The sequence below is a fragment of the Capra hircus genome, chromosome 4 (genome assembly GCF_001704415.2).
Source record: "Capra hircus breed San Clemente chromosome 4, ASM170441v1, whole genome shotgun sequence".
NCBI classification, from domain to species: domain Eukaryota; kingdom Metazoa; phylum Chordata; class Mammalia; order Artiodactyla; family Bovidae; genus Capra; species Capra hircus.
In genome coordinates this window covers 64,229,459-64,301,547 of record NC_030811.1, presented here as the reverse complement: position 1 = coordinate 64,301,547, position 72,089 = coordinate 64,229,459, and positions in this window count along the sequence as shown.

Sequence of the window (72,089 nt, the reverse complement as noted above, 5' to 3'; positions counted from 1 at the left end):
TTGAATAAAAATAATCCCCCAGCTCTTCCCCTACAACCCTTAAAATTCCCATATGGTTTAAGAGAGAAAATGTCTTTGAAATCCTCACTCCTGTCATCTGCTGTTTTGTTCAGAGAATGTACCAACACAGTGCCACTGCCCACTTCATGCCGCCTCCACAGAATTCTGTCCAAGAACACCCTGTTAAAACTCTCTGGAGAATTTCCTTTCCTCCAATCCCACCATTATCATGTACAAGTGTTTTATGGACTTTTCCCCCCAGTATCCTTTTCTTTCTCCATCTTTGGCATTCCTCATTAAGAGTTTGTATTTCCCTTAATGTTCTTAATAGGGTCATTTGTTGCTATTGCTAATCGGTATCAGAATTTTTATAACTGAAACATCTTTCAATGGGAAGAATCAATTTTTCTGTTACTGGTATCCCAGGTAGCTAACTTTCATTATGCTTAGGTTGACTCATGAATGGTAATCTTCCTTCTAAACAAGGACTGCCATGATGGGTGGGCAATGGTGCCCTCTCTATATTCTAAAGACCAAAAGAATAAAATGTACTCTACCCACATGATAATAGGGTTAATTCTAAACATATAGGTTATAACTGTAATTTCTTTCAAGATGTTTTTTTTGTTGGCCTGATTTCAATAGCCCAGACTTTTTATATAGGAGGTACCTTCCAGTCTCAAATTATTTTCATTCATGCATCCATGCAAATTTGCCTTTTGTCTCCTAGTTCTGGTGTTCAGCATACATTTTAAGAAGCCTCAGGCTGATCAATGAACTCTCAAAATAGGAAGCAAACCAACAGCTTTTATACTTTTGTGCTCTCCATATGCTTAAGGCAACATTCAGTAATGTTCTTTCCCTACTCTTGTTCTCTGAAGTTCTACCTCTTATATCTTAATCCACCTTCTCCCCATCCCTGGTGTCACTCACCCAAAGGTATGCACTGTGCTACAATACCATTTTTCACAACGTCAGAAGCTAGAAGACCTGCCTCCATGTTTTCTTTAAAATGGGGTGGCACATTTTGCCAGCTTGACTGTTTACTTTTTAGTGATATTATCCCTTTGTTATATTTTCCCCAATTTTTTAGATGGAATCAATAGCTCTGATTTGACACTTAGATACCATCAATTAACTAATATGTTAGTTTTTAAATCTTCAAAGAGGACACCCAATGTAATATCTAGCTTTGATATTTCTTCTAAATTCTAATACTGTGTATCCAGTCACTGACATTTACTGCCCCCACAAACTCCACACATTCAACAAATTAAAACCGTACACATCTACTCTGCCCCTACCTGACACCTGTTTCTCCTTTGGCATTGTGAATCATGGTTAAGGGCTCCACTATCCACCTTGATATCCAAGTGAAAAGCCTACCCTCATTCTCACTGATAACTGCCAACTGTTACCCCACCTCCTAAATCACCTTCTTGCTTCTGGTCTTGCTCAGCTCCAAGTGGACAGAGTGATCTTTCATAAGACAAATCCCATCACTATCTTCATGAAGATTTTCCAGATCCTACTTCTGTTTCTGCAGAATGGCTCTTGTGGCCCCTAGTACTCTTAGAAATCAGAGAGGTTTCTGTCATGGGGAGGCAGCGTAGCCCTTAGTGGTAAAAATAGCATTTTCTGGAGTCAGACCATTAGGATTTGAACCCTGGCTCCCCCACTTACCTGAGGCAAGTTACCAAATTTCTGTGCTTCAGTTTCATCTTCTATAAAATAGCACCAAGCCTCAGTGTTTTGGGGGTTATTGGGAAAATCAAATCAGACAATACATTTTAGCACTCAGTACAATCCTGGAACATAGTAAGTGAAAGTGAAAGTCACTCAGTCATGTCTGACTCTTTGCGACCCATGGACTATACAGTCCATGGAATTCTCCAGGCCAGAATACTGGAGTGGATAGCCTTTCCCTTCACCAGGGTATCTTCACAACCCAGGGATCGAACCCAGGTCTCCCGCATTGCAGGCGGATTCTTTACCAGCTGAGCCACAAGGGAAACCCCAATAAATATAATAATAATGATATCATTTCAGAAAATCCGTGACTTCCATTGCACTAACTTGCTTATACTCTTCTTTAATAGATTTTGAGTTTCTTGCATCTAATTCATCCTTGTAGCTCAGCACCTGGCACTGGGCTGAAAAGTAGTGGACATGCCATAAATACTTTGAATAACCATGTCACTGCCTAGCTTGTCACCCTTCACTGGCTCCTGACTGCCTGTAGTATAAAACCCATACCCTTTAGAATGGTTTCCAAAACCTCTGAAATCTGCCTCCCACCCATGTATTCTGTGTCATCTTCTACACTGCAGCAAAACAAGATCACTCACAGTGCCCCCAAATATACTTTTCCTTCAACCATGAATGTCTTCCCAATACCTTTCCCCAAACCCAGTGAACTTTTGATATTCAAGACCTTAGTCAACTATCTTTTCTTTAAAGTCTTTCCTGACCTTCTTACAGATAGCCAGCACGTCTGAAAACACAGGCAAATACATAATAAATGGTCTGTTTATATTATAGAACCTTGTGCACCAGGACCCAGGAGAAAGGAGAAGTGACTCCACAAGAGACTGTCCCGAACTTGCCTGTGGGTGTCCGGGAGTCTCTGGCAGAGGCGTGGGTCAGTGGTGGCCTGCTGCAGGGTTGGGGGCACTGAGTGTAGCAGTTCAGTTCAGTTCAGTTCAGTCGCTCAGTCATGTCCGACTCTGCGACCCCATGAATCGCAGCACGCCAGGCCTCCCTGTCCATCACCATCTCCCGGAGTTCACTCAGACTCACGTCCATCGAGTCAATGATGCCATCCAGCCATCTCATCCTGGGTCATCCCCTTCTCCTCCTGCCCCCAATCCCTCCCAGCATCAGAGTCTTTTCCAATGAGTCAACTCTTCGCATGAGGTGTCCAAAGTACTGGAGATTCAGCTTTAGCATCATTCCTTCCAAATAAATCCCAGGGTTGATTTCCTTCACAATGGACTGGTTGGATCTCCTTGCAGTCCAAGGGACTCCCAAGAGTCTTCTCCAACACCACAGTTCAAACGCATCAATTCTTCGGCGCTCAGCCTTCTTCACAGTCCAACTCTCACATCCATACATGACCACTGGAAAAACCATAGCCTTGACTAGACGGACCTTAGTGTAGCAGTACATGGGATCTTTTCAGGCAGGTCACTATTATCTTCATTATCTTCATCCACCATAGTTTGGCCCCAGGTAGATAGCAGGGAGGGAAAACAGCTCCACCTATCAACAGAAAATTGGATTAAAGATTTAATGAGCATGGCCCTGCCCATCAGAACAAGACCCAGTTTCCCCCTCAGTCAGTCTCTCCCATCAGGAAGCTTCCATAAGCCTCTTATCTTTCTCCATCAGAGGGCAGGCAGACTGAAAACCACAATCACAGGAAACTAACCAATCTAATCACATGGACCACAGCCTTGTCTAACTCAATGAAACTATGAGCCATGCTGTGTAGGGATACCCAAGACAGATGGTTCATGGTGGAGAATTTTGACAAAATGTGGTCCACTGAAGAAGGGAATGGCAAACCACTTCAGTATTCTTGCCTTGAGTACACCATGAATAGTATGAAAAGGCAAAAAGATAGGACACTGAAAGATGAACTCCCCAGGTTGGTAGGTGCCCAATATGCTACTGGAGATCACTGGAGAAACAAATCCAGAAAGAATGAAGAGACAGAGCCAAAGCAAAAACAACACCCAGTTGTGGATGTGACTTGTGATGGAAACAAGATCCGAAGATATAAAGAGCAATGTTGCATAGGAACCTGGATTGTTAGGTCCATGAATCAAGGCAAATTGGAAGTGGTCAAACAGGAGATGTCAAGAGTCAACGTCAACATTTTAGGAATCAGAGAACTAAAATGGACCGGAATGGGTGAATTTAACTAGATGACTTATATCTACTACTGTGGGCAAAAATCCCTTAGAAGAAATGGAGTAGCCATCATAGTCAACAAAAGAGTCTGAAATGCAGTACTTGGATGCAATCTCAAAAATGACGGAATGGTCTCTGTTCATTCCCAAGGCAAACCATTCAATATCACAGTAATCCAAGTCTGTGCCCCAACCAGCAATGCTGCAGAAGCTGAAGCTGAAAGGTTCTGTGAAGTCCTACAAGACCTTCTAGAACTAACACCCAAAAAAAGATGTCCTTTTCATTAAAGGGGACTGGAATGCAAAAATATGAAGTCAGGAAACACCTGGAGTAATGGGCAAATTTGGCCTTGGAGTACAAAATTTGGCAGGGCAAAGGCTAATAGAGTTTTGCCAAGAGAATGCACTGGTCATAGCAAACACCTTCTTCCAACAACACAAGAGAAGACTCTACACATGGACATCACCAGATGGTCAACACCGAATTCAGATTGATTATATTCTTTGCAGCCAAAGATGGAGAAGCTCTATACAGTCAGCAAAAACAAGACGGGGAGCTGAAGTTCAGATCATGAACTTCTTATTGCCAAATTCAGACTTAAATTGAAAAAGCAGGGAAAACCACAGGAGAAGGCAATGGCAACCCACTCCAGGACTCTTGCCTGGAAAATCCCATGGATGGAGGAACCTAGTAGGCTACAGTCCATGGGGTCGCAAAGAGTGAGACACGACTGAGCGACTTCACTTTCACTTTTCACTTTCATGAATTGGAGAAGGAAATGGCAACCCACTTCTTGCCTGGAGAATCCCAGGGATGGGGGAGCCTGGTGGGCTGCCGTCTATGGGGTCACACAGAGTTGGACATGACTCAAGTGACTTAGCAGCAGCGCAGCAGCAGTAGCAGCAGCAGCAGGAAAAACCACTAGACCATTCAGGTATGACCTAAATCAAATCCCCTATGATTATAGAATGGAAGTGAGAAAGAGATTTAAGGGACTCAATCTGATAGACAGAGTGCCTGATGAACTATGGACGGAGGTTTGTGACATTGTACAGGAGTCAGGGAGCAAGACCATCTCCAAGAAAAAGAAATGCAAAAAAAGCAAAATGGTTGTCTGAAGAGGCCTTACAGATAGCTTTGAAAAGAAGAGTAGCAAAAAGCAAAGGAGAAAAGAAAAGATATACCCATTTGAATGCAAATTTCCAAAGAATAGCAAGGAGAGATAAGAGAGACTTCCTCAGGGATCAGTGCAAAGAAATAGAGGAAAACAATAGAATGGGAAAGACTAGAGATCTCTTCAAGAAAATTAGAGATACCAAGGAAAGAGTTCATGCAAAGATGGGCTCAATAAAGGATGGAAGTGGTATGGACCTAACAGATGCAGAAGTTATTAAGAAGAGGTGGCCAGAATACACAGAAGAACCATACAAAAAAGATCTTCATGACCCAGATAATCATGATGATGTGATCACTCACCTAGAGCTAGACATCCTGGAATGTGAAGTCAAGTGGGCCTTAGGAAGCATCACTATGAACAAAGCTAGTGGAGGTGATGGAATTCCAGTTGAGCTATTTCAAATCCTAAAAGATGATGCTGTGAAAATGCTGCACTCAATATGCCAGCAAATTTGGAAAACTCACCAGTGGCCACAGGACTGGAAAAGATCAGTTTTCATTCCAATCCCAAAGAAGGGCAATGCCAAAGAATGCTCAAACTACTGCACAACTGCACTCATCTGACAGGCTAGTAAAGTAATGCTCAAAATTCTCCAAGCCAGGCTTCAACAGTACGTGAACAGTGAACTTTCAGATGTTCAAGCTGGTTTTAGAAAAGGCAGAGGAACCAGAGATCAAATTACCAACATCCTCTGAATCATCAAAAAAGCAAGAGAATTCCAGAAAAACATATATTTCTGTTTTATTGACTATGCCAAAGCCTTTGACTGTGTGGATCACAATAAACTGTGGACAATTCTGAAAGAGATGGGAATACCAGACCACCTGACCTGCCTCTTGAGAAATCTGTATGTAGGTCAGGAAGCAACAGTTAAAACTGGACATGGAACAACAGCCGGGTTCCAAATAGGAAAAGGAGTACGTCAAGGCTGTATATTGTCACCCTGCTTATTTAACTTATATGCATAGTACTTCATGAGAAATGCTGAGCTGAAAGAAGCACAATCTGGAATCAAGACTCCAGGAGAAATATCAATAATCTCAGAAATGTAGATGACACCACCCTTATGACAGAAAGTGAAGAAGAACTAAAGAGCCTCTTGACGAAAGTGAAAGAAGAATGAAAAAATTGGATGAGATGGTTGGATGGCATCACCGACTCAATGGTCATGAGTTAAGTAAACTCCAGGAGTTGGTGATGGACAGGGAGGCCTGGCATGCTGCAGTCCATGGGGCCGCAAAGAGTCAGACCTGACTGAGCAACTGAACTGAAATGAACTTATATTATATTACCATTCAGGATGAAATAATATATCTTCATTTTCAGACTTCACGCCCACCCTGTAGCTAAAACTGATTCTTCCCTTCTTCATGCTCTCACATCAACCTTTGCCTCTTCTGGAGGCATGGATGACCTAGGACTCAGCACACAGGGGCTCTTATTTATCTTCGTATCCCAAGCACCCAATTCTATGACTGACACAGATGACACACTCACTGAATACTTTTTGAATGAGTAAAAATTCAACAAACATTTTTGGATCCTCAATGTATAAGGTAAGGAAAATAGCCACCCATTGAATCATCGGTAGTGAATATCTTCAACATAAAAATCCCCTGGTGCAGTCACGTTATCCCTGCTGTTCCAGGCAGGGAAGCAAAATGCTTGCCATGCGCCCTGCTCATCTCATACTGCATTTCCTGCACTTAGCAGTCATGTCTTCTTTGAATAAATATTCCCATTTTTCACAAAGGAAAAATTTAAGAAAATGGGTCTACTTTAATCAGTCATTGTTATTTGATACCTTCAAAAAGAAAAATATTGATAGAGAGTAAAATAAATAAAGGGATTTTCAGAAGGCTCGGTGTTAAAGAAATCACCTGCCAATGCAGGAGATTGATCCCCAGCTTGGGAAGATCCCCTGGAGAAGGGGAGGGCAACCCACTCCAGTATTCTTGCCTGGAAATCACATGGACCGAGGAACCATGGGGTCACAAAGAGTTGGACACAACAGACCACGCATGCACAAAGTATATAAAACATTTCAAAATCAGTGACACATTAAATATGAATGTTCATATTAATAAAAGCCAATTGAAACTTTATAAAGAGCTAGTTTCTAAACTGGGCTTCTTTGCTAGCTCAGTGGTAAAGAATCTGCCTGCCAATGCAAGAGACACAGGTTTGGTCCCTGGGTTGGGAAGATCCCCTAAAGGAAGGCATGCAACCCACTTCAGGATTCTTGCCTGAAGAATCCCATGGACAGAAAAGCCTGGCAGGCTATAGTCCATTAGGTCTTAAAGAGTTGGACACGACTGAAGTGACTTAGCACACATGCGCCACTTCCACCCACAGCAGATTTCATCTGGCTTATGATAAAATTCCCAAGTCAGTCTCCTTTCAGCAAACTCTTTAATGAAATAGTTCTTTAAAATGACGTTTGGCCAGGGAAATAAACACTTAACATGACAGTTTCATGACATAGTCTGTGATGTGGAAGACAGCCTCTGGCTAGTGATGATAACCGCACTGCCAGATGGATGTTCTACAGTCTCACACTGACTGGTCTAATAAGGAAGCCATTTATAGGCATTCTCTGCTTCAATAATGACTCATTGTCCTGGGAAACTTCCCTTTCTATGAGAATGAGCCCTGGAGTAGCTCGTAATTTCATGGTCACTATGACAACTCTGAACCTTTCAGAGATACTCTGGATCTGTGGATCTGATTTTTAGGGAGTGCTGGAGTGGGGAGGTAATACCACCATCACTTATTGAAATCTAAAGTAAAATTATTGTCATCCAATAAATTCAAATTACTCTGTTCACCATTAATCCAGCCTATAAAAGGCACCTTGCAAAGTGAGCCACAATAAGTATGTATTCATGGCACAATAGCACCCAAATCTAGGCACTTTCTCAGAGGAAGTTGTTAAATGAGAAGAGTGATTCAAAAAGAATTAAACACTTCCAAAATGGATGACTCAGTAACCAGTAAATATACATACTGTGGTGACTTCTTGAGTGTTTAGCCATAGGGAAAATATTAGGTTTCAACTACATGTTTATATTTGCTATAAACAAATGCCATAAACACATTATATTGTCAATTATTTTTGAATCATTCAGTACCATAATATAGGTATGCTAATCTGTGGTCCAAAATGGGCTTTAGATGATCTGTGAAATCTCTGAAATTACATGCAAAAATATTATGTAGTTGAGAATTAAAGTTGTTTCATTTTATCCCACATTACAATTTGGTTTTATGTAATAACATGGAGTCAATAAAATTTTTCATTAACAGATTTTACAGTGTTTTTGGTTATTACTTACTTACTAAGTTAATCTCAAATTTAATTTAGAATGTAATAAACTCCTAAGGTATTTTAAAGTCTACAGTAGAAAGATAAAAAACATCATATTAAGCACCTTCAACCCTGGGTGCTACATTACCATTATTATTGCTCTTGCTGTGGGAACCAGGGTCACTGCAAACCCATAAACAATCTTTTCTTACTCGTACGAAATTTTAAAAGGCACCAATATGTCCTTCCTTTTGGGAGGGAGGCAGTCTTGTGTTGGGAAGCATTGTTGGGCATGGGAGATGCAGACTAGATTTCAGTATCCTCTTTACCCAGCTGGGTACCTTTGTGTAGTACACAAATCATACAACTGTACACAGCCCTGCTGGGACCCCAGTGAAAGTGAAAATATGTTATGACCCTTATCTACTTTCTCTGCTTAAAATATCTGAACACAGACCAAGACATACTCTTACTAAAAAAAAAAAAAGAATCGATTTTAAGATCCATATTATTTTAGCAATTTAATATCTCTGAAAATGAATTGTTTCTTACAGTACTATACCCAGTCAGCCACTCAATAAATTTTATATAATGAATACACTTACTAGGCAAAAAAGAGAAGTAAAATAATTCTAACTCCTATTTATGATGTTTTTACTTAGAATAATATAATATTTCCTGCTTGAAATATGATACCCTGTAAATTATAAACAGAGTGCTTTTTCTTGTCCTCTGTTTTCAAGTACTCCTTAGGCTAAAATAACCCCTGCTCAATCCCACAGCCCTTTGTTTATACTCTTCTTGTGGCCTTATTCCATTCTGCTTTGTGCTGTAATGGTCTGCTGTCCTGCAAACTCCTGCTGGGCAGGGTCTGTGAACCTTCCCCTTCTCTGCTGCACGGGCAGCAGAGGACAAATAGAAGCAGCATGGCCCTGGGAACCGTCTGTCTGCAAGATCATGAGTAAGTTATTCAGCCTCTCCAAGTCCTATTTCCTCACCTGTGAAGTGGAGATAACAACACTGAACATATGAGATTGGTCTGAAGACTTGAAAACAAATGAAGCTGTGAATGACTGGCTCTTAGGTTCTTTGTAACTGACTAACACTATTTTTTGGAGGCAGCATGAGTTTTGGGAATGGAAAGATTCAAATCCCAGCTTGTCATTCAGTGTGTCCCCTAACTACAAGCCACTTCTCTAAGTTTAGTTTCTAAGCATTGTGAATGTCAGATTTTTTTTTTTCTGTCTCATTGACTGATGTCTTTACCTTCTAACACAGAACCTACCAGTTGCTGAATAGACCAACAAATGAATGAAAAAATGAAGGTAATTCCTTACAACACTATTGTAAACTTACAAAGAATGTATATATAAAGTGCTAGTCATGGTTATAGTGCCTGGTAAATAGTAGGCCGCAATAACTGACTTTTGATTCTCAAAACAAATGGATATGAAAAAATTGGATTAAAAATGCTATGAGCAGGCTTTCCAGGTAGCTCAGTAGTAAAGAATCTGTCTGCCAATGCATGAGACACCAGTTTGATCCCTGATCCAGGAAGATCCCACGTGCCTCACAGCAGCTAAGCCTGTGTGCCACAGCTGTTGAGCCTGTCCTCCAGAGCCCAGGAACCGCAAGTACTGAAGCCCTCATGCTCTAAAGCGCATGCTCCACAATGAGAGAAGCCACAGCAACGAGTAGCCCCAACTTATCACAACTAGAGAAAAGCTCGCACACCAACGAAGACCCAGAACAGCCAAAGATAAACAATAAAATCATTTTTTAAAATGCTGTGAACAAAAAACAATGCTATGAACATCCACACCCATGTATTTATCATGTAAATACAGGAAGAGGCAATAAGAGGACATTGTAAGAGGAGGCTGTACGACTGGCCAATGACTAATACCTTCTACTATTAAACTAATAACTCCAAAGCAACACTGATACTGGCAGCAAGAATCATGTGTTTAATAACTATTATGGAGCACTAAGGATGTGGAAAACACCAAAATGGATAAAATATTTAGGAACAAATGCATCTATGTCAGCGACAGAACAGGGCCATGCTTGCTTTCCAAGAATCTGAGATCATAAACGATGGGAATTTCCACGTCAAAAAGAGTTTCCAGGGAATTTCCTGGCAGTCCAGTGGTTGAGACTCCGCACTTCCACTGCAGAGGAAACAGGTTCAATCACTGGTTGATGAAATAAGATCCCACATGCTGTGCAGCGCAGGTTCCCCCACCACCACCACCACCACCCCTGCCCCACCCGCCACCTCTGCTAAAAAAGAGAGATTCCAAAGAGCATAATGAACAGAATCAGTCTTTTTTTCCAAATATTACTTTCATAACTGTGACCTTTCTGCTCCTACCTATTAATATTTAGGCAAAAGGAAGTAGCCTCAATGACTTTTGTCACAAATACAGATAGTATAGAAACACAAAGTATGGATGTGAGGACAAAGGTGTTTTCTACTGCTCTGGACACTACAATCCCATTAGTGCAAGATGAGGAATGGGTGGAGGACGGATAAATCAAAGCTGGGAGTCTAAAGATAAATGATTACACGTCATCTGTAACTTGGCTCCCAGGTGATCTCACCTAAACATTCCAAATCAACACACATCATCCTTGTTCTCCAAGGTAGGAAAGCAGACTCCATAAACCATATCAGAGTGCTACTGATCAAAGAGGAGGGAAAAGTCCAAGGCTGTTATGCTGAGTTATCAACATGAATTTCACATATCTATATATTGAGATTTTTAATTCAAAATAGTACGACATAGAGTTAAAACGTTTTCTGTCTTCATATAATTGTTTCTAGGCAAAAAGGTCTAACAGTAACCTTGAAGCCTAGACTTGAGCTTCCTCAACTCCTTGTATGCTTCTTAAGTCTTTAATGGTGGGAGCAGGTTTCTGGCCACTGCAGGGTACACGGGGCACTGGGAGGAGCAGCAACCGTGCTTGAAAGATACTGAGCAGAAAACTTCTAGGACCAAGGAGGAGGAAGGAGAGAAGGTAGGGCAGAGAGAAGGTGGGAGGAAGAGAAGAAAGAACGACAAAAGAAAGAAAGAAATGAACCTAACAAGTTCCGTCCATCTCAGGGAGTAATGATGTAAAACACTGAGTTGAAGGAGCTCTGAGAAATAGCCCTTCCACTCATACTGGCCTCCAGGTGATGGCAGGGGCTGGGGTTAGGGGTGGAAGGGGCAGTGGTGTCTGTATCAGTTAGCTGAAACATGGTGCTGACCTGTATGAAACAGGATGCTGGGAGAACCCTCGATTTCAGACATCAGGCTTCCAGTGCCCAGGGCCACTTCTGAGGGTACCAAGCTGCAAACAGATGAGTCTTCGACCTGAGTCTGTGACACTCTCCTTGCTCCCTTTATATAAAATACCTTCTAGTTTTCTCCTCTCACTTGGGCAGTCCCCATCGGAAGAGACAGAAGTGGCATAAAAGGCAGCTAGGAGTGAGTGGGTGTGTGGAAAGGAGGTGGGAAACGGCCTCCTTCCTGGACATGGGTTCAGCAGGGTTTATTCTGGGCAAGCCAGAAGTCAGTGACCTTGCTAGTCTTCCAAGGCCAATAAGGTCAGAGCTCATGCCACGTTTAACAAAAAGGAAGTTTATCTTTTACCAGGTTCTTCTTCCAAGTACCTCTGAGAATCCTTGAGGACTACTTGCCTGCTCCCACCTCTGCACTGGCCACTGTCTGCTCTCAGGAAACAGCAGGAAGCCAGGCTCAGCTCTCAGCAAGTCACTTCTCCCATCTCATAACTACTTTCCTAGGCTGCTACCAGACTTCACTTCCTGCTTAATTTACTCCAACCATCCACACACAAAGCCTCAAAGATAAGAAGGCTAGGGCTACAGAAGAGAATCACAATATAACAAACAGTATTTTCCCCAAAAAGAATTGGGCTCCCACATCCTGCAGCCCTATGTGACACCCATTCTATGTCACTTAGAATCAGAAATTTTTGTTTTCTTTGGTTCAAAATTCCTATCGTGGAATTACGATGGGCAGACCCAAATCTCTTTACCTAAGAGAAGGCCCTCAACCTCTGCAGGTGCTGTCAGCTGCATCACACCAACATGTAACAGAGAGACAGGGAGAAGTAGTATGAAGATGCTGAGAAGGAGGAGATGAGAAAAATTCAGGATGTAACATCAGCACTGTGCTTCCAAGTTCAGATCTGTCTCCTAATATTAACATTCTAGCTTTATTTATGTAACAGCATTTCTCCATAATAAGTTATCTCCTTACAAGAAAAACTAAAGGACTATCAGTGGGAATTTGAACCAAGCTGCAATTTTTGTAATATAAGGCCATACAGTATGTTCTTTTAAGGAAGATGATAGGCCTGCCTTTTCTCTGAAGGAAAAAAACCACAATGCCCTGTTTACTGAGATTGCTAAGATAATAAATCGATATTATGAGTCCCATTTTAATGTGTCTGGTGAGAATCTGTTGAAGCAGAAGGGACATTATAGGAGAAAGGCTTAGGGAGTGAAATTAGATTTTTCATACCCGGAGTAGGAGCTGCTCAGATAGCAGAACAATCCTGCAAAGCCATTCATCAGGCGGCAATGCAGCAAAAAACGACAACTCTTCTTTCAGATGAGAGGATGGTCCGGGACAGCTCTGTGACTGCAGCTGACAGGCTGTCATAGTCCAGATATTAGGACTACTGAATAATTAACGTTCAAGGCTTTATAGCCCAGAATGAACATTCTAAAGTACAAACTGTATTTGACTTAATAATATAAAAAATCAGAATTTTAAAGTGTCATCACATGTAGGCTGTACACAGCCATAACATACAGTGATGTCTGCTTACACCAGAGGCTTTCTGTGGGTATGAGACAGTCCCAACACCAGTCACCACTGAAGAGCCAAGTCAGAGATCACACACATATTTAAGATAGAAAAGCCACAACTGGTATAAAAATAAAGCAAGGAGATTGCTAGTAAAGTTCAACATAATACAGTTGGCCCTTGAACAATGGGACTGAACTGTGAGGGTCCACTTATACAGGATATTTTTCAGTAGTAAACACCGCAGTACCACACTGTCAGTGGTTGGTTGAATATGCAGATGCTGAGAAGTTGAGGATATGGAGAACTGACCATAAGTTATATATGGATTAACCCCCATGTGGTTCAAGGGCCAACTGTAATTGCAACTAAAGCAGCTCTACAGTAGGTAGGTCATAAAGGGCCAAAGCCCTCTTTGGCAGACAGGGATGTTTGAAACTATAAACATTTGGAGAGCATTTCAGAGAGAGGAGGTAAAAGGTAGCCTCAAGGTAAAAATGTTAAGTTGGTAAAAGGCTGTTGACAAGATGACAAAAGCTTTTGAGAAGAAGAATGATATGATGTCAATGGTTTTCTTAGGGTGATGACTTAGAAAGAATCACAGAGTGAAACCAGGTTTCATCTTTGTTTTGTTTTTCTTGAAGGAGGAATACCTGTGCTCATAAAAATGCTGGAGAAGAATTAAAACTAGTGATTTATGCTTTGGTAAATCAAGACTGTTCCTGAAAATGAAGGAAGGGGGAGAGGACAGTACAGAGGCCTTGATATTGGAGAGGAGGTGGGTTGGGGACGTGACACTTCCCACCAGCTCTCCAATGTCTCCTGCCCTAAAGCCCCAAGATCCAAAGTTTCCCATCCCTAATCCTACCCCCACCACACCTCCCCTTAACATGTTCCCTGAAGCCCATTCCTCCCCATTTTCTACTTTGCAAAGTGAATGGATCAGCAAAGGCTTTCAGGGCACTCTGCCTCCTGTTCATGTCTTTCATTCATTTATTTATACATTCTTAATTCCATTTATAAAGATCATTTTCTACGTTCCTAGGGATGTAAGGCAAGCAAGACAAAATCCTTGCCTTCACAGAGCTTGACTTTGAAGGAAAAATGTACATTTCAACAGTAACCTTCTGAAGACAATGCCCAGCCTCTTCAGCTGACCCAGTTACTTGAAGAGTGAAATCTCCAGGGAGGGTAGGAGATGGAGTGACAGTATGAGAGATGCCTCTCCAGTCACACTGAATACACATCGGTCCCTTGGTGGCTGGAAGAATACCGATCATCTAGGTAATAAGTCCATGGAACGCATACATGAAAAGCAAAGATAACAAAACCTGCCCATCTTGAAGACATGGTAGCAAGGTAAATAAACCTCTAAGGAGGACCTTATGTGCCTTTAAAGGGGCAGTGGTTTTCCCACCCTGATTTTCCTCCAGTAGCATATGCTTCCCTCCCTCTATCCTTCTCTTCTTGTCACATTCCTGGTCTGCTGTGTGCTTTCTATTTTCTCCATGCTCTCCTGCCCAGGATCATCCTCTGATTTGTGTTTAAGCTCAATAAACCATTTTTAATCTCTGCCAGGCAGTAGAGGGTACAGGTGAAGAGCACAGACTTAAGTGAAAAGGCTCAAGTTGGACTCTCAGTCCTTGAGCAACAAACATCTCTAAGCCTCAGCTTTCTCATCTGCAAATGCAGATAATAACACCTACCTTATGGCCTGCTCCTGAGAATTAAAAGGGATGTTTCTGTCAAGGCTTTATGAAATGTCAGCACCTGGCTATCACCAATAAAGGTTACTTATTAGGTGACAATGTAACTAGATAAAGCAGCTGATGTCAGCCCACCTAAAGCCTGACCAGTTCAGGCTATTGAGTGAAGTTTGAAAAAAAAAAAAAAGAATAAAAGAACATTAAATATCAGGATGAATTACACAGCCCTTCTGTATCAGCCTTCTACTACGTTTACCTAGAATGAACCAGAGGCCAGAAGGAGAATAGTCCAGTTTTAACAGCAGTCAGCCCTGCTAGGGCCTCTGAGGTTGGCCTTAATAATAGTAATAATAGGAAATGCTGAGTCATCCAGCCCCCAGGGTGAGGTGGGAACTGAAATTCTCTATGGCAGTACTCCCTTCCAGAGCCTACTCGTCCACTCTGATCTCCTGACCCACTTACAGCTGACCTCTTCTTTGTCTCAGGCCTATTTATGTTCTCATCTCTTGCCCACTGATCCAACTGGTTGTTTTCCTTCCATGGGCATGAACTTCCCAACCTCAGTTCTTGAGCCACAGCCAAATGGGCAGGTGTTCTTACCTGGGAATTTCCACCTGCTAATCAGGCAGGCTCTGGGCAGAGAAAGGTGCTTTCTTCCTGGGAACACTGCTTAGGTTCTTCTTTTAAAAGAGCTGAATGGGGGAAGGGGGAAACAAATTTTAAAACTTGCTCATAGTGGAAATGGATGAAAGTGAAGGAAAGGGAAAAAATTAGATGTGTTTTGCAGAAGATAGATGAGTGCAACTACTCATCTATTTCTATGATGAATTTCCTAATCCGATCTGTGCAGTCTGAGGGTGCTGCCAGAGTTATGGAGGTGGCTTGTCATCTCTTCTCTTTTATAAATTATCCTATAATAAATATCAGTGTTGGTAACTAATTGACCCTTGTTTTATGCAGTAGGGCTGTGAGATGAATGGTTGGTTCTGATTTTCAGGCTGCAAACCTCTGAGACAGGCAGCAAATGTCCAGAGTTAATGAGCTGGTCAACACCCTATTAAAATAGAGCCACACAGGAAATGCATTTCAGCATCTTCACTAACCGGAGAACCTGTGTTGACAAAAATACTTGCCCTTTGAAGTCCTGAGTGTACAGCTGCCAGCCCCACGCTCCCTTCTAAGCTCTCACTTCCTATTTCCTCAGTTGTGAAATGTGGAGTGGTTAGAAGTCTCATGCACAAGGTCTGAGTGGTCACAAAGGCCTCTTCTGTCCCCACTGCTCCTCTTGCAACCCTGACCACAGCCCCTGCAAGTGACAGGAGGTGGGAGTGGCTGGCAGTCCAAAGATCAGCAGCCACCAATTCAGCTACTTCCTTCCCTCTTGGGTTCCAATCTCTGGTAAGTGGCCTCAGCCACCTCCCCTCACCCAGTGATGGAAACACAGCCATCTGGTTGTGGGGATATGCACAACCTGACTATGACATCTTTCTCCATACTGACCACCAAGGGTGGCTGTAGCGTGGGTGAGGGCTTCCAGCCTGGCTGCTCCATGCATGACCCTACAGAAGGGCCACTGAAGAGGATCCCTTCCCAGCAAAGAGAGAAGGTGCAGCTCTCCACAGGAGACATGCACCCCCAACTCTATTCTCTGGCTCATGGAGGCTACTCTGTTAGCCAGCACTTTAAAAAACTTACAGGCTTCCCTAGTGGCTCAATGGTAAAGAATCTGCCTGCCAATGCAGACTGGTTTGATCCCTGGTCCAGAAAGATCCCACATGCCGTGGGTCATCTACACCCATGAGCCACAACTACTGAGCCTGTGCTCTAAAGCTCAGAAGCTGCAACTACTGAGCCTGTGCTGCACTACTGAAGTCCATGCTCCCTAGAGGCCATGCTCCACAACAAGAGAAGCCACACTGCAATGAGAAGCCTGCCCATCACAACTAGAGAATAGCCCCCATTGGCCTCAACTAGAGAAAAGCCTGCACAGCAATGAAGACCCAGCACAGCCATGAATAAATAAATATTATTTTGGTGCAAAAGTAATCACAGTTTTGCATTGTTGAACTTTGCCATTTGCTATGAAAATACATTCTTAAATAAATGTGGTTATGTTTTACACAATCATTTTAATGCACATTTCTTACTTTATGGTTTTTTGGTTTGTTTGTTTTTTTGCTGATGATTTATTACTTGCTGTTTATTTTATATTTATTTAGACTAGGGAAATCAGTTCAGTTGCTCAGCCATGTCTGACTCTTTGCGACCCCATCAACTGCAGCATGCCAGGCTTCCCTGTCCATCACCAACTCCCAGAGCTTACTCCAACTCATGTCCATTGAGTCAGTGATGCCATCCAACCATCTCATCCTCTGTCGTCCCCTTCTCCTGCCTTCAATCTTTCCTAGCATCAGGGTCTTTTCCAGTGAGTCAGTTCTTCGCATCAGGTGGCCAGAATATTGGAGTTCCAGCTTCAGCATCAGTCCTTCCAATGAATAGGAAATGATATTAGACAAAAAAGCAAATCTGAGCGATTTTCTTATTCAAGCTCAAAATGAATCATAAGGCAGCAGAGACAACTCGCAACATCAATGCATTTGGCCCAGGAACTGTGAACAAACGTATAGTGCAGTGGTGGTTCAAGAAGTTTTGCAAAGGAGACAAGAACCTTGAAAACGAGAGCAGTGGCTTGCCATTGGAAGTTGACAATTGAGAGGTTCATTGAAGCTGATTCTGTTTAAAAATATATGATTCTGTTAAAACTATATGAAAAGTCGCTGAAGAACTCCACATTGACCATTCTATGGTCATTTGGCATTTGAAGCAAGTTGGAAAGGTGAAAAAGCTTAATAAGTGGGTGCCTCAGGAGCTGACTGAAAATCAAAAAAATCATCTTTTTGAAGTGTCATCTTCTCTTACAACAACAAACCATTTCTCAATCAGATTGTGACTTGTGGTGAAAAGCTATGACCAGCTAAATGGTTGGACCAACAAGAAGCTCCAAAGCACTTCCCAAAGCCAAACTTGTACCCAAAAAAAAGGTCATGGTCCCTGTTTGGTGGTCTGCTGCCTGTCTGAACCACTACAGCTTTCTGAATCCCAGCAAAACCATTGCATCTGAGAAGCATGATCAACAGAATGCACCAAAAACTGCAAGACCTGCAGCTTGCATTGGTCAACAAAAAGGGCCCAATTCTTCTCTACAATGTGCCTGACTGCACATCACATAACTACTTCAAAAGTTGAACGAATTGGGCTACAAAGTTTTGCCTCATCTGCCATATTCACCCAAGCTCTTGCCAACAGACTACCACTTCTTCAAACATCTTGACAACTTTTTGCAGGGAAAATGCTTCCACAATCAGCAGGAGGAAAAAAATGCTTTCCAAGAGTTCACTGAATCCCAAAGCATAGATTTTTACACTTCAGGAATAAACAAACATTTCTCATTGGCAAAAATGTGTTGATTGTATTGGTTCCTATTTTGATTAATAAAGATGTGTTTGAGCCTAGTTATGATGATTTAAAATTCACAGTCCAAAACTGTAATTACATTTTCACCAACCTAGTAAAGATTTTCCAGCACACTGGATGGAGGGCCTGGTGGGCTGCAGTCCATTGGGTTGCTAAGACATGACTGAGTGACTTTACTTTCACTTTTCACTTTCATGCATTGGAGAAGGAAATGGCAAACCACTCCAGTGTTCTTCCCTGGAGAATCCCAGGGATGGGGGAGCCTGGTGAGCTGCCATCTATGGGGTCGCACAGAGTCGGACATGACTGAAGCAACTTAGCGTAGCAGTAAAGATTTATCATCTGCTCACTAGATCCTAAAAGTTCTGATTTACTCCAACACTTGTGCCAAAGATCAAGTCCTTAGTTTTCATTCTTATTCACATTTGTTTGCAGGCTGATTTTTCTTTGAGTCCTGGTCAATGTGTTCATATCAATTCTTTTGGTTGTTAATGAAAGGAACCAACATGAATTCATTTAGTTAGTTGGATTTTTTTTGAGTTATTATTAAGAAATGAGACAGAATCATGGAAAGAGAAAAAAAATTTTACTGTTAAAGGTTATAAAAATGATCATTTTAACATTTTCTGATTATAAAACTACCATATAATCATTTTACAAGATATGGCAAGCCCAGGGAAGTTTAAATCACCAAGATAAAAAGCACAATAATCTCAACACCCCACAGTAATAACTGTCCACATTTTGATATACTGATATTTCCTTCCAATCCCTTTTCCCTACAATCTTTAGTGGGAATAGGAGGCCTGTTTTTATTAACAACACTCTTCAGCCAAGAACATGCACTGTACTAAAAGACTGACATAAATATTTGCTTGCATTTCCAGCAACTTGGAAACATAGGTGTTGCTGAAATTGTGGAAACTGAGCCCCAAGAAGATAAATTAATTCGAATCCAAGTTAGTTCAAATCACTCCCAGAGCAAATCTTCTAAGAAGCGGACTCCAAACTGAAGCCTGCTAGTGAATTTTACAGAGAGAATGAAATGACGAGACGAATGTAGGAAGGTTGATGCTATTCTTAGTGAGAGTTTGATCTATCGAGTTTATTATGGAATTGATCTACTGAAAGAAATTTCTTCATTTGTATATAGCCATTTGAAAAAGAGAGACTTAGTTCTAAATCCCAAACATTCACTGCCGGTCATTATAAGCTGACTAGAAAGAATTGGAGACATACTTCTGAAATATCTGCAAAGCAGCTCAGCTGGAAGCTTGTACACAAAAGGAAAAAGAGTAAATCATTAGCAGTTTGGGCCACAGTCAACACAGCACGAAGCTGGGCAATGTCTTGGCTGCTAGGGACTGCCAGCTGCAGATAAAGTCCCAGTGATGGGGTCCTGGGCTATTGGCCAGACATGAATAACAACAATGAAGACAGAAATGTAGTTGGAGGTCTATTAAAATCATCTGGGCTCAGACAAAAATATATTTTTAGCAATTCCTGTACTAGCCTACTACTAGCTTTGGAGCATTAAAGAAAGAACATACAAGAAACAGCTTCCTTCATTTGTAGCAGCATGGATGGACCTAGAGATTATCGTATTAAGTGAAGTCATACAGAGAAAGACAAATATCATGTGATATCACTAACATGTGCAATGTTAAAAAATGATTTAAATGAACTTATTTACAAAACAGAAATAGACTCACAGACTTAGAAAACAAACGTGGTTACCAAAGGGGATAGCTGGAGGGTGGGGAAGAAATTAGGAGTTTTGGATTAATATATACACACTACTGTATATAAAACAGAGGGGAAATAAGGAACTACTGTATAGCACAAGAAATTGTATTCGATATCTTATCCTATAATGGAAAAGAATCTGAAAAAATACACATATATAAAGAATACATATATATACACACACAGAAACTAAATCACTTTGCTGTATACCTGAAACCAACACAACATTGTAAATTAACTATACTTCAATTTTCTATGCTTATACTTAAAATATTTTTTTAATTCTTTGTCTTTAAAAAGTTGGAATATAGTTGATTTACAACGTTATCTTAGTTTCAGTTGTACCACAAAGTGAGTCAGTGATACATATACATATATCCATTCTTTTTTAGATTCTTTTCCCATATAGGCCATTTCACAGTATTGTTAGAGTTCCCTGTACTATACACTCACTTCAGTTCAGTTCAGTTCAGTCACTCAGTTGTGTCCGACTCTTCGTGACCCCCTGAATCACAGCACACCAGGCCTCCCTGTCCATCACCAACTCCCGGAGCTCATTCAAACTCATGTCCATTGAGTCGGTGATGCCATCCAGCCATCTCATCCTCTGCTGTCCCTTTCTCCTCCTGCCCACAATCCCTCCCAGCATCAGGGTCTTTTCCAATGAGTCAACTCTTCACATGAGGTGGCCAAAGTATTGGAGTTTCAGCTTCAGCATCAGTCCTTCCAATGAACACCCAGGACTGATCTCCTTTAGGATGGACTGGGTGGATCTCCTTACAGTCCAAGGAACTCTCAAGAGTCTTCTCCAACACCACAGCTCAAAAGCATCAATTCTTTGGTGCTCAGATTTCTTCACAGTCCATCTCTCACATCCATACATGACCACAGGAAAAACCATAGCCTTGACTAGATGGACCTTTGCTGGCAAAGTAATGTCTCTGCTTTTGAATATGCTGTCTAGGTTGGTCTTAACTTTCCTTCCAAGGAATAAGCGTCTTTTAACTTCATGGCTGCAATTACCATCTGCAGTGATTTTGGAGCCCCCCAAAATAAAGTCTGACACTGTTTCCACTGTCTCCCCATCTATTTCCCATGAAGTGATAGGACCAGAAGCCATGATCTTTGTTTTCTGAATGTTGAGCTTTAAGCCAACTTTTCACTCTCCTCTTTCACTTTCATCAAGTGGCTTTTTAGTTCCTCTTCACTTTCTACCATAACGGTGGTGTCATCTGCATATCTGAGGTTATTGATATTTCTCCCAGCAGTCTTGATTCCAGCTTGTGCTTCTTCCAGCCCAGCGTTTCTCATAATGTACTCTGCATATAAGTTAAATAAGCAGGGTGACAATATACAGCCTTGACGTACTCCTTTTCCTATTTGGAACCAGTCTGTTCCATGTCCAGTTCTAACTGTTGCTTCCTGACCTGCATACAGATTTCTCAAGAGGCAGGTAAGGTGGTCTGGTATTCCCATCTCTTTCAGAATTTTTCACAGTTTATTGTGATCTACACAGTCAAAGGCTTTGGCATAGTCAATAAAGCAGAAACAGATATTTTTCTGGAACTCTCTTGCTTTTTCCATGATCCAGCGGATGTTGGCAATTTGATCTCTGGTTCCTCTGCCTTTCCTAAAACCAGCTTGAACATCTGGAAGGTCACGGTTCACATATTGCTGAAGTCTGGCTTGGAGAATTTTGAGCATTACTTTACTAGTGTGTGAGATGAGTGCAATTGTGTGGTAGTTTGAGCATTCTTTGGCATTGCCTTTCTTTGGGATTGGAATGAAAACTGACCTTTTCCAGTCTTGTGGCCACTGCTGAGTTTTCCAAATTTGCTGGCATATTGAGTGCAGCACTTTCACAGCATCATCTTTCAGGATTTGAAATAGCTCAACTGGAATTCCACCACCTCCACTAGCTTTATTCGTAGTGATGCTTTCTAAGGCCCACTTGACTTCACATGCCAGGATATCTGGCTCTAGGTGAGTGATCACACCATCATGATTATCTGGGTCATGAAGCTCTTTTTTGTACAGTTCTTTTGCCACCTCTTCTTAATCTTCTGCTTCTGTTAGGTCCATACCATTTCTGTCCTTTATTGAGCCCATTTTTGCATCAAATGTTCTCTTGGCATCTGTAATTTTCTTGAAGAGATCTCTAGTCTTTCCCATTCTGTTCTTTTCCTCTATTTCTTTGCATTGATCACTGAGGAAGGCTTTCTTATCTCTTCTTGATATTCTCTGGAACTCTGCATTCTGATGCTTATATCTTTCCTTTTCTCCTTTGCTTTTAACTTCTCTTCTTTTCACAGCTATTTGTAAAGCCTCCTCAGAAAGCCATTTTGCTTTTTTGCATTTCTTTTCCATGGGGATGGTCTTGATCCCTGTCTCCTGTACAATGTCACAAACCTCCATCCATAGTTCATCAGGCACTCTATCTATCAGATCTAGTCCCTTAAATCTATTTCTCACTTCTACTGTATAATCATAAGGGATTTGATTTAGGTCATACCTGAATGGTTTAGTGGTTTTCCCCACTTTCTTCAATTTAAGTCTGAATTTGGCAATAAGAAGTTCATGATCTGAGCCATATTCAGCTCCTGGTCTTGTTTTTGCTGACTGTATAGAGCTTCTCCTTCTTTGGCTGCAAAGAATATAATCAATCTGATTTAGGTGTTGACCAACTGGTGATGTCCATGTGTAGAGTCTTCTCTTGTGTTGTTGGAAGAGGGTGTTTGTTATGACCTGTGTGTTCTCTTGGCAAAACTCTATTAGCATTTGCCCTGCTTCATTCCATATTCCAAGGCCAAATTTGCCTATTACTCTAGGTGTTTCTTGACTTCCTACTTTTGCATTCCAGTCCTCTATAATGAAAAGGACATCTTTTGGGGGTGTTAGTTCTAGAAGGTCTTGTAGGTCTTCATAGAATCATTCAACTTCAGCTTCTTCAGCGTTACTGGTTGGGGCATAGGCTTGGATTACCATGATATTGAATGGTTTGCCTTGGAAATGAACAGAGACCATTCTGTCATTTTTGAGATTGCATCCAAGTACTGCATTTCAGACTCTTTTGTTGACCATGATGACTACTCCATTTCTTCTAAGAGATTCCTGCCCATAGTAGTAGATATAATGGTCATCTGAGTTAAATTCACCCATTCCAGTCCATTTTAGTTCGCTAATTCCTAGAATGTTGACGTTTAGTCTTGCCATCTTCTGTTTGACCACTTCCAATTTGCCTTGACTCATGGACCTCACATTCCAGGTTCCTATGCAATATTGCTCTTTACAGCATTGGACTTTGCTTCTATCACCAGTCACATCCACAGCTGGGTATTGTTTTTGCTTTGGCTCCATCCCTTCATTCTTTCTGGAGTTATTTCTCCACTGATCTCCAGTAGAATATTGGACACCTAATGATCTGGGGAGTTCCTCTTTCGGTATCCTATGATTTTGCCTTTTCATACTGTTCATGGGGTTCTCAAGGCAAGAATACTGAAGTGGCTTGCCATTCCCTTCTCCAGTGGACCACATACTGTTACACCTCTCCACCATGACCCATCCATCTTGGGTGGCCCCACACGGCATGGCTTTGTTTCATTGAGTTAGACCAGGCTGTGGTCCATGTGATCATATTGCTAGTTTTCTGTGATTATGGTTTCAGTGTGTCTGCCCTCTCACAGGTTGTGATACCCTCTCACAACATCTACGGTCTCACTTGGGTTTCTCTTACCTTGGACGTGGGGTATCTCTTCACGGCTACTCCAGCAAAGCACAGCAGCTGTTCCTTACCTTGGATGAGGAGTATCTCCTCACAGCCACCCCTCTTGACCTTGAACATGGAGTAGCTCCTCTTGGCTCTCCTGTGCCCGCATAGCCGTGCTCCTTGGACATGAGGTTGCTCCTCTCAGCCGCCTCCCCTGACCTCAGGCGTGGGGTAGCTCCTCTTGGCCACTCCTGTGCCACACAGCCTGGCACTCTCTGTCGCCACTCGGATCTATACACTAGGTTCTTATTAAACTTCAAATTTAAAAAAGAGAGAGAGAGAGAGAAAGAAATGGCTTCATTGCCCACAAAGAGCTTAATTCATTCAACAAATATTTATTGAGTTCTTACTATATGCCAGACACTGTGTGAGCTGTTTGGATTATCAGTGAACAAAACAAATACCAGCCCCTACTCAATGGAGCTGACTAGTCAGTAGGAAAAGATAGACAACAGAAAGCAACCAGTAAATTGAGGCAAGCTGTACAAATTCCACAGCTTTCCATGGTTAGAGTATGAAGAGGAAGCCTTACCAGGAAAACTCACAAGTGGATGGTCAACAAGGAAACATACATGGTCCTTCAATCAGTTATTCACATGAAATTCGTTTATTTTCAGTGTTAGGGTTTGCTTTTATTTTCCTCTTTCATTTTATTTTATTATTAGTTTTAAAATTTGTGAGCTGTTTCCACTGTTCACTATATTTAGAGAAGTGTAGCCTCCTCCTCTGTCTTCTTGGTCCCTTTCTCCTGCTCCTTCTAGGAAATCATATTTACTAACTTTCTGAGAGCCAGCTACTGTTTTCATTTCTTTCTTATCTACTAATTTTTGATTTATTCCATGACTTTTGTTTTGGGCAAAAATAAGCAAGCATTTTTATTTCCTTATACAAAAGGAAATGGCAACCCACTCCAGTACTCTTGCCTGGAGAATCCCATGGAAGGAGGAGTCTGGTAGGTTATAGTCCATGGGGTCGCAAAGAGTTGGACACAACTCAGCGACTTCACTCACTCACTCATACAAAAGGTAGGGCTCTATACCTGTTATTTACTTATCTAATCTTGGTTCTTAATCTTGCAAAAGCAAGCTTCTAAAAAGAGAGCCATATTTTTCTTTTTTAACACCTTTTCTATTTTTTATGTAACAAGTTCCCTATTGATGGATATTTGGATTGTTTATAATCGTTTGCAATTATAAACAATGTCAGAATGAATAAGTCCCTGCACATAGTCATGAATTTATAGAGATTCTTTAAAATAGAACTGCTAAGTCAACAAGCCCATGCATGTGCAGCTGTTTTAGTTAATTCCAACTACTTTCCATAGAGGGTGGACCATTTTGAACTCCCAACAATTATGAGAATGCCTGTTTCTCCACAGCCTCACTCACAGAAGGTACTATCAAACGTTTTGAGTTTTGCCAGTCAGATAGGTGAGCATTTGTATTTTAAAACAGTTATAATTCATTCTGTTAATATAAGCAAGATTGGCCAGCTGTTTAGATACATAAGGGACATTTTCTGTTTTATTTTGTTTGTTTGTTTGTTTTTCCTTTTTTGAACAGATTGTTCATATCTTTTGTCCAGTGTGCTTTTCTTTTTTCAGAGTTTTCCTGAGTGTTCTTGTTTGGAATCAGCTTTTCTGATTCCAGTGGTGGGGGGCAGGTCACTTTTAACACAGTCATCATAAAGGTTCATGTTAGCTTGAGGAGAACTGGCATCTGGCACTGTGCTGTTTGATCCGAGAACGTGGTGTGTCTCCCTGTTCTCAGCTCTACTTTTGTCCTTCACAGGAGAGCTTCGAAGCTTTCCTCCTATCTGTTTCACACATTTCTTTGTACTCATTTGGCAAAACCACAACAGGATGCAGCTGAACTGAACGTGGTTGGAGAAAAGCCCATGATCATACTGACTGGTCTTACTTTACATTTATTACCACAAACCTCAAGTGGTACCTTAGTGCTCATAGGCAGTCACACTGTACTCTTTCAGCCTCCTGCTCCCCTAGACAGCTATTCACACTCTCTCTTTCTCTCCTCCCCTATTCTCACTCAGCTCACTGAGAAAACCACACACAACAAAAATGAAGAAATCAAAAGGGAACTTCTGCAGCTTACCCATAGGAAAATAATGCCAGCCACCCAAATTCAAACCTACTCACATACCCTTCTGCTGGGGGAAAAAAAGGGTATAGATTAATACAGAGAGAGAGAAAAGCTTGTACCTTCAGAATAACTAGGAGACCGAATAATGCAAATTTTAATTTAGATGTAAATAGGAAAGTAGAAATCCAGAGTAGCAGTTACTCAGAGTTTACCCCAGAACATCAGACTTGTGGGAACTGGGTAGAAGAGAAGAGAGAGCAGCGGGGTGGCAGAACCTAAGAGCCTAAATAACATCAGCTGGGGTTCACCACCAGCAGGAGAGAGGGGGGAATCAGGTCTAAGATGGTGAGCTGATTCACACACCTCCACTGAGCTCTCAAGGGAAGGGCTGATTTTACCCAAGTGTGTGTGGTCCATCTTGACCACTGCAAGGAGACTGGGGGATGCCCAGGAGGGCAGGTCACAGCCAGAATGAGGGTTCCTGCATCACTCCAGGCAAGTCTAGGGTATGTGTGAAGGCTTGATTTCCATGACTGACGCCTCTTCTAAATTCAGTTGATGGGGATGAAGGCCTAGAGAACTGACAGTCACACTGGGAAAACAAGACAAACACCAAGCAATTAATAACCAAGACAGAATGATACAGCTTATATTTATACACTGATATATCTGTTAAATTATGCAGTAGAGACAAGTCAGGAATAGTACAGTATACAATAAGGTGCTAATCAAAGGATGCAGGGGGAGATAAAAAAGATGGTTGAGAATGGACATGTGCCCTGAGCTGGAACCTTCAGGTCATGGGTATCTTGATGAGAAATGGAGCCTCAAGGTAGATCCTTACCTCTGGCATAAAGATTAAGGAGACTTTTGCCAAATGGACTTAAAAATGAACAGGTCAGAGGGTGTACATTGGTGATCATAAAGTAGCTGATGGACATGTTTCCAAAAAAGGTCTCAATTTAGCCAGCAGAGGGCAAGAGAACACAGAAATTGTTCCAGAATTTATGGTTTTATAAATGTTCAGAATTGGACTGTAGATAGGTGTGTCTTTGCAAAAGTAAACAACAAAAATAATCACAAATGTAGCCATTTTGAAAAATAATATATTTTAAAACTGCATGTCTAAAGCAGAGATTGATTACTGTCGATGTTTTAACAAATTCTTGCTGTTTTAAAATTGAAAGTCACACTTTCTTTAAATGGTACATACATTTCTTTCTAGATCCTTAAAAGCTTGACAAAAATATGAGAATATGTCTGAATAATATGACCTAACATCTTGAGAAACACTGTTGTCTGAAGATCCCATAAAGGCTCTAAAACTTCAGTAAACATACACAGCAGTGATTAATATGATAAGTCTCAGAAACAGATATCTCTGAAGAACTTAATGCTATTGTCAATACAACATGTTTGGTAAAATGGGCTAACAAATGTCAAAATGTTAAATGGGTGGTTTATTAAAAACAAACCTGTTTAATCTACCAGCTAAGTAAAAATGGAGGCAGAACTAGTGAGAACTGCCCTTTGTAGTAGATAGAGAGCAAGGGCAGGCTTGGACCTCAGCAAACTCTTGAGGCCACCGGCTACATGTCTGCTCCCTCCAGGGTCCATCGGCTCCTCTTATGCTGCAAAAACAGTCTTTCCTATTCAAACGAAGTTTTAAACCCACAGACTCCAGACCCACATATAGAAATTGCAGCAAAGTTCCTCCAGGTGTTTAAAATGTGCCAATGTGCCATTCACACAGTTAATTTGAGGATGGCAGGAGAGTATAAAATCTCCCAGACTGGAAGCCTAGAAACCAGGGTTCCGGCTCTAAGGTAGAGATTAACTAAGTAAACCACCGAACCTCTCTGGTCCACATAATTTTTCATCTATGAAAGGAAAATATGAGAGCAGGTGATCTCAAAGATTCTAACCAATTCATAGATCCTAAAATACTCTTCATTTTGTCCCTGCCTTCTGTTTCCCCAACTCAGTTAACATGTGAGCTAATAAGAGTGTAAGATACTAGTCTCTATACAGGAAAATGTGTAATTTAAGAGAAGACTCATGAAGACAATGGGGAAGGCAATGACAACCCACTCCAGTACTCTTGCCTGGAAAATCCCATGGACGGAGGAGCCTGGTAGGCTGCAGTCCATGGGGTCGCTAGGAGTCGGACATGACTGAGCGACTTCACTTTCACTTTTCACTTTCATGCATTGGAGAAGGAAATGGCAACCCACTCCAGTGTTCTTGCCTGGAGAATCCCAGGGACGAGAGAGCCTAGTGGGCTGCCGTCTATGGGGTCACACAGAGTCAGACACGACTGAAGCGACTTAGCAGCAGCAGCATGAAGACAAGACCCTGAGAAAATAAATCTCTACCAATAGACTTTCAAACCTGAAAGCAGGATATAAGGACATTCATTTCATTTTATTTTATATGCTGAGTGGAGGATTTTGGTGCTGTTCAAACCACATTTTAGAAGTCAGCTTCAGCTTGGAGATACAGCCTGCTTTTATACATCCCTGAGTCTTACTGAATCATGATCCTTGGGGCTCTTAGGTCATTGAACAATCAACGTAGCAACGAAGACAATTAACAGAAGGTAGGTCAGCTAGTTCCAATACTCCTGCAGGCTATGGAGTAAGGAAGCATTATCTCCTGCCCATACTTTAGACCATCTGTACTGGCTGAAACATACTCAGCGCTAATGAACAGAAGAATCAACCAGAGGGAGCTTAAACCATAAGGAACAAGAAGTTCAGAGCTGCTTTTCCAGGGTGGTTGGCAGCACAGTGGTTTCATCCAGAGAATTAAAACCTGCTTATCTCCAGATGTCTGCCAGGTCCCGGGCAGCCCAGCCTCACATACCAGCTCTATAAGCAGGGAGGGATGAAAGGAAAAATGTAGCTTTCTTCTCCCGCATCTCTTGTTCTTCTCAGGGAGGAAAAGCACTTCCCCTATCCCTTGACTTGCTCTTATATTTCATTGGCCAGGACCAGGTCGCGTTTATTTCTAACAGTTCTAGAGGCTGGGAAGTCTAAGATCAAAGTACCAACTGAATGAGAAATCCTCAACAAAATACTTACAAACCAAATTCGGCAGCATTATAAAAGGATCATACACCATGATCAAGTGTGGCTTATCACTAGGATGCATTGGTGAGTCAACAATTACAAATCAATAAATGTGCTACACCACATTAGCAGAATAAAGGAGAAAAATCATGTGATCATTTAAATCAATGCAGAAAGAACATGTAAAAAGAATTTTTATTTTATATTGGAATATAGTTGATTTGGGGATTCCCACGTGGCTCAGTGGTAAAGAACCTGCTGGCCAGCGCAGGAGACCTGAGTTTGATCCCTTCATCAGGAAGATCACCTGGAGAACAGAATGGCTACCCACTCTAGTATTCTTGCCGGGAAAATCCCATGGACAGAGGGGCCTGGAAGGCTATATAGTCCAAGGAGTTGCAGAGTCAGACACGACTGAGCATACACGCATGAAACAAACAGCTGATTTACAATATAGGTGAGAGCAGTTGTTTCATAAAGGCACTAATCCCATTCACGAGGGCTGTGCCTTCATAAGCTAATTATTTGCCAGTGACTCCACTCCATATACCACCACACTGGGGATTAGGGCTCAAACATATGAATTCGGGGAGATAGAAGCATTCAGTTCCCAGCAGAGGAGTTTTAACGTATTTTGTTTTCTGCTCTATTACTTAGCTTACTGGATTTCTCTTGCCCTTTGGCTGAAAGGAAAGTCTCTGTGTTGAATAATCAGCCAGACTATTCCCAGGGAAGTGACTGAAGACACTTCCTCGGGAAGACTTTCTTGGCAGACAAACAAAATGCATCCTGTATGTTTCCGCAGCGGCCCGACAGAGAGCAGCACTGTGCTGCTCAGGCCCTCCTGGGGATGGAACCGCATCAGTTGTCAAATTAATTTCTTTCTTCTTTCTGAAATGCATAACACAGTTCATTCTGGCTCCTATCTATTCAAGAGTTTAGAGCCAAAACCTTAGACAAAGGGATTTTAATTGCATGCTGATAAAATGTCAGAACTATTGTGCATAAAGTAACTGTGCAGTTTTAAAAAGCAATGCCTTCAGGATTACAAGAGAGATTTGCCCCTGTGAGTGAAATCCCATTTATAACCCATCAAAAAATCTGTAACCTTCAAGCAAATTCTTTGCTGTAAGCCATGAGACTGTTCTTTCTACCTTTCAAATGGCACAGTAATACAGTACACTAAAATGAGCAGTCGGCAAATTTGGTTAACCTATTTTTAACTTGAAAGGGTGCTTTTACCTCCCTGTGAAAGCCTTAATGATGAGTAAGGGTCATTGTTTGGGAAAGTTGCTTATTTCACAGAAAACAGCTAGTGTGCCTCATGTTAAACCGTGAGGAGTGTATCAGAAGGTCACCTTCTCTAACCATCTTTCTTTGAAAGGAAACACCCAAAGACAGCAAGGACATGGCATGACCTTCACAGTCATCCAAGTGAGATAAAGAAGTATTCTAGGTTAAGGCAGAGATAGTCAATCAAAGCGTGGTACTGCCACTGGTACCCAGAATAGTCAAGATGGGCTAAAGGGTTTATAGGACAATTGATGAGACCATTGCTAATACCTAGAAACACAAAATCATCTCCCCAAAGGGAAGTTTTTGTTTCTGTTTGAGTAAGACACTCTCTACCAGGGAGTGATTAATGAGAGGCAAGATATAAATGGTCTTACCTATTTGTCACTATCCTTGGTATTTAAGCCATAAGGTAAACATGAGTATATATACACAAAAGTATCTATTTCTATTTGAAGTGAGGAAGTGCCCTTCAGTCACCTAGCTTACTTTTCAGTCCAATTGACTCTTTTTGTTTTCAACAAAAGAGTTCATATATATCTTGGCTCTAAAAACCATAACAAGTCTGATGTTACAAAACAAACAAACAAAAAACCCCCACAAATACCCCTGCATTCTCATTATCAAATCACAAGCCTTTTCAGCTGGAATTCTTTCTCTTGCAGCCCTTGAAAACCTCTAACTCTTCTGTTAGACCCTCCAGGGTATGCAGACGTTGCCTCATTATTTTGGTTAATGGTGATTGCAAGTGAACCCCTAGGTCACATAAGTACGCTCCCACTGCTTTACAGAAATCATGTTGCATGTCCTCTTGTAGCTAATGACACTCCCCACCTGTGTGTGTGTATTCCTAAGCTTGTCAGAGGTTGTAGCTGAGCAACAGCTCCACTGAAGTTGTAACTGTCAATGCAAGATAAATGTTCAAATAGACTTGTCTACTGAAGTTTGGCATACTTGAAGAAAATTAGAAAAATACTAAGAGTATAGGTCAATGAAAAATTACTATGGGGAGGAGGAATACATTTAGTAGGAGCTTGGGATTAAGATGTACACACCACTATATATAAAATAGATAAACAACAAGAACCCAGCATATAGCATAGGGAACTCTCAATATGCTGTAATAACCTTTACATGAAAATAATCTGAAAAAGAATGGGTATATAAATATATATGTTATAAATGAATCACTTTGTCATACACCTGAAACTTATACAGCATTGTAAATCAACTATACTCCAATAACAAGGGGGGAGGTTGGTATAAATGTGATTTTGGTGAAGAGGGTATGTGCAACCAAGCATGTATCTCGGTAGAATGTTGTTACTAGTCATGAGAAACAGATTTCTTTTGAATGTTTTAGTGCTTTTCTGAGTATAGGAAGATGCAAGAATCCAGGTTCATAAAAAATTTCTCCTGAAAATATCTTATTACCCGGGGGCCAGTTCTGTCAGTTTTCCTATAGCACAAAGTGTTTGGATTCTTGTGCAGGACTTGGGGTGAGATGGGGAAAATTTTTATTATGAGAGGCCAGTGTTCCCAATGCAAGGGGCCCGGGTTCAATCTCTGGTCAGGGAACTGGATCCTGCGCGCTGCAACTAGGAGCCCATAACTTAGCACCGCAGCTAAGGCCCAGCACAGTCAGAGTAGAGAGGAGAAATGTGAGAGGGCTGGACACAGAGCAACAGGCTGGCTCCAAACAGGACAAGGAGTGCGTCGAGGCTGTACATTGTCATCCTGCCTATTTAACTCATATGCAGAGTACATCATGAGAAACGCTGGACTGGAAGAAACACGAGCTGGAATCAAGATTGCTTGGAGAAATATCAGTAACCTCAGATATGCAGATGATACCACCCTTATGGTAGAAAGTGAAGAGGAACTAAAGAGCCTCTTGATGAAAGTGAAAGAGGAGAGTGAAAAAGTTGGCCTAAAGCTCAACATTCAGAAAACGAAGATCATGGCATCCGGTCCCATCACTTCATGGGAAATAGATGGGAAAATAGTGGAAACAGTGTCAGACTTTATTTTGGGGGGCTCCAAAATCACTGCAGATGGTGATTGCAGCCATGAAATTAAAAGACGCTTGCTCCTTGGAAGAAAAGTTATGACCAACCTAGACAGCATATTCAAAAGCAGAGACATTACTTTGCCGACTAAGATCCGTCTAGTCAAGGCTGTGGTTTTTCCAGTGGTCATGTATGGATGTGAGAGTTGGACTGTGAAGAAGGCTGAGCGCCGAAGAATTGATGCTTTTGAACTGTGGTGTTGGAGAAGACTCTTGAGAGTCCCTTGGACTGCAAGGAGATCCAACCAGTCCATTCTGAAGGAGATCAGCCCTGGGTGTTCATTGGAAGGAATGATGCTAAAGCTGAAACTCCAGTACTTTGGCCACCTCATGTGAAGAGTTGACTCATTGGAAAAGACTCTGATGCTGGGAGGGATTGGGGGCAGGAGGAAAAAGGGACGACCGAGGATGAGATGGCTGGATGGCATCACGGACTTGATGGATGTGAGTCTGAGTGAACTCCGGGAGTTGGTGATGGACAGGGAGGCCTGGTGTGCTGTGATTCATGGGGTCGCAAAGAGTTGGACATGACTGAGAGACTGAACTGAATTGATAGTAAGTGAGTCAAGTTCTTCCTGGAACTCCAAAGCAGGAAGATGAAAATGACCGCCTGGACACCTTAACCATCCTAAGAACAGACAAAAGTACTTACTGAATATAGTCTATAGTCTAGGATTTCTCTACAAGCTTCCTGAGCTGAAATAATCCAGCTCACTGGTTATCATTTATCTACCTGGCTCTGTCACCACACATCTGGAGTCAAAGATTTCTTTCCAGAGGCCTCACTTTTAGAGGCAAGTGGCTCCAAAGCAATTTAAGAATTGTGAAGAGTAGAGGGAGAAAATTCCAAGCCTTGATAAACGAGCAAGTGGATGGAACCCAGGATGTTAAGCCTGGAAGAGACTGAAGAGATGCATTTTCAGAGCTGAGGCCTGTCTCATGGTGGCAGTGCTTCCAAATGGCACACTACCCTCTGTGAGTGTTGCAGGGGGTGAAATTTGTCTTAGGAACATTTGTGTTCCCCCAAACTGTCTTCTCAGAGAGAGGGTTATCCTCAGACATAATGGATGAGGCCATTCCCTCCTGGCAAGCTCCCTCTCCCTTGAAATGTCCAGTGTTGAGGAGAGAATAATTCTTCAGACATGGATTTGGAACTCAAAGGTAGGCTGAGAAGCTAGCAAGGATGGACTTGCGTATCTTAAGTCTAGTCCTCCAAGGTCTGCATCTCAAGAAGGAAAAATATTCAGAATTGAATCCTGGGGGGAAATGGGAGAGATTATGGTTTCTAATCCATAATGAGGTTGGCCAGAATTGAAGAAAGAAATCTGCAAATCTAAGCAGGTCAAATAGAATTTGATTTAATGATTTCAAGTTACCTTCAAGGCCTGCAAATTCCCGTATTCCCTGTTGCTATTACCAATTGGGAATTCGAAAGGAATATATAGATTTCTGGTCCCATGGCTCCTTGGTGTTTGTGGGTGAATGGTGGATAGTAGCAGAGAGGAGGCCCCAGAGTGTCAGAGAGAACCATGTGTTTTTCTCATCAGCCACTCAATCCACTTCAAGATGTCGCTATGGAGACCTGTGGGACACAGTTTTGAAATATAAGAAATCCAGACCAAAACTCTTTGGCAAGTAATATCTTAAATCTCGTCTAAGAACTCTTACCTCCCACTTCTTGTCCCTGTTTTTCATAGCATCTGTAGCATATTTCAAGAACAGGCATGAAAAAGAAACTCTTTTTTTTAATGCCCTTTAGAAGAATCATTTCAAAACTTCTGCGGTAGATTGATGGCAGTGATTTAAATGGACGATGCACCCTCATCCACCTCATCTTTTGCTGCAAGGGTGATCTACTGCTATTATCACAGGATCCTTGAGCTGTTTTATTTTAGTAATTTGTAAAGGTGGTAAGTTTGAATTGATCCACTCAACACTCTTCTAACGAACACATTTTGCAAGGCAGCCAGCTTAGCTTAGAAGTATAATAAATCCATGGAAGGGAGCAAATACAGATGGATAAAGAAACAATCATTATAAACAATACTTATTGAAAGGTTGGTAGGTGCCAGAGCCCATTCTAGTGTTTTATTCACATGTATAATTTCATTTCATCATCACTGTACTCTAAAGGAGATAAGAGCTGTCATTATCCCTCTGCTATGGATGAGGAATCCAAGGCACAGAGAGGTCAAGTGACTATTCCAAAGGCAAACAGTTTGTAAGGGCTACCATCTGGATGCTGCACCCATTATTTTGTATTCATTCGCACAGTAACATAGTAATTCAGTGCTCCCAGTAACAGCCACTTTCTGGAGACAACCAGTTTGCTCTAATATATGGAATTCTAAAATTTCCACAAATACCTATACTGTCTGCCAAGCATTTAGCCTTTTGAAAACGGTAACAGAGCCAGGTGGGTCTGATTTGATGCAAATCTTGAGAATGAGCTCAAGATTTCTTATTAATATTTTTTAGCATGCGCTGATTTGTTTGACACCTTAAAACAATACTTGCAAATGAGTCTTAAGAGTGGGTCCGTTACACTACTTTTCTCTTTAAGACAAAAAGTTCACTATATCAGTTGTGGGCTGTCATTAAGTTCAGTGTTCAATTTCTCTGAAGACAATATTCCTTTCCTGGCTTATAACATTCACTCTTCATTCCTAGTTTCAATCTTGGCAAAATTTACACCAAATACTACCAGTCTTTTCACTCTGCCCGCCACCCCCGCCCCTACTGCCATGAGATTTTATTCCTCCCATTTTGTGCCTCCTTCTATCCATCTGACACAGCTTGGGCCAGGACAAGGGGCTCTGGCACATTTTTAAATGAATTGGGACAAGTTAAAGTTAAGAATCAGATTTCTGAAACAACAAAGTGGGCATAAAAAAACAGGCCAGGCAAAGAGGTTTAGCTCTGAGAGAAATGGAAACTCCACAGATCTTAATGTTTGTAGTAACAAGGGCTCAGGTAAAACTAAAATTTATTTTTTATTGGGCTGGTCAAGATTTTCTCTGAGTTGTGCTGAGGTCTGAGACTCTTTCCACCCAAATTTCCTTATTTTCCTCTCTCCTTTCACAGGTGTTAGATCTACTTTGTGGTCCAAAGACTTTTCCTGCCCACTCCTGCTGCCTCTTCCCTGTGCCTTTCACAGGCATCTCCCCAAACAAATCTCTTGCACTCCCGACTCTGTCTTGGCATTTGCTTCCTGGAAAACTCAAACTGGCTCAATGTTCTAGTATTTAGTAACCATTTAGTCAACAGTGTAAAGAACTGGTATTGCATTTTACTCATGCTACATTTAGGCCTACGTATAAAGAAATTTTAAAACAATATGAATAAATACTGCAAACTATTCCTTGGCTACCGTATGCAATTGCTGTGAACTATGCTCTGGAACCACAGATTGGAACATGAGGAAAAGCAAGGAGTACTCAGCACAACTGGAAAATGACATTTCACTGTGCAAGAACCTATTACATTCAAGTTATCTGAGAGGAGGTACTCAACAGTTAATCTGTCTTCTCTTTACTACATATCTCTGCTACTCAAATTCTCATGCCAAAGCAGCATTGGTCTCTAACATCTACTATAATCAAACACAGACTTTCGGGACACCCCAGATGCCATCGCCTGTTGCCTAAAAGCACTTTGGGTACGAGTTGTGGAGAAGTGTTTCCCTGGGTCCTGAATAGCATGAGTCATGAGAGTAGGTGTATGATGTTACACACAGTACTACATCAGAGCTGAGCTCTGGATCCCAGTGACAGGATATTATGTGTTTTTAATAAACTTAGGTTTTCTATATCTGTGAAATACAGATGTTGAGAGCACAGGGCTCAGGACAGAAAACCATCTCGCCTGGATCTAAGGATGGTGCTGACCCTTAACAATGGCATCCAAAGGACGAAAAGAGGGAGGCAGTCACAGCAGTTCCTGAGCACATAGAGAGGAAGCACCTGGGAGTCCAAAGGTCCTAGCCATACTGGGCTGCACTTGATCCTCGGCTTGCTCTAGCTGCTGGGAAAGCCAGGATAACAGGGACTCGGCAAAAATGTCTGTTCAGGGAATACTTGCTGAATCAAAGAACCCAGCCAATCCAACAGTTTCCTTGACATTCTGTCTTCTTCCATGTTCTTCTTAACATTCTCCTACTCTTTCAAAAACTTCCTGCATACCTTCTTCCTATGCGAACTCACTATTCAAGACACAGAGAAGCAACTACATCCTAATACTTAGTACAGGCTTTATATTTGAAAGGCAGACTAATTACAGTTCAATTAGACCTAAAATGAAGATCATGCTATACTCTAAAAGTTCTAAAAAGTAAAATTCTATATTTATTTTGGTTTCATCATAAATATTCCACTACAAGCCAGGATGGAATAACAGGAAGCATATTTATTCTCTCATCTTAAATAGGTAGAAAAAATGGATAAAATATATGAAACCACTCTTTTCACACATTGGAGAACAGGCAGAGCAGATCCATGACCTCTGAAAGAAAGGAAATAAACAAGGTCAGCCCTACAATTGTACCATACTACCTGAAGGTAATTTCCAGGCTGCAATACAGAAAAAGGTAAAAACGGGAACCCAAACAGACCCCAGAGGTCTTGTTGAGCTGAAAAGCAGATATTGGCCAAGGCAAGTAGAATTTTCAAGACAAATTACCAGAAAGAAGGGAGTTGCTGAGAAAGAGAAAGCTCTGGAACTCTACAAATACCCTCAAGTATATGCGTGAGTTCTACTATTCTCTTGTGTGAAAGGAAATTACCCAAGGCCAGGAAAAGACCCGCTGGAAATGAGAAGGCATAACAATTCTCTGTGCTCTCACAGGGCTAGGAATGGTTTCTGCTGTACAAGCCTGAGTGGAAAAGTTTTTCATACATGGAGCATTAAGAAGAATCATCAAGAGAGTACCACCTTAGCAGGAGGGCTAAGTTATTTCCTGACTGAAAGCAACTCTGGACTTGCCCTGACAAAGCTTAAAGGCAAAACATTGAAAGAATCCAACTGACTCCAAGTAACTTAACTGTGCACCGAAACAAAATCCAACACAATTTAAAATATTACAGTATAACCAAACATTCAAAAATGTAAAATTCACAATGTTCAACATCTAACCATAAATCACCATGCATGCAAAGAAGCATGAAATATTATCTATAACCCAGAGGAATTTTTATTAAAAAACCATAGAACCAGAAATGAAGAAAATGGTGGAATTAGCAAAGATGCTGAAACAGTTTTTATTAATGCGGTCTCTAATCAAGAAGGTAGAGGAAAACACGACCATTACGAGGAAAGAAAGGGAAGATTTTTAAATGATCTAAGTGGTGCTTTTAGAGATAAAAAATACAATGTCTGATTGGAAGATACACTAAATGAGATTGATAAGAATGATGCTGCAGAAACAGCAGTAAAACCATCTGTGCTAGGCAGAATTCTAAAATGTTCCCAAAGATTTTGTGTCTTGTGTATGTGCATGTAACATAATCCACAAGACAATGAATATAATGGATTCCACTCTGGTGATTGTTATATTCTAGGATACAGATGAGGCTTCCCAGGTGGCTCAGCGGTAAAGAACCTGCGTGCCAGTGCAGGAGATACAGGTTCGATCCCTGGATTGGGAAAAACTCCTGGAGTAGAAAATGGCAACCCACTCCAGTATTCTTGCCTGGGGTAGCCCCTGGACAGAGGAGCCTGGTGAGCTATAGTCCCTGGGGTCATAAAGAGTCACACACAACTGAGTGACTAACATGAGGATACAGATGATATTAAAAAGAGATCATCCAGGTGGGTCTGACCTGAGGATGAGAGGCCTTTGAAAGCACAGAGCTTCTCTGGATAGTCACAAAGAGGAAGTAAGGGATCAAAAGCAGGAGAAATATCCAAAGTACTACTGCTGGCTTGACAACAGAGAAGCCTATGTGGTGAGGAACGTGGGCAGCCTCCACTTACAAAGACCAGCAATGAGCTGAGAAGCAGCTAGGAAATGGGGACCTCAATTCTACAGCCCCAAGAAAGTGAGTTTTGTCAACAACCAGTGAGCTTGGAAGAGGATGCTAGCCTCAGATGAGAACCTCATCCCCAGTTGACACCTTGATTTCAACCATGTGAGATCTTGAGCAAAGAATCCAGACATATACTATGCCAGACTTCTGACCCACAGAACTGTGAGTTAATAAGTTGATGTTATTTTAGGCCTCAAAGTTGGTGGTCGTTTGTTACACAGCAATAGAAAACTTATCCATGAATCAGAGATAAAAAAGATAAACATACTTGTGCACACACATAGCATCAGTGACTGCAAGCAATATCAAGGAGTCCAATAAACGTGCAGTTGGAGTTTCAGAAGGAAGGGGGAGGAGAGATATTTGAAGATATAATGGTCAAAATTCTTCCAAATTTGATGAAAACTATAATCCACAGATCTGAACATCTCAACAAACTCCAAGCAGAATATACATTTAAAAAAATGCCAGACAAATTTGAAACACTATGTACAGAGAACAAAGATAAGAATAACAGCAAACTTTTCATTAGAAACCATGCAGGCCAGAAGAGTCTGGGACAATATCTTTAAAATACTGAAAGAAAACTGTCATGCTAGAATGCGTTCCTCAAAGAAAACATTAGATAAATAAAAACTGAGAAAATTCATTGCTAGATGACCTGTATTAAAAGAAATATTAAATAAAGTTCTTCAGGCAAAAAGAAAATGATATTGGTTGATTTTATCATAATGTATCTTTGGCTAATTGATATAAGCACCTAGAGATTCAAGTCATGAATGCACACACACACACACACACACACACACACACACACACACACACACATTTGTTTTATGTTTAGAAATCACGAGTAACATTTAGCCCAGTCATGCCAAATATACAATAACCCAAATTCTTACCATGTAAAATATATTTTCTGCTCATTAGTTTTTAAAAAATGGGAGACATACAATAGGAATTTGCTATATGACTCAGGGAACTCAAACCTGGGCTCTGTAACAACATAGAGGGGTGGGATGGCTAGGGAGGTGGGAGGGAGGTTCAAGAGGGGGGACGTATGTATACCTAAGGCTGATTCATGTTAATGTTTGGCAGAAACCAACACAATTCTGTAAAGCAATTATCCTTCAATTAAAAAAATAAATATTAAAAAATAAGAGGCATTGAAATTAGTTTACTAATTAATTTACTGAAAGAGAATTTACTAATGAACTGTAATGAACCTATAAAAACTACTATGTAGATTTTACAGGATCAGTGCCTCCAAGTAGATCATAAAACTTGAGCTGACATTAAGCACATTCTAGGAAATTATCAGCAGATATCTAACCTCACTTCATTAACAAATATTCAACATTAGCTACTATGTAAAAACAAAATAATTTATTAAACTGAAGACCATCTGCCAAATAATTATTTCAGAATTATAAAACTCCAATGCCATTGTTGTAAGAAGCCTCTATGATAATCCCTAATGATTCCCACGAGCTAATATCCTATGGACTGGATTTATTGGCTCACTTCTAATGAACAAAATATGGCAGAAGGGATAACATGCTACTCTGGGGATTAAATTATAAAAGACTAGCTTCTGGTTCTCTCTCTCTCTCTCACTGGCCCCATGAAAAGCCAGTTTCCATTGTCATGAGGCAGCCCCATGGAAAGGTCTTAATGACAAGTGACTCAGGCCTGCCGATGACCACGTGAGTGAGCTTTAGGGTGGACCCCAGCACTACCCCCCAAGCTGAGCTGTTAGATGAGATCACAACCACAGCTGACAGTTGACTGTAAACTCCTCACAGACCTGGAGGCAAGCAACCATGCTATGCTCAGATTCCTGACCCACAAGAATACTTTAAAGTCTCTAAGGATTGGGGTGACTTATTACACAACAGAAGACAACTAAGACAGTTATTAGCAGTTCCACTGTTTTTTTCATTAAAAAATTTTTAAGATCCTTTCTATGTAACATATGGAGAAATCATTCTACTTGTTACTTTGTGTACAATGGTATTATCATGGATTGGTTAGCAAGTCAGCATGTGGCAAGCTATTACATGGAAATATAAAGTCAATAATAATTAGGCACCATAATCTATTCAACTATTGTCACCAACGAGGAATGTTGTTAAGAAGACAGAACTTACCAGGAACCAAAGGAACACTGGTATTATCCAACTTTTGTTACTGTTTTATAATCTTAGAGAATTATTAGGTTCTTTTAAAAATGTTTCAGAGATATCTATAATTGCTGATGCTAGGTTCAAATTAAACAACTTTCTACCCACACAAACGGCTAGAATTACATGATGACTCACTAATTCGCCCACTGAACAGAGCTGCACACAACCTTTTGGCCATCTGGTTAAGATAGCACCTTTGGGACTAATAACCTAGAACTCTCTGGGACCTAATAGTTATATCAGACTAATACATGTTAACTCCTGCTGGCTAAATAATAACATTTGGGCTGGACCATGACACAAGAAGACGATTAAAATAACACTGGTGGAGCAGTCTAAAGCTGATGTTATTGGTCATTCATAGTTCCATTTGCTTCTTACCAAAACTCTTATGTACTAAATACTGTTTTTATTACAAGCCTCTTTCACCATGCTACATTCTTTGCCATGTATCTAAGACAGGGTTTGATAACTCTAGAATTTGAAGACAATTTGCCACAGATTGTTGTTGATCCCTTAAGCTATGAAATGCCTGTGTAAGAAGTAAATAGACCCACTGTAATGAGAAAAATCTTGCTACCTTATTACCTTCCCAATCTACACTTGGCTGGACTTTGAAACTGTTTCTATTCCACATTGCATAAGAAAACTGTTGGTTGCTTTACTCTGACTTAAAGAGCCAAATTCTTTGAGCCAATGACTACCTTGCCTACCATCCCCATAAACAAAATTGACCATATTTGTTATGGGAAAAGGCAGTCCAAAGACATGGTAATGAGCGCCTACTGTGGGATTTCCATCTCCTGCAGAAATTTATGGCCCCATTCACCACAGCATCATATGCCTCCTAGTAAAAGAAGCAATGGGCAGTTTATTCCTGTCTAGAAATTGATGTGTAGCCAGGGGTAACATGTGCATGTTCACATCTGCCTAAAGCAGGGTGTAAAATGTGCCCATGAATTTAAAAATTCTCCAGTCAGAACTAGCTTCAGGAGGCATGCTTTTGCAGCCAGGCTGCACTTAGCTGAAAGATGTTCGCTACAGGTTCTTTTGACTCTAATGTTGTAAGATATGCAGACAAGCCAAGTTAGTTTTAAAAATCTTCCTAAGCTGTACTAGACATGAATTGGATCCTTGATGTTATCAAATATTTTTCATGGGTGTTTCGCATTAGAAGACATAGTACATACATGGAAGAATATTATACAATAACTATAGCTGGCAAGAGTCATCAAAAGTGGGAAAATTTTTGAATGAAAATACATTGTATAATAACATGTTTGGCAAAGACCACTAGTGGTGTCCCAATTTCCATTCTCCATTTCCTTTCAAAAAAAAATTATTTTGGTTTCACTGAGTCTTTGTTGCTCTATGTGGGCTTTCTCTACTTGCGGCCAGCAGGGACTACTCCTCCTCGCAGTCACTGGCTTCTCACTGGGGTGGCTTCCCCTGCTGTGGAGCACAGGCTCTAGGTACACAGGTTTCCGTAGCAGCAGCACGTAGGCTCAGTAGTTGTGATGCATGCTCCATGGCACGTGGCATCTTCCCAGACCAGGGATGGAACCTGTGTCCCCAGGGTTGGCAGGCAGATTCGTATCCACTGTGCTACTAGGGAAGTCCCAGCGTACTTGTTTTATATTAGAACTCTTGGTTTTAGGCTAGGCACATGGTCATTTGAAGCAAAGATATTTCTCAGTAGCTCACCGGTAGATATAGTCAAATACCCAAGTTCTGGCCAATGAGACATGTGTTGTATGCAATATCTGAAAAATGTCCTGCTGACTGGAACGCAAACAAGACAACTGAACCACAAGTAGCCATCCTGAACCATGAGGTAGAACTTGTACTATGAGGATGGTGGAACCACAAGATAAAGGAACCTTGATCCCTACACCATGAGTACTATCTAAAACAGCCCTGAAAAAAAAAAATAAATAAAATAAAATAAAACAGCCCTGAGTTACCTCCAAACTTTGTTTACATAATAGAGTAATAAATTATCTTGTTTATATTATTACCATTTTGGATTTTCTGCCACTCACACAACAGAATTAATCTTGTTGACAGAGCAAAAATATGTGTATTCCATTTCAGTAACCTTATGTAGGTATGTTTGCATAAGTGTTGTATAGGTGTATGTGGGTGTGTGGCATCCAGCCTCCCAGCATTCATTCTACCATTTTAATATCATTCTGACTTCCCTTTAGTGAATTTCTTCTCTTTTGCTTGTGATGCCATGGTGGATGGTCAAGACTAGGTGTCTCCCTCCAAAGGTGGTCCCTGAAGTCTGTTCATCAGGTTCTTCTTTCCACTGCCCTGTTTCAGTGAGAGATAAGACAGAATTTCTTAAAGCTCAGTCCTAAACACTCTCCACTCCTTGACTGCACTTCCCCACAAAGGAATTTAATTTAATCCACATCAGTTTCTGTTGTTTTTAAAAATAGGTGATTCACAAAATACATCTCCAGCCATAACCTGTGCTTTGAATTCTGTACACATCTATTTCCCTTCATGGATCACAGCCTTGTCATGGTTAAGGGATGTGTGTAACTCAATGAAGCTATGAGCCATGCCATGCAGGGCCAACCAAGACAGATGGGTCATAGTGAAGAGTTCTGACAAAACGTGGTCAACTAGAGAAGAAAATGGCAAACTACTCCAGTATTCTTGCCTGGAGAATCCCACGAACTGTATGAAAAGGCAAAAAGGTATGACACTAGAAGATGAGCCCTCCACGTTGGAAGGTGTCCAATATGCTACTGGGGAAGAGCAGAGGGCAATTACTAATAGCTCCAGAAAGAATGAAGCAGCTGGGCAAAAGCAGAAACAACATTCAGTTGTGGATGTGTCTGGTGGTGAAAGTAAAGTCTGATGCTATAAAGAACAATATTGCATAGAAACCTGGAATGTTAGATCCATGAATCAAGGTAAATTGGATGTAGTCAAGCAGGAGATGACAAGACTGAATATTGACATCTTAGGAATCAATGAACTAAAATGGATGGGAATGGGCAAATTTAATTCAGAAAGCCATTATATCCACTACCGTGGGCAATAATCCCTTAGAAGAAATGGAATAGCCCTCACAGTCAACGAAAGAATCTGAAATGCAGTACTTGGGTGCAACCTCAGAAATGACAGAAGATCTCAGTTTGTTTCCAAGGCAGACCATTCAACATCACAATGATCCAAGTCTATGCCCCAACCACTGATCCTGAAGAAGCTGAAGTTGACTGGTTCTGTGAAGACCTACAATATGCACTGTAGCCTGCCAGGCTCCTTGGTCCATAGGATTTTCCAGGCAAGAATACTGGAGTGGGTTACCATTTCCTTCTCCGGGGGATCTTCCTAACCCAGGGATCAAACCTGTGTCTCCTGCATTGAGGTGGATTCTTTATTGCTGAGAAGCTGGGGAAACACCACATGCTAGCAAGGTTATGCTCAAAATTCTTCAAGCTAGGCTTCAGCAGTACAACCCTGATGTACAACCTGGGTTTAGAAAAAATAGAGGGACCAGAGATCAAATTGCCAACATTAGTTGTATCATGGAGAAAGCAAGGGAATATCAGAAAAACATCTACTTCTGCTTCATTGACTATACTAAAGCCTTTGACTATGTGTACCACAACAAATTGTGGAAAGTTCTTAAAGAAATGGGTGTACCAAATCACCTTACCTGTCTCCTAAAAAACCTGTTTGCAGGTTAAGAAGCAACAGTTAGAACCAGACATGGAACAACTGACTGGTTCCAGATTGGGAAAGGAGTGCAACAAGGCTGTACACTGTCACTCTGTTTATTTAACTTATATGCAGAGTACATCATGTGAAATGCCAGGTTGGATGAATCACAAGCTTCAATCAAGACTGCTGGGAGAAATATCAACAACCTCTGATACGTACATGATACCACCCTAATGGCAGAAAGGAAAGAGGAACTAAAGAGCCTCTTGATGAAGGTGCAAGAGGAGAGTGAAAAAGCTGGCTTAAATCTTAACATTAAAAAAACCAAGATCATGGCATCTGGTCCCATCACTTCATGGGAAACAGATGGGGAAAAAGTGGAACCAGTAACAGATTTTATTTTATTGGTCCCCAAAATCACTGCAGATGGTGACTGCAGCCATGAAATTAAAAACTGCTTGATCCTTGGAAGGAAAGCTATGACAAACCTAGAGAATGTATTAAAAAGCAGAGACATCATTTTGCCAACAAAAGTCCATATAGTCAAAACTATGGTTTTTCCAGTAGTCATGTACGGATATGAGAATTGAACCGTAAAGAAGGTTGAGTGCCAAAGAACAGATGCTTTTGAACTGTGGTGCTAGGGAAGATGCTTCAGAGTCCTTTGAACTAAAGGAGATCAAACCAGTCAATCTTAAAGGAAATCAACCCTGAATATTCATTGGAAGGACTGATGCTAAAGCTGAAGCCCCAATACTTTGGCCCACCTGATGTGAAGACCTGACTCATTGGAAAAGACCCAGCTGCTGGGAAAGATTGAAGGCAAAAGGAGAGGGGGCAGCAGAGGATGAGTTGGTTAGATGGCATCACTGACTCAGTGGACATGAATCTGAGCAAACACCAGCAGATCATGAAGGACAGGGAAGCCTGGTGTGCTGCAGTCCATGTGGTCACAAAGAGTTGAACACAACTTAGTGAATAAATAACAACAACATACGTATCAGCCAGGACCCTGGAAATGAGTGGTATCACTCAAATTGCACCAATCCGAGGGTGCAATCTGAGTGAGTGGACAGAACATAGGAAAATTACTGGAGGTAGCACAGTATTCTGAAACAAGCAAGAGCACTACTGGACCCTGGAGAGAAAGGGCTTGGTGGGTGAGGCTCTTTGAGAAGAGCAATGACATTTGGTTCAGGGTTGCAGTCAGCCAGCAACTCTGCAGGGAAGAGCCAGGAAAATAAAGACCTGCCTCACTCCTTTCCCTCCTTTGATCCTCTGCAATTGCTCCCCATTGAACTGACCCAACCTAAAGCCAAAAGCAAAGGGATTTGTTTGCTGCAGGTGAGCCTCCCAGGGCTGCAGGCAGTGTGGAGAGGAGGCTGGAGATGCTGATAGAAAAGCGGTGGCACAACCCATGTATCCAGTTGCCTACTTCACATCTTTTGATGTCTCAAGGCACTTCAAATTCAGCATGTCCCCAACCAAACCATTCATCTCACCGCTCTTAAGATACAGCCAGCCTGGTCTTCTTCATGCTCCATTAGCAATATATTTATGGAAGCCAGAAACCTGGAGGTCATTCCTGACTCCTTTCCATCTCCACCCATAGTCAGTCTATCCCCAAGGCCAGCTAGTTTTGAGGGTTTTTTTTTTCTTTTCTTTTCTTTTGGCTATACCACAGGGCTTGAGGGATCTTAGTTCCCCAGTCAGGGAATAAACGCAGGGCCTGGCAGAAAAAGCTATGAGACTCACCACTGGACCTCGGGAATTCTCCCAACTAGTTTTATGTGACTTAAATTCAGTGAAAGAAAACAAAAGAAAAAAAAAAACAAAACACTTTCTTGTGGTACTTTGATTTTTGAGGAAAAATGGGCAAACAAGGAAAGAAGGCCAGGCCAGGACTGCCAAATCCTTCCCTGGCGGTCCAGTGGTTAAAACTGCACTTCTGCAGCCGGCGGTGTGGGTTCCATATCTGGTCAGGGGACTAAGATCCTGCATGCTGCACAGTCTGGCTGAAAGCAAGTCTTGTTCTTCAGCTTCTCTTCAATCTCATGAGACCGCTGTATTCTTCTGGTAGAACATCTTTTGCTTAATTTAGCGAGAGTTCGTTTTCTGCTGCTTGAACAGGGGCCTTAATGAAGAAAGCAAAATGTTTAATTAGGAAACTAACTGAAAAAGTACTTGCTCCTCAAACGTGTTATCACTCTTCAGAACTTTCAAGGTGTCTGAAACTTTTCTCTATTTTTAAATGTATTTTCCAAAGAGAAGCAGTAAAAGAGCATTATGTTAATTAAAAAATGTCAAGCACCGCCATGTATAATTCAATCACAGCACATGTTCCTATGTGAACAACAGGCATCTCTTGGAGGAAGGAGTAGAGGTGATTTGTATTTTCCTCTTTGGTCCTCATGTTTTTGATTCTGAGTACCTTTTATTTTTATAATTGGGTTTTACAAAGCAAAGAAGTGTCATCTTAAACATAAACTAAATAAATTATAGTGTAATGGTGCTGGGAAAAAGGTAAGAAAGCTCAGTACTGCATACCAAGGCAAATAGCAAGAAATATCTATTATAGAACCGTACTAAACACAAAACTAAGGGCTGGGTCTGAGGCAAAAGACAAGAGAGGGGTTGCTTGAATGAGGGAGCTACCATCGAAAGGGATCTTTTCACCAGGTTTCAAACTACTCAAGAAAGTGGTTATACTTCTGCGTATTTAAGAGTTATTTCTGAGGTTACCAACAAGAAAACAGCTGTTTTCTTTTTCCAAATTAGGCTACGGAAATTCGTTTTCAACCAGTCTAAAAGAGATTAATCACACCTGGGATGCTTCCTTAGAGCATAGTACAGCAACGTCCCCAAGGTGAGCCTCAAGAGGAAACTGCTGGGTTCCTCCTACAGCTAAGGAGGCAAACCATCCAATGCAGACAGCGATCCATGGCAGTCTCAGCAGAAGACTCCTCTGCAGTGAGCTAATTGAGTAATAACAATCTTGTAGTAACAGTTACATAACAGCCATGCAGCTTTGTAGAAACTACTTATTAAACCTCATGTACTTCATGTTTTCCTACCAAAATGAACAGTTTCACTAACAGGTTTTAATTGATAAAGTAGAACATTTGCCTCATACAAGGAGGAAATCCTTAAAAATATGTGTGTGTGCACATGTACGTGTCTGTACATACATACATATATATATATATATATATATATATATTACTATAGAATTTGGCATAAGTTTATCATCCACACTAACATGTTTAGGCATAGAGCCAAAAAGCTCAGAGGTTTCTTTCTTCTGGCCCAAATAAGTAGCGTGTGTTAGATACTTAGTTGTGTCTGACTCTCTGCAAACCCATAGACCACAGCCCCAGCAGGCCCCTCTGTCCATGGGAGTCTACAGGCAAGAACACTAGAGTGGGTTGCCATTTCCTTCTCCAAAAGGAACTACAGAAAGAAAGAAAGTGAAGTCGCTCAGTCGTGTCCAACTCTGTGCAACCCCACAGACTGTAGCCTACCAGGCTCCTTCATCCATGGAATTTTCCAGGCAAGAGTACGGGAGTGTGTTGCCATTTCCTTCTCCCCAAATAAATAGTAATAATGGATAATTTTAAAGAGCTCACTATACTGGATTATAATCAGTAATATCTAAGTATGAGATCATGATGTTACATATTTCAAGCACTGTTCAATCAACTACTGTAATTATAGTTTGGGTTACATCTGCGAAATGTAACAACACCATCTATCTCATAGGAGTGTTATGAAGATCAAAGGCCTATTAAATTTAAAGTACTCAGAACAGGGCCTAGCATACAGGAAGGTTTAGTAGGACAAATGATATTTTATTAAAAGGATATATCATAACTCAATTCCCTACAAATGGTCCGTGGACACATTTGGTAGATAGCTGCTCAGAGAAAGTCAGAAAGGTGAGAGGGCACACACCAGCTAACCTCTGAGATGAGAGTGTGTTGCTGGCTTTTAGTAGAGAAAGAACAGCAATAGCGATCACGCTACAGGAAGAAGGACACTCTTGAACAATGAAGAATTCACTGACCTCTAAGGTCACTATACAGAAACACTGCCGTTCCTCTCAACGCTGCGATCCCATTTCTGGTCATTCTTTTCCCACAGACTTACTTGCAGACAAACAAGCAAAAATGGTAAGTGTAGAAGTTTATTCAATGTAGTTTTGTTTATCATAGTAACAGTTATGAAATAAACCAAATGTGCTCGTTAAAAGTGAAGTGAAGTCGCTCAGTCGTGTCCGACTCTGCGACCCCATGGACTGTAGCCTACCAGGCTGCTCCCTCCATGGGGTTCTCCAGGCAAGAGTACTGGAGTGGGTTGCCATTCCCATAGGACTAAATAATAATATGCAGTACATTCAACTAATGGATGCTATGCAGCTGTTTACAGAGACTGAGAAACGTGCCTGTATGCTAATATGGAAAGATTTCCAAAATGTATTCAATATTAAGTAAGAAAAGAATGATGTACATAGCATGCTAACACTTGGGGAGCAGATAAGAAGCCATATTTACATATGATTTTATGTACAAAATACAAGGAATTAAAAAACATGGTTATGCAGGAAAGGGTTTGCAGGCAAAGGTAGGAATGAGGTGGATGGGATAGGTAATTTTTTCAACGTTTGCCCTTTTCTCTTTTTTTCCATTAAAAAAATTTTTTTTGGCTGTGCTCCACAGCAAGACCCCTGCATTGGAAGTGTGAAATTTTAACCACTGGACTGCCAGGGAAGTCCTTGCCCTTTTCTAAAAAAAAAAAAAAAAAATTAAAGTCATGAACATTGTGTTGTTTTTTTTTTTTTTAACTAAGAAATAGGGGGTGGGGTAGGTTTCCCTCAAGCATTTGTGGAATCTGGGCCAAGAGCAGAAATGGAGGCCCACAGACTCTTAAGTCTAAACATGTAGAAGTTACACAGAGAGATCAGACTTGTTCAGGGTAGGGCCATACACTGTATAGAAGCCATAAATCAAACTAACAAACTGTTAAATAAAATATGTTCTCTCCTCCTATCTTGAAAAATAAGTTTCTTAATGACAAAAAAAGATAAATAAGGGTGGTCCATTGATGGTTTGGTGATGTTTGGAAGAGTCATACAATAATGCTGTACATAATACACAATGTGTTTTGTATTTACTTCACACTTTTTTTTGGCCCTCATTTTAATAAAACCACTAATGTAGTTTTAATCAAGATTTTTGCATATTTTGAGTTCTATAGACAGTATGTTAAATTAGTAAAGCATTATTGAGTAATTAAAGTTTTTTCCTCAATTAGTTTCAGTTTGAGGAAACTGCCCTGCTGAGGCTGAAACACTGGAATTTTTAAAGCAATAATTTTTAAAGCTACTTAGATTGGAAACAAAATGAAATTTAGATATCATATTCAAGCATTATAACAGCACCCTTACTGCAAAAATTATTATAAAATATTTACATTTATCCTATTAATGCAGAGTACATCATGTGAAGTGCCAGGCTGGATGAAGCACAAGCTGGAATCAAGATTGCAGGGAGAAATATCAATAACCTCAGATACTCAGATGATACCGCCTTTATGGCAGAAAGCAAAGAAGAACTAAAGAGCCTCTTGATAAAAGTGAAAGAGGAGAGTAGTTGGCTTAAAGTTCAACATTCAGAAAACTAAGATCATGGGATCTGGTCCCATCACTTTACACCAAATAGATGGGGAAACAATGGAAACAGTGAGAAATTTTATTTTGGGGGGCTCCAAAATTACTGCAGATGGTGACTGCAGCCATGAAATTAAAAGATGCTTGCTCCTTAGAAGAAAAGCTATGACCAACCTAGATAGCATACTAAAAAGCAGAGACATTACCAACAAAGGTCCATCTAGTCAAAGCGATGGTTTTTCCAGTAGTCATGTGTTAGACTATAAAGGAAGCTGAGCGCCAAAGAATTGATGCTTTTGAACTGTGGTGTTGGAGAAGACTGTTGAGAGTCCCTTGGACTGCAAGGAGATCCAACCAGTCCATCCTAAAGGAAATCAGTCCTGAATATTCAATGGAAGGACTGATGTTAAAGCTGAAACTCCAATACTTTGGCCACCTGATGCGAAGAACCGACTCATTTGGAAAAGACCCTGTTGCTGGGAAAGACAGAGGGTAAGAGGAAAAGTGGATGACAGAGGATGAGATGGTTGCATGGGATCACCGACTCAATGGACATGAGTTTGAGTAGACTCTGGGAGTTGGTGATGGACAGGGAAGCCTGGTGTGCTGCAGTCCGTGGGATCACAAAGAGTCGGACGTGACTGAGCAACTGAACTGACAGACTGATAACTTAATAGCACTCAGTTGCCCTTTTAATCATCTCTCAAAGTGATATTTATATTTATATGCATGCTAAGTCACTCCAGTCATGCCCGACTCTTTGTGACCCTATGGACTGTAGCCTGCCAGGCTCCTCTGTCCATGGGGATTCTCCAGGCAAGAGTAATGGAGTGGGTTTCCATGCCCTCCTCCAGGGGAATCTTTGTGACCCAGGGATCAAACCCATGTCTCCTGTGGTTCTTGCATTGCAGGTGGATTCTTCACTGCTGAGCCACTGGGGAAGCCCCATTTATATCTATATAGTATTTTTAAAATTCTTTTCATTTTTGAATTTTCAATGCTGAGATAGTACAAAGAAAACTAGAAATAGCACACCTCCTTCAGTGCCCTACTTCAAAGGACTCAAAATCTCAGAATTGCCCAGATCTTCCTGAAGTATGAATACCACTGGTTTCTTCTAAGTTGGGAAACTAAAGGACTTCCCTGGTGGTCTAGTGGTTAAGAATTCACCTGCCAATGCAGGGGATCCAGGGTTTGATCCCTAGTTGGGCAAGATTCCACATGCGTTGGGGCAACTAAGCCCGTGTACCACAGCTACCAAGCCTGAGGGCCCGAGAGCCTATGCTCTGCAACAAGAGATGTTGCAGCAATGAGAAACCTGCTCACCATGAGTAGAGCAAGCCCGCATGCAGCAACGAAAACCCAGTGCAGCCAAAAATAAATAAATGATAAGTAATTTTTTTAAATTGGGAGACTATATACATCAAAATAAATTATGGAAAAGTGTCCATAATACTTAAAATCTCAAGACTGATAAGATGGTAAAAAACGAACTCTGAAGTAAATGGACACAAGTGAGGACGTGGTCAACAAAATGCAGTCAGCAATGAACCAGTCTTCTTTCAAAGTATCTCAAACCACAACAGAGCTGAGGATGTAATGGCCAAACAATTTCACAGAACCACCAGAAGCATGTAGGAAAACCCATACCAACCATCTAAGACAGATAGAGACAGATGCAGAGAGCTAGGCGATAAAACTTTCTCTAAAGAGAGCTGTTAAGGGGAGAAAAACCCCAAGCCACAGAAGGGAAGGCAATTAATCCAATTATTTCAATAAACTTGGACTTCTTACTACAATATTTCTGGAACATCCATGTGACTGTGATCTTGACAGTACAGTCATCTATTTATAATATATCAGCAAGGATTTGATGCAAAATTATAACATCCCAAGAGTACTTTATTAATATATACAGTTAAAATGTGATACTCTGATTACTCACTAACAGCATATATCTTAAAGTAAGGGGAAATGGTTATTAAGGAGTAAGAGGAAAAGGGAAAATTAAAGGAGTTCGTCCATATAGAAAGATGACTGTATAAGGTGAGCACTGAGAGGGCTGGTTTATCAGGCTGGACCTATTTTTATTCATAACCCCTATGTTCACCTCTCACAGCATGTGAAGCAGACTGTGTTGCAATGATCTGTTTATCTGCTTTCCTTACCACTATACTCTAAGCTTAAGGATAAAGTTGGTGACTACAGAGTTCTTCACTGTGTTTCCGATAATTACACACGGTCTAACACACAGTAGGTACTAGTACCTGAATGGATGAATGGGTGGCTGGATGGATGAATGGATGGATTGGTGGGCAGATGGATGGGTAGGTGGGTGGATAAATGGGTGGGTGGGTGGATAAATGGGTGGGTGGGTGGGTAGGGGAATGGATTATCTCACATGTCTCTGGTGTTAGGGAGATGCACAGTCCTTGGCTACAGTAAATAGGAGAGTTTCCTCATGCCCATGGGAAGCTTGGCTGCAAATGCCACAATCACAAACATTTGTCAGATGCCACTAACCTCTGCAACCGTTTGTTCAAATTCCTGATGCTTACCTTCAAAAAATGTCAAATGTTGGAAGAATAATCTTAGAAATCCAAACCTAAAAACTGATATAAAATATACCACATTCTCACAGCCGGCAACACCTTTCAGAGACAGCTTTGGTCGGTCAATGCAAAGCTATCTTTTTTTGACTGAAATCTTTCCTTATTTTAAAGCTTTATTGAGAAATAATTCACATACCATATGATTTACCCATTTAAAGCACACAACTCAATGGCTTTTAGTATTTCCTCAGAATTGTGCAACTGCCAAAATGAATTTTAGAATATTTTCATCACCCCAAAAGAAACCTTGTACCCAATAGCAGCCTCTTATTTCTCTTTCCCTCGTCTCTTGGAAACCACTTATCTCCTCTCTGTTTCTATAGATTTCCTGTTCTGGACATTTCATATAAACACAGTCATGGAATATGCGGTCTTTTGTGACTGGCTTCTTTCACTTTCCATGATGTCTTCAAGGTTCGTCTACACTGTAGCATGTATCTGTACTTAACTCTTTTTGATCACTGAAACATGTTCTAATGCATATCACATTCTGTTTATCCATTCATCAAATGATTGACATCTGGGTTGTTTCCATTTTTTTTTTTACTATTATTAACAATGCTTCTATAAACAGTCATGTGCAATTTTTTGTGCGGACATAACATTTTCATTTCCCTTGGGTTTGGCACAGAGGGGAATTTTTGGGTCATTCATTATTTCTATGTTTAACCTTTTAAGAAATGCACACTCTTTCCCAAAGCAACTGTACCATCTTACATCCCATCAGCAATATATGAGGGTTCCCATTGCTCCTCACCCTCATTCACCCTTGTTTTTATCTTGTTTGTTTTTTTTTTAACACAAGACAATCTTGTAAGGTAGGCAGATTCTGACTCCTGGACCCTCCTATTCCTTTTTTATTCCCTCTCCTTCCTAATTGGGTCTTCTGTCAAGAACCCAGTGCCTTTCCCAGGCAATGTCTCTTTTCATTCCTATAAACTGCTGTTGCCCAAACTCTAGAGCACTGATTCCTTCGTAATTCCTCAGCCATTATGCTTTATCCTTGAAGTCTCTGAGGGGTGCCACACTCAAGAAGTGCAGATTAACAACCCCAAACATCATTTTACAATAACTAAAGTTCTTTTCTTGATTTCTCAACACCAAGAAAAGAGTTGGGGTAGACACACAGACACATGGTCCAAACCCCTCTGAAGGAAGGAAGGACTTTCTTCCCAGCTGGGAGTCGAAGGAGGAACACGTGGTGTAGTCAGCTGCAAGGAGCTGCTTCTCCTGATTTTTCTCCCTTTCCAAGGCAGCCCACGTTCTCTGACTGAGCAAATTGGAGATTTAAAGGCACATTCATTATGGTCTGGCAGAGAACACTCGCTCCACAGTTCCTTGCCAAATTGGCCAAAGCTCTGTTGAGCCTGCATTATAGTTCAGCTTCAACCTCCGCCCAATACTGTTTCCTTCATCCTCCCTTCACAGGTGCTGATTCCTAATAAACATCTTACACCCATCTCAGCATCTGGTTCCAGAGAACCCAAGCTGTGTGAGTTTGCACCAGAAGTAGTCCAACAAAGTAGGCAATAAGATGGGGTTCTGGAGCAGTTATCAGTTACCTTGGGCAGGTGGTGAGGACACCAATTACTGGTAGGAGGAACACAGCTCTGGGGTAAGGTGGCAGCCTACCTGTTAAAAGTTTCACCTGTGGTGAATTGGGAGCATGTACTGGAAGAAGGGAAGGTACCAGCTAGAATGATTTATGAGGCATTTGAAACGTATGGAGAAAAGAGCAGGTGCATGGACAAGAGTATTGGTGTGGTTGCTAGGAGCCGGTGACGCACTACAGAAAGAGAATGGGCATTGAAGGACCGAGTAAGAGGCGGCTGAAAGCTAGGAATGGAAGCCAGAGGTCTGCTTTAAGTGTATATGAAGACGCTCTCGTCTCCTCTAGGAAGGTGGAGAAAGCCAAGGGCCAAATTCAGGAGGCTTCAATATCCAATCAAGGTCCCTGAGATTTTGAGTTTCAGACTCCTCTGAACTTGCTGAGCCTGCAGACTTAGAGAAGCTGTTCACCTACACTATTAGTAGCTATCACCCCTCCAACTCCCCATCTCAGAAGACAATGCAGAAACCTTTCCCCCTTCAAGGTATCATGTGGCATTTGCTCAGATAACTGCAAAAGGGAATTCCTGGACATTTCAAGGACTGCTGGAACAAGATCTGCAGAGATGCTGATACCCAGAGACTTGAAGCATCACCACAGGCCCCTGGTTCAGAGAAATGATATGAAGCCTAGATAATAGAAGAAATCCTAGCCAAGTCCTGGCTTGGTGGTCTACCATGAACCTACCCTGTGCTCTGTTCCCCTCTCACCAAACGTACAATTAGACTGACATACTTGGCAATCGGTGTAACTCCCACATCAAGTCCTTGGTCTGCAGGGTTAAGAGCTGTCATGGGAAAGGCCATGTGGAAGGCTCTTGAAGCCCTCCTCCCTTCAAGACAGTGATTCTGCCTCCTGGGAGAAAAAGTAGAGATTAATGTCACTCTTAAAGATAAAAAAGATTCAGGGGTGGTGGTTCCCAAAATATTTCCATCTAATTTGCTAATCCAGGCACTGAAGAAACCAGATGGACCCTGGAAGATCACTGTAGACCAGGGGTCAGTGCACTTTCTCCATAAAGGTAAGGAATAATAAATATTTAGATTTTGCTGGTCATAGAGTTCCTATTTCAATTACTCAATTCTACTGTTGTAGCAGGAAAGCAACTATAGACAATTTGTAAATGTGGCTGGATTCCAAAAAAACACAATAATATATATTTTAAATAAAATAAATTTAATATACAAAACAGGCAGATGTGACTCTCAGGCTTGGGTTTGCTGACTCCTGCTAGACCGCAACAAGCACGACCACATAGGAGCCTAACTTATAGCCACTATCTTTGCTCAAGAAAGTAACATGGCCTCAGGAATATGTCCTGTGGTCTTGACATGGTGAATGACTTTTCTATCACAGCCAAGAAAGGTGATCAGCTCCCACTTGGGAAAGTCACAGGTTTTAGACGCCCCCCCATTCACAAATTAATGTGCAGGGTGAGGGATGTCCTCTGCTCCTCACCCCCTTTCTGCTCTCTCCTTTCCTCCCTCCCCAGATGTGAATGCTCAGAACTGCCTCTGCCTCCTCTCTCCTCTCTGCATCCAAACAGCTCCTTGCCCTTCTCTATCCGCCCTGCCCTTGCCCTCTCCTGTTTGCCTTTCCCTTATGCTCTGGGGCCCTTAGCCCTGGCATTTCAGCTGCCTCCTTTCCTCCTCTCTTGCCACTGGAATCTTGCCGTGGCTCAATCCTGCCACGTAGCTTCTCCTGGAGATGCCTTCCTCCACTTTCAGAGCCTTACCCCATAGCATTTTCCAAACTGGTGTCCTGTGGACTATCCCACAAAGTATGCAAAAGTTTCCATGAGCCACTAGGTTTGGGAAATACCAGGCTAAATAAAGTTAGGGATATTGGTTGTTGTTGTTGTTAAAAAAAAAGGGGGGGGGGTCAAAAACAGTTCACATTCACATCAAATGGACAACGTACATTTTTAATTTTACCATAGAGCCTATGTAAACCTCTGCCCTCTTTCGTGTATATTACATAGATATATTATAGGAGATCTCTGTACTATCCTGGTATTCCTCACTCAGAACATGACATTTACCAATTACATTATGGGCATTATGTTGATTAGGCCAGACAAGCAAGAGGTGACCAACAGGCTAGAGGCCTTGGTAATACCTTCACAGAGGTTCCAGGAGATGGGAGATGAAGGGGCCTGCTACATTTACAGCTCAGTGGTCAGGGGTATGCTGAAATCCCCTTCTAGGGGAAATACAAATTATACATCTTTTACCATCTACCATGAAGAAGGATACACAATGCCTGGTAGGCCTGTTTGGATTCTGAAGATGTTGTTTTCTACAGCTAGTGATAGTTTCATGGCCCATGTACCGAGTGAGGTGATTGGCTGCTGGATTTTGAGGACTGCAAAATGGAAAAGGGCTCTAGAGCAGGTTCAGGCTGTGATGTGAGCAGCCCTTCTGGCCAAAGTGGCAAAGATAGAGGTGATTCATGGGCCAGAAATATGGACTCTCACTTAACAAGATAGATCTTTGTACTGGTCACCCCTTTTGAATGGAAAGAGAAAGGCCTAAGGCTAATAATTACCACTGTTGAACAGAGACCAGCAATGAGCCAGCCCCCAGTATGACACCATTCTTTGAAGAGACCAAGTGGACAACTGGCAACGAATTGACTATACTGGGCCCCCTCAAACCTATGAAAACCAGCACTTCAAGAATATACGTGTATTTCGGATACAGATTTACCTTCTCCATCTGTAGGCCTCAGCCACGACTACTACCTTAAGGGCTTACATAGTGTTTGGTCCACTGGTATGAGATTCCATACAACATCACATCAGACTGTGGGACCATGTCCCAGCAGAAGAGCAAGAGTGGGCCCAGGACCATGGGCTCCACGGGCTGCAGCACATTCCACATCTCTTAGAAGCTGCCCACCCGAGAGAGCCTCGAAACAGTCGGCTGAGGGCACAGCTGAAGTATGGTCACTGGCATTAATCTGACGGGATGGGGTCCCAATCTCTAGGGTGCAAAATAATCATCAAATGAAAGACCTTTTTACACTTTTCCCAGACACACCGACTGGTTAGTCTTCATAGCGCATCTTGGTCCTGCTTCTGGAGTACCTGACCTGAAATAAGAATCATGTCGACCACAGCAGTGGTACGTCACAGTCCCCGTCCCCCTTCTCCCACCAACTTTCTTCTAAACTTTAACTGCCTCAAGGTTTCTCTTTTTAGTGCTTCCCCAAAGCACTTTCTTCCTCCTCAGGCTGCACAGTGGAAAGTGGGCCCCAGACTTCAGGCCTACCTGGCAGGAGCCTCTGGGGATCCAGGACTATGGACCCAACCCTCCCCCTCATCCTCTCTCTCTTTGAAAGCATATTTCACCTCATTCACTGCCAGTCCCCAGAGGAGGGGAAGCTCTGGACAATCGCAGGTTATATTTTTGTCCCAATCACACACATCCTTTCAGTAACAGTGACAGCTAATTGCTTAATGAAGTAAACCCTACAGCTATTTGCATTTTTAAAAAGTTATTAACCCCAAGAATGCCTCTATAATAAAAAATTTCAGGCAACAATGATATAATAACAAAGTTGAGCCCTCCCTCTGCCCTTCCAAACACACTGTTGGTTGCATGCAACCCTTTAGTTCAATCTAAGAGCATCAAGATAACAAAAATAACAAATGACTGAGTCTTTATTATATGCTAGCCATGGGCTGGGCCTTTTACATTCCTCTAAACCTCACACCATCTTTGGGTTAGATACATAGCTGAGGCTTGGAAACCTAAGTGGTTCTCCAGGGGCACGCAGCTTAGAAATGACAGAGAGAAAATCCACTCAGCTATTTTGACTTTGAGTGCCCAGACCACTGGAGCAGCCGGAAAGCCACTCCCAGCTGACACCCAAGCCAGGCTGCCTTAGCAACAGCTCAGCAGCACACCATAGAGACCTGCACATCCAAAAGGCATTGTTCACCATTTAGGGTCTGAAATAATATACCAGCCTGCGAACAAAATGTTTGAGTGGGACATTCTTGGATCAGTAGAGAAATTTCCAAAGTTTTGTGTTAATTTCCTTACTTTAAAGCAATAATAAAGCTACCTACCTACCTATGTGAGAGCTGTGAGTTAGGAAAAGGCCCTTATTTTGGTATGTGAGGTGTCATATAGGTAGTGGTCAGGTGCTTGTGCTCAACTGTGTCTGGCTCTTTGCAACACCATGGACCGTAGTCCGCCAGGCTCCTCTGTCCATGGAATTCTCCAGGCAAGAATACTGGAGTGGGTTGCCATTTCCTACTTCAGGGATCTTCCCAACTAGGGACCAAACCCATGTCTCTCGCCTCTCCTGCACTGGCAGACGAATCCTTAACCACTGCGCCACTTGGGAAGCCCCATAGGTGGTGATGGAGAGCTGCTATTTAGCCATTTTCACTCAGAAATCCAAGTCTAGATCTTAGTGAAGGTCAGCTGTAGATGTGTGCTCAGAGCCAAGGAGAACGCTGTGGCCTCCATCCTCCAAGGACCACACAGGGCTTGAGACCCAGTTCAGGGTTTAGTTCAGTGAATGACAGCTGACAGGGTAGAGGCAGAGCACCTGTGAGCTGCCTCCCCTACAAGCTGCCTCCCCTTCAATGCAACATTGTTATTGTCTGACTCTTTGCAACCTCATGGACTGCAGCAAACCAGGCTCCCCTGTCCTTCACTATCTCCTGGAATTTGCTCAAATTCATTTCCATTGAGTCAGTGATGCTATCTAACCATCTCATCCTCTGCTGCCTCCACCCTTTGCCTTCAATCTTTCCAAGCATCGGGGTCTTTTCCAGTGCAACACTGTCATTCTTGTGAATTTCATTAGGTTCATACAGTGGTAGCAGTTTTAGAAAAATATAGAGAAATGGGACCTTGGAGCCCTTCGCACAACATGTCAGCAAGTACAAATTCATGATATCTCCCTTGTGAAAGTGGCAGAGATGTAGGGGCAGGGGAGTGTGACTGTGACTAGGAGGATAGTCAAAATACTTCAACACCATGGGCCCAAAGAGGCCATGCGAAAGGCAAGGCAAGCAGGACACTGCAGCCTTGGGGTGGTCAGGTGGGTACTGGGCACGTTTCCCTGCAGGATGACAGTCCCTCTCCCAGGAGGGTTGGGGTTTGATAGCTCTGGCAGCAATGGTGGGAGGTGGATGGTTGGGGGGGGATTCCGAATGACCTCAGGCAGCAGAAGACTTAGCTGGTTCAGAGGCGGTTCCACTTTAGTGCCCACCAGGGATTCCTGCAGCCAGGGTGTCTGGAGAGGTGGAAGGGCACTCAGAGAGCTCAGACCAGTGCCTATTCATTAACCAGCTAAGGAGCATTTAATATTTTCCTGATGCTCACTGATGTACTGGAACAGCCCTGGTTATGATAGATGGAGACAGGATGGCCTCCTGAGGAACATTGGAAGACCTCTGCACAGCGCTGTGACCAGAAATCCTTGGGCTACTGATCATTTCTTCCAGGGGCCAGTCTTCTTTCAGAGTTTTCTGGACACCTGGAGAGACACTGCAAATAAAATTAAATACAGAGGAAACCACATATGTTAAATATAGTCATAAAAATACTAATGAAAGTTAAGATACGGTAATATATGTGCATTTTTATTAATGCATTCAACAACAAGATCCAGTGGTGGGTAAAGTAACTATTGAATTAGTAATGAATATAAATGGTATTTTGAGATGTCTGTGACAGCTGGATGTGATATGAATGTACCTGTGGTTTCTATTCTCAAAAGCACTGCTAATTCTACTGTGATTTGTTGCCTATATTCACAGTGGAAGGAAGTGCTAAATTTGACTTTATGACTTTAAGGTTAATAGCAATAAACATATCATTTTTCCCATTCATATTCACAGAGCCATTGGGGAAAGTCCAGGGACCCCAGGTTACTAATCTCCAATTGAGACTGTAGCACAGACCCATCCCTAATGTTTCATGTTCTCTAAGACATCCAGGACTGGAAGAGGTCAGTTTTCAATCCCAAAGAAAGGCAATGCCAAAGAATGCTCAAACTACTGCACAATTGCACTCATCTCACATGCTAGTAAAGTAATGCTCAAAATTCTCCAAGCCAGGCTTCAGCAATATGTGAACTGTGAACTTCCAGATGTTCAAGCTGGTTTTAGGAAAGGCAGAGGAACCAGAGATCAAATTGCCAATATCCGCTGGATCATGGAAAAAGCAAGAGAGTTCCAGAAAAACATCTATTCCTGCTTTATTGACTATGCCAAAGCCTTTGACTGTGTGGATCACAACAAACTGTGGAAAATTCTGAAAGAGATGGGAATACCAGACCACCTGACCTGCCTCTTGAGAAACCTGTATGCAGGTCAGGAAGCAACAGTTAGAACTGGACATGGAACAACAGACTGGTTCCACATAGGGAAAGGAGTCAAGGCTGTATATTGTCACCCTGCTTATTAAACTTATATGCAGAGTACATCATGAGAAACACTGGGCTAGAAGAAGCACAAGCTGGAATCAAGATTGCTGGGAGAAATATCAATAACCTCAGATATGCAGATGATACCACCCATATGGCAGAAAGTGAAGAGGAACTAAAAAGCCTCTTGATGAAAGTGAAAGAGGAGAGTGAAAAAGTTGGCTCAAAGCTCAACATTCAAAAACTAAGATCATGGCATCTGGTCCTATCACTTCATGGGAAATAGATGGGGAAATAGTGGAAACAGTGTCAGACTTTTATTTTGGGGGGGGGGGCGGGGCTCCAAAATCACTGCAGATGGTGACTGCAGCCATGAAGTTAAAAGATGCTTACTCCTTGGAAGGAAAGTTAAGATCAACCTAGATAGCATATTAAAAAGCAGAGACATTTCTTTGCCAGCAAAGGTCCGTCTAGTCAAGGCTATGGTTTTTCCTGTGGTCATGTATGGATGTGAAAGTTGGACTGTGAAGAAAGCTGAGCACCGAAGAATTAATGCTTTTGAACTGTGGTGTTGGAGAAGACTCTTGAGAGTCCCTTGGACTGCAAGGAGATCCAACCAGTCCATTCTAAAGGAGATCAGTCCTGGGTGTTCTTTGGAAGGACTCATGCTAAAGCTGAAACTCCAGTACTTTGGCCACTTCATGTGAAGAGTTGACTCATTGGAAAAGACTTTGGTGCTGGGAGGAATTGGGGGCAGGAGGAGAAGGAGACAACAGAGGATGAGATGGCTGGATGGCATTACCGACTCGATGGACGTGAGTTTGAGTGAACTCCGGGAGTTGGTGATGGACAGGGAGGCCTGGCGTGCTGCGGTTCATGGGTTTGCAAAGAGTCAGACACGACTGAGCGACTGAACTGAACTGAACTGAAGACATCCTGAATTCGTGTGCACTGAAGTCCCGAGGTGTGCATGCCAGCAGCTGGTGCCTAAATGCTTATCAACCCATGATTCCATGAAAGGTGTGAGGGGGGTACACTAGTGTCCTGATTTTCATTATGACCCAATTCCTGGGAAAACAGAAAACTCTCCCTTTATTATGTAAATTCCTTGGAAAGCTCAGGTTGCCCTGGGGTCCCCAGTATACAGCTACCCGTACCAAGGATCCCGGTACCCAGTGAGGTGACAGCTCTCTGCTGTAGTGCGTGAGTGTGAGAGCAGTCATCAGCCGCCTTGGTGGTGCTTGAGACACAAGAGAAGGGAAACTCTGATAGATTCCACCTGTGATGGCATGGACAGCATGTCATGGAGAAGAACACCTGACATTCCTTCCTTGACTGTGTTTGTAAGAGTTATACCTGTGTATAGGTTGATGAATTTATAATTATCTCCTGGTAAAAAAATAAGATTGGAGAAAGGCCATCTCCCACACAAAGACCTTTAAATAAAAGTCATCAGTAGTAGATTTACAATGGCACGAGTAGAGTAAGCTGGGACTAACAAATTTTGCAACATAAAATGAAACTCAAATTTGATCATTACCATTGATGATATTTAAATTGAAGCTATTATTTCAGGGAAGAAAAAAGCAAACAGCTTCTACCCAGGATACCAAATAATGTTGCTCTCTGTGCGGTACACCTGAAACTGACACAATATTGTAAACCAACTATCTTGCAATTAAAAAAATAAAAAACAAGTTGCTCTAAGAGACTGTCAACCCACAATTCTGGCAGCTGCTATAAACACTCAGAAATTGTCCTGACTCTTGTTAAGACTTTCTGAACACCAGGAGTAGTTGTAGCTGGAGGCAGTAAAAAACACATGCCCAGATCTTGACCTCTGAGCTATCTGGCCAACATTTTATTTCTTGACCTCAAGGATGCTCTGAAATTACCTACACAATGAAATTCTCCTTTAGACTGTTTGTTTTAGACTCTGTGCTGTCAGATATTGAGAATGTACCCAGCAGTGTGGCATTCAAGAATACAAATACCATTTGGCCATACATACACTGAAGATTCTGTGTAAGTTATTAATAGGGCCCATGGTTCCATAATTGGCTTTGTGTGAGCTATGGCTTTGCCTTTAGACTTGCTGACCAGCATCCAGTAACTGCCAGTGGTGGGACAAAGAAAGCCCCTTCATTTCTACTCAAAACCCTTTTATTGTTTTTCAGTTGCTTATTTGTATTAAAAAGCAGACATCTTACTTTGCTGACAAAGGTCTGTCTAGTCAAAGCTTTGGTTTTTCCAGTAGTCAGGTATGGATGTGAGAGTTGGGCCATAAAGAAAGCTGAGTGCTGAAGAATTGATATTTTTAAACTGTGGTGTTGGAGAAGACTCTTGAGAATCCCTTGGACTGCAAGGAGATCCAACCAGTCAATCCTAAAGGAAATCAGTCCTGAATATTTATTGGAAGGACTGATGCTGAAGCTGAAGCTCTAATAGTTGTCTAACTCACAAAGAGTCGGATACGACTGAGTTACTGAACTGACTGACTGACTGACTGTCTGACTCTTTGTGACCCCATGGATGGCAGCACTCCAGGCTTCCCATCTTTCACTGTCTCCCAGAGTTTGCTCAAACTCCTGTCCATTGTGTTGATAATGTCATCCAAACATCTTATCCTCTGACGCCCCCTTTTCTCCTCTTGCCCTCAGTCTTTCCCAGCATCCAGGTCTTTTCCAATAAGCCAAGTCTTTGGATCAGTTGGCCAAAGTATTGGAGCTTCAGCTTCAGCATCAGAGCTTCCAATGAATATTCAGGGTTGATTTCCTTTAGGATTGACTGGTTTGATCTCCTTGTAGTTCAAAAGACTCTCGAGCATCTTCTCCAGCACCACAGTTTGAAAGCATCAGTTCTTTGGTGCTCAGCCTTCTTTATAGTTCAACTCTCACATCCATACATGACTACTGGAAAAACTATAGTTTTGACTATACAGACTTTTGTTGGCAAAGTGATGTCTCTGCTTTTTAATGCATTCTTCAGGTTTGTCACAGCTTTCCCTCCAAGGAGCAAGCCACTTTTAATTTCATGGCTACAGTCATCATCTGCAGTGAATCTGGAGCCCAAGAAAATAAAGTTTGTCACTGCTTCCATTTTTTCCTCATCCATTTGCCATGAAGGGGTGGGACTGGATGCAATTATCTTTGTTTTTTGAATGTTGAGTTTTAAGTCAGCTTTTTCACTCCTATTTCACCTCCATCAAAACCCTGGAAGGTTGAAAAGATTCTGTCAGGTTGACTCCTTGTGGAACCTGTTCTTCCTCATTTAATCCCTACCTAAGTCACATTTCTCCTTATACTTAGTCAAAACTTGCCAAACTCTGTCTATAAAGTAAAGGGAGGAATCTGAATTAAATGACTGACATCAATATTCAGAATATGGAGGAGGAGGCTGGGAGAAAAATGGGTAATTATAATCAGGATTCATGATGATGAAGATGATGATAGCAATTTATTAAATGCCTCCTATATGGTGGAAACTCTGATTTATGAGCTAACACCTGTGTGTCTTTATGTTACCACCACACTGCTTTGATTACTGTAATTTTGTGATATGGTCTGAAATCAGGAACTGTGAGATCTTCAGTCTTGTTCTTTTCCAAGATTACTTTGGATATTTGGGTTGCTTGAGATTCCATACACATTTTATGATAGAGTTTTTCCAGTTGTGCAAAAAATGCCATTGATATTTTGATAGGGTTGCACTGTGGGAATTAGGGGATGCACTTTAAAACTACAACCTTATTTATTTCTTGTGATGCCTATGAGATAGGTTCTATTATTTCTGAAATGCACATAAGAAAGTGGAGGCAGTGATCTTGTACCTTTTTACAAAATGTTGATACTGAGCTGTGGAAATTCAGGCAGTGCTTTAAATTTCTTTCCCACTACTAATAATGAATATTATTATCATTATCATCTATCTCCATTCTTTTACCTTATTTCTATAATCTAGTTTTGTCTGTGGGTTATCTTGATAGGAGTTAGAAATTCGGCTTCAGAGCCCCAGGTCCCCAGACAGGGCTTTGACAACTGGATTATCCCAGCAGTGAGATCACAGTCTGCCTGGAAAAACCAACTCCCCCAGCTCTAACAAATTAGCATTGTATGTACTGGGATGGTTGATGCTTTTCATAGAGGACCATGCTAGGGCCATGACTAAGCCTTACACCTGTACATGTTGCTGTGGTAGCAGCTCTCCAATGATTCACATGTGGTAGGAGTTCCAGAGATGGTGCCTCAAATTTATTGCCCAGGTGTACATTTCATGTGGTATTAGTCAGAACCATCCTTAGGGAAGGTGTGTGTGGAGCAGCCCAAATGAATAATGATTTTTAAAACATTTTTTCTTAGGGAAAAGTTCTAAAATATTCATAAGTACAGAGAGTAGTATCATGAGTGCCCATGTCTGAGTATTTTTATATTGATGAAATCAAGTAAGAAAGAACATCAAGGATAGCTTTGAAGAGGAAAAGAATTTGAGAAAGACAACACAAAGGAGGGAGTGATAAATGGGAGGGGCTGTGCTCAAACAAAGGCTCTTTGTAAGAAGGATGATGAATGCCAGAGGGTGATGGTGCACCACACCCTTAGGAACATTCCTGATGCCTCCCACAGGATTTAAGAATAAATCCATCATAACAGAAGTTAATATTTATTAAACCTTTCCTATGTGCTAAGCATGACCTTGTAAACTTATGAGGCAGCCATTATTATTATGGTGCAAAGCACCATCTTACAAACTTATGAGATAGCCATTATTATTATTATTTGTAAGATGCCCATCTCACAAAGGAGAAAACTGCAGCTGTGAGAAGTTAAAGTTCACTTTTTAAAAGTTCTGTGGCTGATCAATGTCAGAGGCAAGATTTGAACCCAGGATCTTCTGACTCAAGAGCCTCTACTAATAATATGCCTGTGTTTACAAAGCCTGGTTTATAGGCTTTTGGACTCAAAACCACTAGGGCACTTGTTAAAAGTAAGTCTGCTTATTATATGTACCATGGTCAGAGCTTGCTTTTATAATTAACCCAGGTTAATTCAATGGCTGGGGTAATAACATGCTACTGAAAGAATTTCACTAACCAAGGCATTTAAAAAACATGATTAATATTGTCATTGGTTTCAAGGGAGATTTAAATAACTATATTGTCATTTTCTGAGGGAAAGAAGAATGTACAAAGATGAAAGCTATCTTTTAAATTAATAAGCCAGATTCTCGCCAGGGCTTAAATCATTCATTGATTGTAAGGCAGGGGCATGGAGAGTTAAAAGAACTCTTTAATTAGCGCCTTAGAATTTCATTGATAACAGGAAATATTAAGTATCATGCTGAAATTTCTTTTCTCCCTTTGTAATCGGACTACCATGAGGCTTTCTTGGGTCCAGGTTTTGCCTGGTACATCCAAAAAGAAAACAGATCAACTCCAGAAGCCTTGACAACAAATTTTCATCAAGGAATATTCTTTTCCTAGTCTTAATGAATTTTATTAGAAAGAATAACCTCAAAATAGAACTGATGATGGTTAAAATGTCACATCGTACAATTTGTTAGAGATTTTTTTAAAAGACCAAATTGCCTTGATCAAATTTAGATCTGCAAATATTTGTTAAGGGTAATTAGACTTGATAAAAACAATGGTCACAAAAGAAAATTTACAATGCAGAAGCTATAGTGGATGCAATTTGATAGATGTATTAAATACTTCCTGAGGTGGTACAGTGGTAAAGAATTTTCCTGCCAGTGCAGGAGACATAAGAGATGGATGTTCGATCCCTGGATTGGGAAGATCCCCTGGAGCGGGAAATGGCAACCCATTCCAGTATTCTTACCTGAAAAATTCCAGAGGAGCCTGGCAGGCTACAGTCCATGGGGTCATAAGAGTCGGATGCGACTGAGCATGCACACACACAACACAAAACAGAAATAAATTCTTTCACTTCAGAAAATGTATTATGCCTGCATTCATAAACATGGAGTCCAAGGGACTGTAGTCAAAACATTCACCTGGCATGAACTGTCAGAGTCATGCTCGGGAGAGAATGCCCAGTGCCCACCAGAGGACAGTTTCTGGAACTCAGGCATATGTGTGGAGACAGCCTGGTTAATTCTGAAGAAACCCCATAGCCATGTCTGGGTATTACCCACCTCTCTAGCCATTCCTCCTGCCTTCCCCTGACCTCTTGTTAACCTGAGTGATTCCCCAGCCTAGGTTCCCCGGCTCACACTATTTCCCTGCCTGGCAGGTCTTCCCGTGCCCCTAATTCCTACCCTTCCTTGCAGATGCAGGCCCAGCTCATCCTTGTTGCCTCCCACGTGGCCTCCATCCTGCTGTGATCCAGACCTTGTCCTTCCACATAAATTCCTCCTTCCAAAGTCACCAAGGACCTCCATGCTGCCAAATCCAAAGGAGACTCTCAGATTGCCTTCTTTGTCCACCACTCCCTCCTTCTGGTAGAAACCATTTCTTCCCAAGTTTCCACTACCCCTTGTGTAATACAACACCATCTGGCCAAAGACAATGCCCAGAAGAGCTACAGCTGTGGGTTCTTATCAACCTGCACTCAGGGCAGCCCTCAGTCCTGAACGAGGGAGTTGGGTAGTATCCACCACACACCCCCAAACTCAGCAGGGTCTAAAACCAGACACATTTGATACTGACCATTCCGTTTTCAACTTTTCCCTCTGACTTTCACTATCCTAATTGAAGTTCTTGTCACCTTCTGATCAGATTAATTTGCTAGCCTCCTTCATAAGCTGGACCTATTCCAGTTCATCTGTTACATAATTAGCTAGTTTTTCTCTTTTCCTTAATCTATTCCTTTTTGGTTTATTTTTTTTTGAAAACTGGTAAAATATGCCTAACATGCAATTGACCATTTTGACATTTTAAATGGCATTAATTAAATTCACATGTTGTGCAACACCACCACAGTCTATTTCTAGAACTTTTTCCCTACACTGAACAAACTCTATAATCGTCAAACAGTAACACCCATTCCCCCTCCCAACCCCTGGTAACCTCTAATCTATTTTCTGTTTCCCAAGGAATGTACTTAAGGAAGACAGCTTACATTGTTCATCAAAATATCCTCAGAGTCCTATTCACTCTCTCTGCACTGGACGGTCTGCCCTCTCTGACCCCTGCAGCCTCCTCCCTCATCTTTACTGTCTTGCTGCTGTCTCTCCCCTCACCTTCTCTTTGTGCCCCACCCCCACTGGCTCTCAGCCTGAGACCTTCTCCTCCCACATCAGTTCAGTTCAGTTCAGCTTTGCGACCCCATGAATTGCAGCATGCCAGGCCTCCCTGTCCATCACCAACTCCTGGAGTTCACTCAAACTCACGTCCATCAAGTCAGTGATGCCATCCAGCCATCTCATCCTCTGTTGTCCCCTTCTCCTCCTGCCCCCAATCCCTCCCAGCATCAGAGTCTTTTCCAATGAGTCAACTCTTTACATGAGGTGGCCAAAGTACTGGAGTTTCAGCTTTAGCATCATTCCCTCCAAAGAAATCCCAGGGCTGATCTTCTTCAGAATGGACTGGTTGGATCTCCTTGCAGTCCAAGGGACTCTCAAGAGTCTTCTCCAACACCACAGTTCAAAAGCATCAATTCATCGGTGCTCAGCCTTCTTCACAGTCCAACTCTCACATCCATACATGACCACAGGAAAAACCATAGCCTTGACTAGACGGACCTTAGTCGGCAAAGTAATGTCTCTGCTTTTAAATATACTATCTAGGTTGCTCATAATTTTTCTTCCAAGGAGCTGCAGTCACCATCTGCAGTGATTTTGGAGCCCAGAAAAATAAAGTCTGACACTGTTTCCACTGTTTCCCCATCTACTTCCCATGAAGTGATGGGACCAGATGCCATGATCCTAGTTTTCTGAATGTTGAGCTTTAAGCCAACTTTTTCACTCTCCTCTTTCACTTTCATCAAGAGGCTTTTTAGTTGCTCTTCACTTTCTGCCATAAGGGTGGTGTCATCTGCATACCTGAGGTTATTGATATTTCTCCCGGTAATCTTGATTCCAGCTTGTGCTTCTTCCAGTCTAGCGTTTCTCATGATGTACTCTGCATATAAGTTAAATAAGCAGGGTGACAGTATACAGCCTTGACGTACTCCTTTTCCTATTTGGAACCAGTCTGTTGTTCCACGTCCAATTCTAACTTTTGCTTCCTGACCTGTATAGGTTTCTCAAGAGGCAGGTAAGGTGGTCTGGTATTCCCATCTCTTTCAGAATTTTCCACAGTTTATTGTGATCCACACAGTCAAAGGCTTTGGCATAGTCAATAAAGCAGGAATAGATGTTTTTCTGGAACTCTCTTGCTTTTTCCATGATCCAGCGGATGTTGGCAATTTGATCTCTGGTTCCTCTGCCTTTTCTAAAACCAGCTGGAACATCAGGAAGTTCACGGTTCATGTACTGCTGAAGCCTGGCTTGGAGAATTTTGAGCATTACTTTACTAGCATGTGAGATGAGTGCAATTGTGCGGTAGTTTGAGCATTCTTTGGCATTGCCCTTCTTTGGGATTGGAATGAAAACTGACCTTTTCCAGTCCTGTGGCCACTGCTGAGTTTTCCAAATTTGCTGGCACTCAGTTTCCAAATTGAGTGCAGCATTTTCACAGCATCATCTTTCAGGATTTGAAATAGCTCAACTGGAATTCCATCACCTCCACTAGCTTTGCTCATAGTGGTGCTTTCTAAGGCCCACTTGACTTCACATTCCAGGATGTCTGGCTCTAGATGAGTGATTATACCATCATGATTATCTGGGTCGTGAAGATCTTTTTTGTACAGTTCTTCCGTGTATTCTTGCCACCTCTTCTTAATATCTTCTGCTTCTGTTAGGTCCATACTATTTCTGTCCTTTATCGAGCCCATCTTTGCATGAAATGTTCCCTTGGTATCTCTAATTTTCTTGAAGAGATCTCTGTTCTTTCCCATTCTGTTCTTTTCCTCTATTTCTTTGCATCGATAGTTGAAGAAGGCTTTCTTATCTCTCCTTGCTATTCTCTGGAACTCTGAATTCAGATGCTTATATCTTTCCTTTTCTCCTTTGCTTTTCGCCTCTCTTCTTTGCACAGCTATTTGTAAGGCTTCCCCAGACAGCCATTTTGCTTTTTTGCATTTCTTTTCCATGGGGATGGTCTTGATCCCTGTCTCCTCCACATAGCTAGCAGCAAAGTGCAGTCTGGCTTTAGTCTCAGGGGGAGCAGCCTCTTGTATTCCACTTTAAATCCAGAAAAACTTGTTTAGTCACTCAGTTTTGTCTGACTCTTTGCTACCCTATGGACTGTAGCCCACCAGGCTCCTCTGTCCATGAAACTCTCCAGGCAAGAATACTGGAGTAGGTCGCCATTCTCTTCTCCAAGCGATCATCTCGATCCAGGGATCGAATCCGTGTCTCCTGCATTGGCAGGAGGATTCTTTACCGCTGAGCCACCAGGGAAGTCTAGAAAAACTTGATATCCCCACAAGTCTATTGTATAATTTCCTCCAAGAGGTGACAGTGGAAGGAGACCAAATGCAACATTTGCCTGTTGCACCCAAGACTATTTCCAACTCACAGCCTGACTGTCCCCCTCTGCTTCTCTTACGGGGTTGCTGAAACTGCACTGGCCTCAGACAAGTTAGTGCAGGGATACAAAGTCGGCTGGGCCAGTCGGTGGGGCGGGTCAAAGTGAGGGTGGAATGTTGAGGAGATGTTAATGTTAAAGAGCTGGGGCAACAGCATACAGATGGAGAGAATACGTGCTGACAACACCAAAGTAGGAAAACGAGGTCGGTGCAGTGAACTGGAGGCCCGGTTGCCTGGAGAGTAGTGGGCACAGGAGAGTGACATGAAAGGAGGGTGGAAGTGAAACTCTTGAGGGCTTTGGAGATCATGTAAGAAGTTGACTTGCCTCCATGTTTGATGGGAAGCTCTCTCTGTATGAAATAGAAAATCCACTTTGAGGTTTTAAGTAACAAAGGAGATTTATTGACCCAAGGAAATGAAAAGTCCAGGGGACCTTGAGATGAGTGAGGGCTCTGGTTTCATTTCTCAGGTATTCTCTTCTTCGCCCTTCTCTTGAGAGTCTTTGGGCTAGTTTCTCTCAAGGTTGAAAGGTGGTTTGGGCAGCAACCAGGGTACAGGTGTCTTTTTTTCCAAAAGGAAAGGGATGATCTGGCTTCTCTAAGCAGCATAACAGAACTCCTCACCTTCACTCTGTGTCAACCTGCACCAGTCATGGTGGGCAGGCCTTTGCTATGCCCCTCTCTGCATAACCCAATCTCTGCAGTGATGTTCTCACCCCAAGCAGGAATCCCTTGAAGCTAGGGCTGGGGTCAATCCCAATGGCATGGCTGCTGGTTTGAACTTCATTTTTGTAGTCAGCAACAGAGGCATTGGAGTGAGTTGCCTTTTCTGAGAGTAAGCAATTAATGATTTTTATTTTTTGTCTTTCATTTTCTCTTCCTTTTTTTTATTGTTCACAATTTACCACAGCATATTGTTTTGGTCTTATGTTTTCAAAAATCATAATCTACATGGTTTTACTAGAGTTTTACTTACTGCTGTGTATCCAAGTCAAGTGACTGAAAATATCCTCAAAAATGTTTTTTTGTAGTCTAATTCTACAAGCCCAAAAGACACAGCTTCACTTGAATATTAGACCACTGTGAGATTAATATTAATTTAGCTGAACATTTTCAGTTTGAATTAACATGCTTGCAATGCCATTCAATCTTGCAAATTGCTATCCTCAGGAACTGAATGTGCTTTAGCTTTTCAAAGTATCAATTATAAGGCATAAAAGTTCAACTACAGCTCCTGGTTTAATCCTTTAGCTATCCATCATCTAAAGCTTACAGAAACAGTTGAATTAAATTTCAAGGATGTAGGGTGGCTATTTTTGCAGACTAAGCAAACAATAGCTGCAATTTGATGCCCTTGATAGAAATGGACTAGTATGTTAATTCTACGTATAAATTCAGCAAAGCAAAGAATTTACTTTTGTTCTCATTCAAGTTCGACTCCATCTTCTCAAAAATAATTCCTATTCCTTCATTCATTAAAGAAGTTCGGGACTTGGCTTTGTCTAATTTTGAATTTCCATATATTATTTTGTCATGGATTTCTTTGTTGTGCTTTGCTCCGTCTCTCTGATCTTCAGTTATCTTGACCTCTTTTCACTCCTGTTTAGGATCCAAGTTCCTGACTAGATACCTCACAACACTGTTTTGAAGGTCAGTATGGAGAAGCTGTGAGGACTGCTACGGTCTACATGAAACGTTTACTTTTGTGATAATACAGCATCTGTAGTTGGAGCAGTTACTGTTCAGGCCCTTTTGTATTACAGCTTCTTCAGTCTTTGTGTGAGGGTTTTCTCCAGTCTCTTGAGTTGGTGGACAAATATCCCCAGCTTTTTGCCCCTTGGTGGTGCTGGTAGGTGGGGGGCAACGCTAACAAGTGTTCTATGCAATC